We start from the raw sequence: 72,089 nt of genomic DNA, 5'->3' as shown, positions 1-72,089 counted from the left end.
GTCGGGTCTTGTGAGCTGCCGAACATAATCAAGATCATCTATCTGTAATTCTATATGTTGCGTTTGTTGGGATCCGATGAATAGAGAATACTTGTTATGTTGATTATCAATTTATGTCTATGTGTTGTTTATGATCTTGCATGCTCTCCGTTACTAGTAGATGCTCTGGCCAAGTAGATGCTTGTAACTCCAAGAGGGAGTATTTATGCTCGATAGTGAGTTCATGTCTCCGTGAATCTGGGGGAGTGACAGAAACCTCTAAGATTATGGATGTGCTGTTGTCACTAGGGATAAAACATTGGTGCTATGTTCAAGGATGTAGTCACTGATTACATTACGCGTAATACTTAATGCAATTGTCTGTTGTTAGCAACTTAATACTGGAGGGGGTTCGGATGATAACCTGAAGGTGGACTTTTTAGGCATAGATGCATGCTGGATAGCGGTCTATGTACTTTGTCGTAATGCCCAATTAAATCTCACTATACTCATCATAATATATATGTGCATGGTCATGCCCTCTTTATTTGTCAATTGCCCAACTGTAATTTGTTCACCCAACATGCTGTTTATCTTATGGGAGAGACACCTCTAGTGAACTGTGGACCCCGGTCCAATTCTCTATACTGAAATACAATCTACTGCAATACTTGTTCTACTGTTTTCTGCAAACAATCATCTTCCACACAATACGGTTAATCCTTTGTTACAGCAAGCCGGTGAGATTGACAACCTCACTGTTTCGTTGGGGCAAAGTACTTTGGTTGTGTTGTGCAGGTTCCACGTTGGCGCCGGAATCTCTGGTGTTGCGCCGCACTACATCCCGCCGCCATCAACCTTCAACGTGCTTCTTGACTCCTACTGGTTCGATTAAACCTTGGTTTCTTACTGAGGGAAACTTGCCGCTGTGCGCATCACACCTTCCTCTTGGGGTTCCCAACGGACGTGTCAACCACACGCATCAGGCAGCTGGTGTGCATCACGACGCCCTCTACACCATGCCACCGACGACGATGTTGGGGCTGCCGGTGAACAGCCCGGCGCTATCCGCCATGGCGAGGACGACACCGACCTTGATGAGGCTGCCGGCGGGCAGCGCAACGCCATCTCCACGGCGCCCACGAGCTGGACAACGACGACTTTGACGGGGCTGCCGGCGTGTAGCGCGGCGCTATCTCCACCACCGGCGCGGTGCAGCGACAACATCCGTGCCGGGGCTGCCGGCGGGCAGCGCGGCACCATCTTCACGGCACACGCGAGCCACGACGACGACGTACGCGATGTGGTTGCTGCCGTGCCAGCACGGCGCCATCTCCATCATACCGCGGGGTGCGATGACGACGAGTTCGTGCCCAGCATGCCGGCGTGCAGCCTGGCGGACGGTGCTCAAGCTGCCAGCATGCTGCCTGGTGCTATCGCTGCTGCGATGCGGGTCTGGCGAGGACTGCGGCATGATGAGCTGCTGGCGTAGCCCGTTGCCTTGCTTACTATGTCAAGCCAGCCGCGACCGGAGACGCCTCAACCGGTGCTGCATGCGCCATGACTCCATACATAGCTAAGACCGGGTGGAGGAATCCCATGCCGCGACGCTTTGGCAGAGAGCCTGCGGGTGTGCATCGCGCGGCACGAGCTGTTCGTGCATGTTGAGGCATTGCGTGCCCAGCTCGGCACGATCGGCTTCCTACAGCGAACAAGTCCAAATGGACACATACTGTGTATACCCAGACATGCATACGTGAATGTTCCATGCCCGCGTCTAGGCTACGCTGGACATCTTCACGTGAGCTTGCAGATACGCGGGTGTGGCATGGCGCGGCCTTGGACGTGCGTGATTATGCTCGCCATGCTAAAATCGCACCTAGCGAGTGAGCGCCTCGGCGTGTTGATCAACAGCGTCGATAATTAACAACCACTTCACCACCAACATGAGAGCCACCCTTGGCGCGTTGGCATCCGCACGGCTACCTTCCGAGGCGATATGCCGCCTCCGATACCATTCTCTCCCGAGAGCCTGTGAGACGGCGATCTTGTCTACGCCGACAGCCATCAACTTGGCGTTGGTCCAAGACGAGGCGCCGACCACACTGGCTACACCAACTTGCGCATGTGTCGGTTTTCACACCGACACCGATCTCCATCGACAACATACTCCCGCGAGGTATACCCCTTGCGCGCCCCAATGACGCCACCGGTCGTCGAGAAGTCCCGGCTGAGTGGACCCATGCTGCTTCAACTACAACTACACCAACGACGTCAAGACCGACGAGGCGTGACGACGAAGGCGGGCGTGGCCGGAGCAAAGGCCACGCTACATGCGGCGCGTGTACCGACGAGGACACGGGCTCTGCCGCCGCCCACACACACCACCACCACAGCATGCATGGAGGACATGAAGCGAAGACGACGAAGACGACCACACGGCTTAATCGGAGGTGTCTCGCGGCGTAACCCGCGGGAGTAATTAACCGGGTGCCTTCCGAGGCCCCGGGAACCAGGAGATCGCAATCTCCATAGTCAGGCTGGCCGCGCAAGCAGGCCATGGAGCGCTCTATATGCGGGAACTTGTACTTTGTTTCTCCAAGAGAGATTAATGAAATGCACGCTTCCCTATCTTTTTCTCGTGTACTACGGTACACTGGCACGCCCGCATTTCTTTATTTTACCCCGGCGCATGAGAGAAACACGCTACCATCCTCCCCCTCAACGTAGCGCGTCCGTCTTTCACGGACGTTTTTCTCGTGTCAAACACCATTACAAGAAACTCAAAAATTCTGATTGGTATCCGGTAGAAACACGGTTTGAGAGTAAATTAGGATGCTGGAAAGGGAAGTTACTATCCTATGGTGATAGGTTAGTTCTTATTAATTCAGTATTAACTAGCTTACCGATGTTTATGTTGTCTTTCCTGCAAATACCTGTTGGGGTAAGGAAACGTTTGGACTTCTATAGATCTAGATTTTTTTGGCAGTCCGACGAAAACAAAAGAAAATACCGGCTTACAAAATGGAACATGGTTTGTAGACCTAAAGATCAAGGGGGCTTAGGTATTGAAGTTCTTCAAATCAAAAACAGATGTTTATTGAGTAAGTGGCTTTTTAGACTTCTTAATGAGGACGGGGTGTGGCAGGAATTGCTACATAATAAATACCTAAGACACAAGACATTATCGGAGGTTCAAGTGAGACCTATTGACTTCCCATTCTGGAAAGGTCTAATGGAGGTCAAACAGGAGTTTTTTTCTAGGGTTTTTTTTTATAAGTGGGTAATGGTAGCAGTACTCGCTTTTGGGAAGATACCTGGTTAGGCAAGACTTCTTTGGCTCAATAGTATCGGTATCTATATAATATTGTCCACCACAAGAATTTCACGGTTGCACATGTACTAGGTCAGTCGCCGCTGAATATTACGTTTCGTAGAGTGTTAAATGGTAATAAATGGACTTAATGATTGCAATTATGTCGGAAACTAATGATGGTACAGTTGAATGAACAGGATGATCGTTTTGTCTGGAATTTGACATCTAATGGTTTGTTTACAGTGAAGTCGATGTATGAAGATCTTATGTGCGACCATACCCCTTTCTGAGAAAATATCTATGGAAGGTTAAAATTCCGCTAAAAGTTAAGATTTGCATGTGGTTCTTGAGTAATAAGGTGTTGTTAACCAAAGATAATCTAGCTAACCATCATTGGAATGGGTGTACAAAATGTGTCTTCTGTGGGGAACAGGAGACTATTCAACACCTTTTTATTGAATGCCCTTTAGCTAAACTCTTATGGCGTACGGTGAATTTTACTTATGACCTTCCACCTCCCACCAATATTACTAATATGTTTGGTAATTGGTTAAATGGAGTAGATAGACAATCTAAGGCATATATTCGGGTTGGGGTTTCTGCTTTATGTTGGTCTATTTGGAGGATCAGGAATGATATATTTTTTTATAAAAAAACCTTCTTTTCATTTCTTGCAGGTTATCCATATGGTTTCCCATTGGGTCCAACTTTGGGCTCTACTCTCTCTGGAGGGGCAGCGGGATGCCATGGTTTCTGAATGCACACGGCTCCTGATGGTCGCTCAGCATATCTTGTGCCAGGCTGGTTGGCGACATACTAGAAGGCTATGTTGATATGTAGTCTTAGTATGTGTTTCTTTCGATGGTTGATTCTTGTATCAATCCTTGATGATGCGTGATTTGTAAACAATACTACTCGGAACCTATTTTTAATAAAGGGTTGTGTGCATCGTCATGATGCAGAAACCGGGGCAGACCCTCATTTCAAAAAAAAAAAAACTCTATCTGACAGAACAAGACAATAGAAGAATTTTCACTTCCCTCAAAAAACAAACTGAATAATTTTAACTTTGGTATGCATTTGGATTTCCATAGCCTTGAATTTCCGAAAAAATAATTTGTAGAATAATCTAGACGAGTATGTGCCGGATCCCACACATAGGATCAGGAGTCTTGAGAATCGGCAGTGAGCTCCACATGAGCTGACAGATGTTGGAGAGAATGAACTTCCTCAAGTGCTTCAAGGGAAACTGGCAATGGAATTATTTCTAAATGTCTTCTTGTAGATATAGGAAGTCTTGCACAGATATATCTTCATTCTTAGTACTGTATAAGAGAAGACTCTTGCAAATTTCGAAGAGTTAATTTCATCCTATCACAACATTTAGTGGGAGGCGTCTGTGGTGACTTCATCAATTTCAAGATCCAATCCGCCGGTTTTGTCTTCTGGAGGTGCTCGTAGGGGTAGGATGTGCGTGTGTCCGTTCATAGGGGTGAGTGTATGCGCGTGTAAGTGACCGTCTGTGTTTGTACTGTGTTTCACAAAAAAAGCAGAGGATCCAGTACCAATTTTACATGAAGCAATGCCTCTGAAAATAGGGGTAAGTTTAAATATATCCTTCCACCAAAACCCCAAAAACACACAAAACCCAAAACAACTATCCATTACAATGTCTTTATCTTTTATTCTTAGTTTACTTACTTTACTTTGTTTTATTTACATTTATATTTTATATTACTAATACAAATCTTGTGGTTGACAACCACACGGTGGAGTTGGGGACACAAGACAAAAAATTTGCTTTATAGGTTGCTAGAAGAGGAGAAGAAGAAAAACCTCTTACCAATTTCCCGGGAGTTCGATATAAACACTCGAGTCACCTAAGTAGAGAATAGACGCTTGCTACAACATTCTGCACTTGAAATCCCAACGAGGTGGTACACACGGAGTTGTTTCCATTAGACAACCTATATGCATTGAAGTAAACTAGGACTCTATATGGCTTCCATTTCTAGGGGTGTCCTGCGGCAAGTCACGCTTTGATACCAAGCTTTGTGACACCTCAATCTTTGGATCGAGATATCCCCCATTCGCGTCCCAAAACACGGGCAGGGACGCAAACAAAGACAAGACCAATATATGGAAGCGGAAGATAAAAAGGTTCTTATTACACAAGACGGATAGGAGTTCTGTCGCGCAACATGCGCACACAAAAATATTCGCGTTATTCATTGGACATGATTCTTGAGCCTCTAGTACAGTTTGGCAGCGGGGACGTAGACTTTATTGGGTGGAAGCCGGAAACTTCTAAGAAGTAAGACCGATAGGGTTCTGACTGGGACACGGATCCTAGTTCTCGTACATGAAGCACTCGGGCACCTGGGCGGCGACATCTACCTATGTTAGTAAAGCAGGAAGGAGTGAGCACGTTTGAATATACTCAGCAAGCCATAAATGAAAATAAGGTCTATATGGCATGGCATAAGTACAGAAACAAAATGTGGGACCAAGCTTAAGGGTTGTTCTGAACTTACCCACTTACCTTGTCGCTGCGGTTCGAGGTATTGATAATAAATATTCTCGGAACAACATAGCATAACCACATAACAAACTCGTCTCAACCTCATGATTCAACAACAAATAAAGTGGATAGATTTTAGTAGTTTATCCATTTTCGACACGACCAAACCCATAGTGTGACAATGACCAGACGTGTCCTTTATCCTAGGGACAAGGCTAGAACTAGATTTTACTCTTGAGAGGTTGCAATCATCTCCCGTCTAAATGCCCTCCACTCACTCGACACTCCCGGTTGCAAGCCGGCAGCCGTACATGAGCAAGTCTCATTTACATAGCTTTTTGCTCTACCAAGACACTCACCTAGCCACCGTCTAGACCTACATCTAAACTTATGTAGAAGTGAAACCGGAACGCCCTCCACCCGGTGAGGGTCACCTAACTCTAGGACCTTCGCAGAACATAGCCCCGACCGCACTCTCTCAGTCACCAACCAAGCCTTCCAATATGGGTGGCATCGGAAAAGGCTTGAATAGTGGTACTAAACTATGTTTTTCCATGGACAATGCTTGATAACGCGATCGGTTAATCTTGTCGACGGAGGTGATTATCTCCATTTAGACAAGATTAATGCAATCCTTAAAGAGTAGGATGATCATGATGGACTAAATGCTACTATAGCATAGAGATAGAATATGTTCCAGTTTTCTTTAGTTGACATGGAAAATAAAACTTAGTACTGTTGAAGTTGTTTAGTGAGTGGAACTAGGTTGGTAGAGTTGTTCTTAGCAAACTATTAAGCAACCATTCCTCCATGCGCAGGTCTTTGGCGGTAATTTCGTCCGGTCTTTGACCAGGAAGTGGGGAGTCGGGCATGTAGGATACCTTCACACAATAAAGGCAAATGGTTCTCGTGCTCCGAGAGGAGGGGGAGAACAAGAAGCAATAACGCAAATGCTCCTAACCCCGAGGATCATTGGCCGACATTCGTCTGCATCTAGCCTCGGTGAAGAAGTGGAGAAGCAAATAAAGGCAAATACTCATGGGGTCAAAAAGTAAAGCTGGCCTATGCCAACCAAGTTTTGACAGAGGAGAAAGTCCAAAAAAAAAAATGAAAAGCTCCTGGAGTCAAAAAGTAAAGCAGGCATACCCCAACCAAGTTTTGAGAATGAAAAGGTCTAAAGGAGTAAAAGAAGGGTTCCTGAGTCAAAAAGTAAAGCTGGCCTATGCCAACCAAGTTTTGGCGGAGGAGAAGATCCAAACAATCATAGGCATGAGGGTTGTTATTATTGCATAAATAAAATCACTCAAGGGCAACCCATGCATAGATGGCATACGATATGCAGTGTGGAAAGTAAAGTCCTGAGCATAAAGTAAAATTTTCCAAGTTATTAAAAGAGTAGAGAAAGTGTTGATGCTTTCCTTCCTCGATAGGGTAGTGCTCTGATTCAACTCCAAAGGTGCAACTGTGCAAGGCTGGTTAAGATCTAGACAAGATTGTTTTTCCAGCTGTTAATAGCTGAACATGGCATTTCATACTTGTGTTTGCAATAAAATCATAAAAATCTCAAACCTGTGGAAAATGAAACAACATTTTATTTGAAAACCAATGCAAAAGGTTTTAGATATTTCTGAGCTTTATTTAGGAAATATTGCATTTCAAAATAGGCCAAAAAATGGATTTAAAATCGTCTTCAGAAAATATTTGAAAAACAAAGCAGCTGACAGAGGTGGCCGACGGACTCCGCCGGTGATGTAGGGGGAGAGGGGGTGCAAGACCTGGACCAATCGATGGCGAATCAAACGGCGCGTCGAATGAGGTACGGCTCAGGCTTGGAGGTGAAAGGGCGGCATCGAAGCCTTCTTCTCCGAGGATGACGGTTGTAGAGGTAGATGGCGCTAGCGATGTAGGGCGGGATGCTGGGTGGGGTACATGGGAGGGAGAGGTGGTGCGAGGAATGTGAGGGCGTAAGGTGCTCCTTTTATAGGGTGGGAGCGGTGCTATGACTGGAGGTGGGTGGTGGCGACACCCGTGTGGTGGATAAGCTTGACACTAGCCACCGAGGTGGGGGGCAGGGAAGACAGGGTGGTGCAGGAGCAGGGTAAGGCGGAGACAAGGAGCAGGCGGCGCAGAGGAAGTGATCGAGCAAGGCGGGCGCAGATCATCTCTGTTGTGTCCACGCCGATGGGGCGGCTGGTAGGGCTACGTGGCGGCGTGGTGAAGGCTGAGGGGAAGCAGGGGCGGGGGGAGCGCCAGTGGCGCCGCCGCTTGGCGATGGTCACCGCCGGTGACAATCCCTATGCATGACAGGGACGGAATCGTGCTGGTGTGAGGGGTAGGAAGCTCAAAATAGATGGGGTTTTCATTGGGATGCGCTAAACTTAAAATCCAACAAGTTTGTAAACCAGAGTTTTGTCAAACTCGAAACTTGGTAAACCAAAAAGTATGAAAATTCATAACAGACAAAAACTTGCACTGAATAAAAAGGTAAGTTTTTTAAAAGATAAAATTTTAAGATTTTCACCAATGGATGTAGAATTCAAAAAACGCTACATTTTTGCAAACTATGGTTTTGGCTAATTTGAAACTTGGTAATGCAAAACAAATTGAAAAACCCAAACCAGCTGAAAATGAAGATGGCCCTTTTCAGGAGTTTTTGACATGATCTGACCCTAAGGTTTTGGTATGATGTTTATCTACCTGATAGGTGTCTATTTTGAGCACTGGCTCATTTTGGAAAAATAATTAGTAAACTATTTTGGTGCAAGGTATTGAAAATTGTAGAAACAAAGGGCTGCATTTTGAAGAGGTTGGCCCAAAGTGACTAGGCCATATTTGTTTATATTTGGTTGCTAGCGGTACTAGGGGTTACCCATGAATTTTGTAGAAATTCCAGTGACTTCTTCATGGTGGTTCCTTTGTAAAGCTAGGGTTTAGGGTTTTTCTTTATCTGGATAAAGAAAATACTCAAGGGCCATATGTGTGGTTGGGATTTTTGGTGGAGGATCACCTCATGACATATACTCAAAATAGAAAAACTTGAAAGAAAATGTTCTCAAATCTGGCCATGGTTTGAAAATCGGAGAGGCAGATGGAAATCCAAATGAGAATTTGAAAATTTCAAATGGTTTTTTGTGTTTTGCAAAAAATTGAGAAGGTCCAAAATTTAGCAACCTTTCCATGAATATTAGTTCTTCGGTTGGTCAGTACCATTTCTTTTCTCTTTGTTCTGCAGCTTTCAACTGTCATCAATATTGTGATTATATTTCTTACAATACCTGCAGAACTTGTCTCATCCCTTGGACTTTGAGCTATCTCTATCGGTCTTGCTCTTATCTTTATTGTAGCTGTTGTTGCTTCTTTTGCTCACGCATGCCTCAGACCTGCAGTGCCTTAGATAACGACGCGTCTGGCTGCACCATAGTTTTAATATTTTCCCTCTTTTGGAGGACCTCATAAACTTCGGCAAGGTTTAGTTCACCATGGCTAAACAACATGGTGTCTCGGAAATTCATAGAGAAACTAGCAATGAGACTAACAGTAGAAGAGCGAGATCCGCATCTTCATACTTTACCTCCATGTATAGCAAGTCAGAAACGATCTCTCTTAAGATAGATAGGTGATTCATCACCGATGCATATTCTTGTAACTTGTGCGAGAACAATTTCATCTTCGTGTGCGTCTTAGTGGTTAGATCTTTGAACATGAAGATATATTCCAGTTTAAACCATAGGACTGCTGCAATTTCTCTAGCAACACTTCCTGCAAAATATTATTGGATAGATGAAGATGAATTAAAGACAAAACCTTATGGTCCTTCTCTTTTCTTCATCGGTCCATGTCTTTGGATTGGACTTGCTGGATCCTTCGAGTGCTTCATCCAGATCATAAGTTTGGTCTAGAATCGTCCTCATCTTCACTTTCAACATTGAAAATCTTGTGGCCTAGTCCAGTTGCGGTAGATCGAACTTCAAGGAAGACATGTTGCATACCCTAGATTGAAAATTAGGCTCTGATACCACTTGTTACGAACGCGACAAGCAAATAACAAAGAACGAATAAGAAAACACATTGGGGACACACGATTTTAACGTGGAAACCGTCCGTATGCAACAAAGAGAGATAAAAAAAACCACGGACCTGAGCCAGCAAAACTTCACAATATCAGGAAGTGTTTACAAACGCCGTGTGGTATCTTATGAAGCGATTAAACCTAACCAAGGGCCTGCAAGAGGTGTAAATAGGCCTGCCACACGATGGGCCTTGCTTCGCTCCATAGAAGTTAGTCTTCTTATGAATTTGGATCACAATATTACAAAGGACATCACCATCAAGGCTCCCGACCTCAACATCACCTCCATCTAGGGCATGGGTTTCCCACCATACAAGTGATTTTCCTGAATCATCTTTAATTCTGAATCATCCATGTGCTAATGAAACCAATTGTGAATGCAATCAGGATGGCATCGTTGTACAGGCACTACGGGAATGGCGCGCTGCGCCGACGTCCGTGGCGTACGCCGACGGCCAAATGTCGGGGCCGTCGGCGTACGTCCGGTCCAGGGCAGCGGCCCAACGAGCCCCTCGGCGTAGTCGTACCCTCGACGTAGAGCACCATACGCCGACGGCCACCCTCGGCGTACAAACGGCCGTCGGCGTAGTGCCTGCGTCTACTGCACAGCTGCTCCGCGTGTGACGGCCCGGTTACGGCGTCAGCGAGGCGCCGAGGGTGCCCCTCGGCATAGTGCATGACCTACCTATGCCGACGGCCACCCTCGGCTTAGTTTTTTTTCTATTTTCTTCTCTCTCCTTTACTTTATATTATGTTTGTATTTATTTATGTAGTAGTATGAGTTATGTAAAAATGGTTCTTTTTTAATGGGAAAAATGGTAGATGCCATATGTAGCTAGGTCTCACGAGTGACGCACTTCGCAGATGGATCGACTGGAGCCAGTAGGCTCAACATCTTCTATCGATGTACATATGTCCTCCAAAAAGGAAAAAAGTCCATTGCTAACCCTAACCCTAGGGGTAGATTTGCATGGTCCCCACGAGTGACGCTCTTCGCACGAGTGACGCTCTTCGCAGACGGGTCAACCGGAGCCACTAGGCCCAACATTTGCTATCGATGTACATATGGGTAGATGTGCGGGGTCCCCGCCCTACGGTTTCCCTAACCATAACTCTAACCCTAGCTCTAACCCTAACCCTAACTCTAACCCTAACCCTAACCCTAGGGTTTCCACATACATTGCTAACCCTAACTCTAACCCTAACCCTAACCCTAGGGGTAGATCTGCGGGGTCCCCGCCCTAGGGTTTCCCAAGATACAGATCATCGAAGCGTCAGAATTGTTGGAAAACTTGCATCTGCCCCTAACATATATGTACAAGTGTGATGTAAGGTTTGGCTAACCTTGCATGTACCCGGCGTTGACGATTTCCGCATACATGGGCTAGCACTTGGTAAAATGCAGGATCTGTATGTGGAAACTCCCGCCACGGCTCAAACAGAGCCTATTTTATGGTAAAGTATGCCCAACCTATGGTTTCCATGTACATATGTCCTAAACAAACCAAAGCAAGTAAAAAAGTCCATTGGTAAACCCTCACACGGAGAAAGCTAAAGGGGTAGATCTGCGGGGTCCCCGCCCTAGGGTTTTTCAAGATACAGACCATCGGATCGTCGGAATCGCTGGAAAACTTGCATATGCCCATAACATATGTCTACAAGTGTGATGTAAGGTTTGGCTAACCTTGGATGTACCCGTTGTTGACGATTTCCGCATACATGGGCTAACACTTGGTAAAATCCAGGATCTGTATGTGGAAACTCCCGCCACGGCTCAAATGGAGCCTATTTTATGGTAAAGTATGCCCAACCTATGGTTTCCATGTACATATGTCCTAAATAAACCAAAACAAGTAAAAAATTACATTGGCAAACTCTCGCACGGAGAAAGCTATAGGGGTAGATCTGGGGGGTCCCCGTCCTAGGGTTTCCCAAGATACAGATCTCCGGAGCGTCAGAATTGTTGGAAAACTTGCATCTGCCCCTAACATATATGTACAAGTGTGATGTAAGGTTTGGATAACCTTGCATGTTCTCGGCGTTGACGATTTCCGCATACATGGGCTAGCACTTGGTAAAATCCAGGATCTGTATGTGGAAACTCCCGCCATGGCTCAAACAGAGCCTATTTTATGGTAAAGTATGCCCAACCTATGGTTTCCATGTACATATGTCCTAAATAAACCAAAACAATTAAAAAATTACATTGGTAAACTCTCGCACGGAGAAAGCTATAGGGGTAGATCTGGGGGTCCCCGTCCTAGGGTTTCCCAAGATACAGATCACCGGAGCGTCAGAATTGTTGGAAAACTTGCATCTGCCCCTAACATATATGTACAAGTGTGATGTAAGGTTTGGCTAACCTTGCATGTACCCGGCGTTGATGATTTCCGCATACATGGGCTAGCACTTGGTAAAATCCAGGATCTGTATGTGGAAACTCCCGCCACGGCTCAAACAGAGCCTATTTTATGGTAAAGTATGCCCAACCTATGGTTTCCATGTACATATGTCCTAAACAAACCATAGCAAGTAAAAAAGTCCATTGGTAAACCCTCACACGGAGAAAGCTATAGGGGTAGATCTGCGGGGTCCCCGCCCTAGGGTTTCCCAAGATACAGATCACCGGAGCGTCGGAATCGCTTGAAAACTTGCATTTGTCCCTAACATATGTGTACAAGTGTGATGTAAGGTTTTTATAACCTTGCATGTACCCGGCGTTGACGATTTCCGCATACATGGGCCCGCACTTGGTAAAATCCAGGATCTGTATGTGGAAACTCCTGCTACGGCTCATCCGGGGCCTATTTCTTTCCAAACCTATGGTTTCCATGTGCATATGTCCTAAACAAAGCAAAGCAAATAAAAAAATCCATTGGTAAACCCTCGCACGGAGAAAGCTATAGGGGTAGATCTGCAGGGTCCCCGCCCTAGGGTTTCCCAAGATACAGATCACCGGAGCGTCAGAATCGCTTGAAAACTTGCATTTGTCCCTAACATATGTGTACAAGTGTGATGTAAGGTTTGTCTAACCTTGCATGTACCCAGCGTTGACGGTTTCCGCATACATGGGCTCGCACTTAATAAAATCCAGGATCTGTATGTGGAAACTCCTGCTACGGCTCATCCGGGGCCTATTTCATTCCAAACCTATGGTTTCCATGTGCATATGTCCTAAACAAAGCAAAGCAAATAAAAAATCCATTGGTAAACCCTCGCACAGAAAAAGCTATAGGGGTAGATCTGCAGGGTCCCCGCCCTAGGGATCCATTGGTACGGCCATACCGCATGTCCCGGCGGCCCCGTTTTGCACAGTTGGCAAAGTAATCGGAGCCAAAAATTCGAGCGGAGCCGCGTGGCGTAATTTTATGTGTCCTAGTAACCACTGCAAAAGACGGAACTGGGATACGGCAATTATCTTGAAAAACCCTTCACGAATAGGGCTATCTCGTCCGGAGTTCTATGGCTTTTAGGGGAAATGAGTAGGAAACGGCTTGTTTCACCACATAGTTTGTCGGAACGAGGCCATATTTGGCACGTGCGTGGGCCTTAGGATGGGAAGCAAGGCCCCGGTCGCGGATTTCCAATCCGAACCAGGGGCGACGGTTTTTCCATTTTCGGGGTGCCGGAAGGGCTTTTTTTGTGAAGCAGCTAAATGGTGCGCATTTCAGTATCGCGCGGGACCTCCGCGCAGCGGTAGGATACCTCCTACGCACCACCTATCACATGCCATATGCGCGCGGCAGCCATCTGGGAATCCCTCCCGCTTCATGCGGTGTCCCGCCGAATCCGGTGGAAACTGACCGGATTTGAATTGGGGCGACACTTTCCTTCGCTCAATAAATGGAGGAAAAAATGTTTTTAGGTCTAGGACGCGTCATTTTATGTGCTAAATATTTTCCGTTTCACGCGTTGGCGGACGGGTGCACGCGCGCGCCCGGTACGGCCATACCGCATGTCCCGGTGGCCCCGTTTTGCACAGTTGGCAAAGTAAACGGAGCCAAAAATTCGAGCGGAGCCGCGTGGCGTCATTTTATGTGTCCTAGTAACCACTGCAACAGACGGAACTGGGATACGGCAATTATCTTGAAAAAGCCTTCACGAATAGGGCTATCTCGTCCGGAGTTCTATGGCTTTTAGGGGAAATGAGTAGGAAACGGCCCGTTTCACCACATAGTTTGTCGGAACGAGGCCATATTTGGCACGTGTGTGGGCCTTAGGATGGGAAGCAAGGCCCCGGTCGCGGATTTCCAATCCGAACCTGGGGCGATGGTTTTTCCATTTTCGGGGTGCCGGAAGGGCTTTTTTTTTGTGAAGCAGCTACATGGTGCGCATTTCAGTATCGCGCGGGACCTCCGCGCAGCGGTAGGATACCTCCTACGCACCACCTATCACATGCCATATGCGCGCGGCAGCCATCTGGGAATCCCTCCCGCTTCCTGCGGTGTCCCACCGAATCCGCTGGAAACTGACCGGATTTGAACTGGGACGACACTTTCCTTCGCTCAATAAATGGAGGGAAAAATGTTTTTAGGTCTAGGACGTGTCATTTTATGTGCTAAATGTTTTCCGTTTCGCGCGTCGGTGGACGGGTGCACGCGCGCGCCCGGTACGGCCATACCGCATGTCCCGGCGGCCCTGTTTTGCATAGTTGGCAAAGTAAACGGAGCCAAAAATTCGAGCGGAGCCGCGTGGCGTCATTTTATGTGTCCTAGTAACCACTGCAATAGACGGAACTGGGATACGGCAATTATCTTGAAAAACCCTTCACGAACAGGGCTATCTCGTCCGGAGTTCTATGGCTTTTAGGGGAAATGAGTAGGAAACGGCCCGTTTCACCACATAGTTTGTCGGAACGAGGCCATATTTGGCACGTGCGTGGGCCTTAGGATGGGAAGCAAGGCCCCGGTCGCGGATTTCCAATCCGAACCACGGGCGATGGTTTTTCCATTTTCGGGGTGCCGGAAGGGCTTTTTTTGTGAAGCAGCTACATGGTGCGCATTTCAGTATCGCGCGGGACCTCCGCGCAGTGGTAGGATACCTCCTACGCACCACCTATCACATGCCATATGCATGCGGCAGCCATCTGGGTATCCTTCCCGCTTCCTGCGGTGTCCCGCCGAATCCGCTGGAAACTGGCCGGATTTGAACTGGGGCGACACTTTCCTTCGCTCAATAAATGGAGGGAAAAATGTTTTTAGGTCGAGGACGCGTCATTTTATGTGCTAAATGTTTTCCGTTTCACGCGTTGGCGGACGGGTGCAACCGCACGCCCGGTACGGCCATACCGCATGTCCCGGCGGCCCCGTTTTGCACAATTGGCAAAGTAAACGGAGCCAAAAATTCGAGCGGAGCCGAGTGGCGTTATTTTATGTGTCCTAGTAACCACTGCAAAAGACAGAACAGGGATACGGCAATTATCTTGAAAAACCCTTCACGAACAGGGCTATCTCGTCCGGAGTTCTATGGCTTTTAGGGGAAATGAGTAGGAAACGGCCCGTTTCACCACATAGTTTGTCGGAACGAGGCCATATTTGGCACGTGCGTGGGCCTTAGGATGGGAAGCAAGGCCCCGGTCACGGATTTCCAATCCGAACCACGGGCGACGGTTTTTCCATTTTCGGGGTGCCGGAAGGGCTTTTTTTGTGAAGCAGCTACATGGTGCGCATTTCAGTATCGCGCGGGACCTCCGCGCAGCGGTAGTATACCTCCTACGCACCACCTATCACATGCCATATGCGCGCGGCAGCCATCTGGGAATCCCTCCCGCTTTCTGCGGTGTCCCGCCGAATCCGCAGGAAACTGACCGGATTTGAACTGGGGTGACACTTTCCTTCGCTCAATAAATGGAGGGAAAAATGTTTTTAGGTCTAGGATGCATCATTTTATGTGCTAAATGTTTTCCGTTTCGCGCGTTGGCGGACGGGTGCACGCGCGCGCCCGGTACGGCCATACCGCATGTCCCGGCGGCCCCGTTTTGCACAGGTAGCAAAGTAAACGGAGCCAAAAATTCGAGCGGAGCCGCGTGGCATCATTTTATGTGTCCTAGTAACCACTGCAAAAGACGGAACTGGGATACGGCAATTATCTTGAAAAACCCTTCACGAACAGGGCTATCTCGTCCGGAGTTCTATGGCTTTTAGGGGAAATGAGTAGGAAACGGCTCGTTTCACCACATAGTTTGTCGGAATGAGGCCATATTTGGCACGTGCGTGGGCCTTAGGATGGGAAGCAAGGCCCCGGTCGCGGATTTCCAATCCGAACCACGGGCGACGGTTTTTCCATTTTCGGGGTGCCGGAAGGGCCTTTTTTTGTGAAGCAGCTACATGGTGCGCATTTCAGTATCGCGCGGGACCTCCGCGCAGTGGTAGGATACCTCCTACGCACCACCTATCACATGCCATATGCACGCGGCAGCCATCTGGGTATCCTTCCCGCTTCCTGCGGTGTCCCGCCGAATCCGCTGGAAACTGGCCGGATTTGAACTGGGGCGACACTTTCCTTCGCTCAATAAATGGAGGGAAAAATGTTTTTAGGTCGAGGACGCGTCATTTTATGTGCTAAATGTTTTCCGTTTCACGCGTTGGCGGACGGGTGCAACCGCACGCCCGGTACGGCCATACCGCATGTCCCGGCGGCCCCGTTTTGCACAATTGGCAAAGTAAACGGAGCCAAAAATTCGAGCGGAGCCGAGTGGCGTTATTTTATGTGTCCTAGTAACCACTGCAAAAGACAGAACAGGGATACGGCAATTATCTTGAAAAACCCTTCACGAACAGGGCTATCTCGTCCGGAGTTCTATGGCTTTTAGGGGAAATGAGTAGGAAACGGCCCGTTTCACCACATAGTTTGTCGGAACGAGGCCATATTTGGCACGTGCGTGGGCCTTAGGATGGGAAGCAAGGCCCCGGTCACGGATTTCCAATCCGAACCACGGGCGACGGTTTTTCCATTTTCGGGGTGCCGGAAGGGCTTTTTTTTGTGAAGCAGCTACATGGTGCGCATTTCAGTATCGCGCGGGACCTCCGCGCAGCGGTAGTATACCTCCTACGCACCACCTATCACATGCCATATGCGCGCGGCAGCCATCTGGGAATCCCTCCCGCTTTCTGCGGTGTCCCGCCGAATCCGCAGGAAACTGACCGGATTTGAACTGGGGTGACACTTTCCTTCGCTCAATAAATGGAGGGAAAAATGTTTTTAGGTCTAGGATGCATCATTTTATGTGCTAAATGTTTTCCGTTTCGCGCGTTGGCGGACGGGTGCACGCGCGCGCCCGGTACGGCCATACCGCATGTCCCGGCGGCCCCGTTTTGCACAGTTAGCAAAGTAAACGGAGCCAAAAATTCGAGCGGAGCCGCGTGGCATCATTTTATGTGTCCTAGTAACCACTGCAAAAGACGGAACTGGGATACGGCAATTATCTTGAAAAACCCTTCACGAACAGGGCTATCTCGTCCGGAGTTCTATGGCTTTTAGGGGAAATGAGTAGGAAACGGCTCGTTTCACCACATAGTTTGTCGGAATGAGGCCATATTTGGCACGTGCGTGGGCCTTAGGATGGGAAGCAAGGCCCCGGTCGCGGATTTCCAATCCGAACCACGGGCGACGGTTTTTCCATTTTCGGGGTGCCGGAAGGGCCTTTTTTTGTGAAGCAGCTACATGGTGCGCATTTCAGTATCGCGCGGGACCTCCGCGCAGCGGTGGTAACCCACAAGTATAGGGGATCGCAGCAGTCTTCACGGGAAGTAAATCCCAATTTATTGATTCGACACAAGGGGAGGTAAAGAATACTTATAAGCCTTAACAACTGAGTTGTCAATTCAGCTGCACCTGAAAAAGCACTAGCAACAGGGGTGATGTAAAAGCAACAGTAATATGAGAGCAATAGTAATAGTAACACAGCAACAGTAACACAAGAGCAATGGCACCGGAAAATAGTTGATACTACTTCCAATGACACGTAGAACAAGTATATGATGATGAGATATGGACCGGGGTTCCCAGCGATCTACACTAGTGGTAACTCTCCAATAAGTGACAAGTGTTGGGTGAACAAATTACAGTTGGGCAATTGATAGGAATCAAAGCATTAAGATAGAATATCAAGATCATTAATCATGTAGGCATGTTTTCCATATATAGTCGTACATGCTCTCAATGAGAAACTTGCACAACATCTTTTGTCCTACCAGCCGGTGGCAGCCGGGCCTCAAGGGAATCTACTGGATATTAAGGTACTCCTTTTAATAGAGTACCAGAGCAAAGCATTAACACTTGGTGAAAACATGTGTCCCTCACGTCACCGCCATCCCCTCCGGTTGTCCCGATTTCTGTCACTTCGGGGCCTTTGGTTCCGGACAGCAACATGTGCATACAACTTGTAGATACAATCTAAGCAATAATTATAAAGCTCAAATCTAAGATCATGCCACTCGGGCCCTAGTGACAAGCATTAAGCATAACAAGATTGCAGCAACAATAACTTCACAAACTTTATAGATAGACTAATCATAATGTATCATCCATCGGATCCCAACAAACACAACACCGATTACATTAGATGAATCTCAATCATGTAAGGCAGCTCATGAGATCATTGTATTGAAGTACATGGAGGAGAGAATACCAACTAGCTACTGCTAGAACCCGTAGTCCATGGGGGGACTACTCACGGAGCATGATGGAGGTGGTGGCGTCGATGGAGATGGCTTCCGGGGGCACTTCCCCGTCCCGGCAGGGTGCCGGAACAGATACTTCTGTCCCCCGAATTGGAGTTTCGCGATGGCGGCGGCGCCCCTGGAGTATTTCTGGAGTTTCGTCAAAAGGTACTGCGTTTTTAGGTCGAAAGGGGTTTTATAGGCGAAGAGGCGGCGCAGGAGGGTGCCTGGGGGCTCCTCACCATAGGCTGGCGCGGGCCCAGGCCAGGCCGCGCCGCCTTATGGTGTGGTGGCCCTCTGGCCCCTCTCCGACTCTTCTTCGGTGTTCTGGAGCCTTCCGGGAAAAATAGGAGGTTTGGCGTTGATTTCGTGCAATTCCGAGAATATTGCCCGAACAGCCTTTCTGGAACCAAAAACAGCAGAAAACAGGAACTGGCACTGTGGCATCTTGTTAATAGGTTAGTTCCGGAAAACGCATAAAAACATTATAAAGTGCAAGCAAAACATGTAAGTATTGTCATAAAACAAGCATGGAACAACAGAAATTATGGATACGTTGGAGACGTATCAGCATCCCCAAGCTTAGTTCCTGCTCGTCCCGAGCAGTTGATCATACTATTATAAAGCATATGAAATGAATGAAGTGACGCAAGGCAATGATCTATAGTTGCTAACAAATAGATAACATATAGCAAAACTTTTCATTAAGAGTACTTTCAAGACAAGCATCAAAAGTCTTGCACAAGAGTTAACTCATAAAGCAATAAATTCAAAGTAAAGGCATCGAAGCAACACAAAGGAAGATATAAGTTTCAGCAGTTGCTTTCAACTTTCAACATGTATATCTCATGGATATTGTCAACATAAAGTAATATGATGAATGCAAATAAGCAAGTATGTAAGAATCAATGCACAGTTGACACAAGTGTTTGCTTCTAAGATGGAAGGAAGTAGGTAAACTGACTCAACATAAAGTAAAAGAAAGGCCCTTCGCAGAGGGAAGCATTGATTGCTATATTTGTGCTAGAGCTTTGGTTTTGAAAACATAAAGAGAGCATAAAAGTAAAGTTTTGAGAGGTGTTTTTTGTTGTCAACGAATGGTAGTGGGCACTCTAACCCCCTCGCCAGACAAACCTTCAAAGAGCGGCTCCCATTTTATTTTATTTTTTTGGGTGGCACTCCTTCCAACCTTTCTTTCACAAACCATGGCTAACCGAATCCTCGGGTGCCTGCCAACAATCTCATACCATGAAGGAGTGCCTTTTTATTTTAGTTTTATTATGATGATACTCCTCCCCACCTTTGCTTTCTCAAGCCATGGCTAACCGAATCCTTCGGGTGCCGTCCAACAATCACATACCATGGAGGAGTGTCTATTTTTGTTAATTAATTTGGGACTGGGAATCCCATTGCCAGCTCTTTTTGCAAAATTATTGGATAAGCGGATGAAGCCACTAGTCCATTGGTGAAAGTTGCCCAACAAGATTGAAAGATAAACACCACATACTTCCTCATGAGCTATAAAACATTAACACAAATTGAGAAGCATTTTGAATTGTTTAAAGGTAGCACTCAAGCAATTTACTTTGGAATGGCAGGAAATACCACATAGTAGGTAGGTATGGTGGACACAAATGGCATAGTGGTTGGCTCAAGTATTTGGATGCATGAGAAGTATTCCCTCTCGATACAAGGCTTAGGCTAGCAAGGCTATTTGAAGCAAACACAAGTATGAACCGGTACAGCAAAACTTACATAAGAACATATTGCAAGCATTATAATACTCTACATTGTCTTCCTTGTTGCTCAAACACTTTTACCAGAAAATATCTAGACCTTAAGAGAGACCAATCATGCAACCAATTTTAACAAGCTCTACAGTAGTTCTCCACTAATAGGTTTAAACTACATGAAAAAAAACTTAATCATGATCTACTTGAGAGCTCAAAACAATTGCCAAGTGTCAAATTATCCAAGACATTATGAGGCATTTTCTGTTTCCAACCAAATAACCATAAGTGTTGTAGCTTCCAACTTTTACCATTGAACATTAAAAGTAAAACGAAGAACAAGTGTTCATATGAAAAAGCGGAGCGTGTCTCTCTCCCAAACAAGGATTGCTAGGATCCGAATTTATTCAAACAAAAATAAAAGCACACAGACGCTCCAAGTAAAGCACATATGATGTGACCGAATAAAAATATAGTTTCAGGGGAGGAACCTGATAAGTTGATGAAGAAGGGGATGCCTTGGGCATCCCCAAGCTTAGACGCTTGAGTCTTCTTGAAATATGCAGGGATGAACCACGGGGGCATCCCCAAGCTTTGACTTTTCACTCTTCTTGATCATATATCATCCTCCTCTCTTGACCCTTGAAAACTTCCTTCACACCAAACTTCTCATAAACTTCATTAGAGGGGTTAGTACTCAAAAAAAAAAATTGAATCCACCTTGGTCCTGTACTGACACATTGCAAGAACTCAATAAAACATTAGCTACAGCTCTCTACGTCTAGAAAACCTCGCTTAAAGTCCACAAGAGACAATGCAAAAAACAGAGACAGAATCTGCCAAAACAGAACAGCCAGTAAAGACGAATTTTAAATAAATACTTCCGTTGCTCAAATCAGAAAACTCAAAACTAATGAAAGTTGCGTACATATCTGAGGAACACACACGTAAATTGGCATATTTTTCTGAGTTACCTACAGAGAAAACAGCCCAGATTCGTGACAGATAGAAATCTGTTTCTGCGCAGAAATCCAAATCTAGTATCAACCTTCGATTAGAGGCTTCACTTGGCACAACAATACACAAAACTAAGATAAGGAGAGTTTGCTACAGTAGTAAACAACTTCCAAGACACAAATATAAAACAAAGTACTGTAGCAAAATAACACATGGGTTATCTCCCAAGAAGTTCTTTCTTTATAGTCATTAAGATGGGCTCAGCAGTTTTAATGATGCTCACATAAGAAATAGTATTTGAAGCAAAAGAGGGCATCAAAAGGCAAATCCATAACACATTTAAGTCTAACATGCTTCCTATGCATAGGAATCTTGTAAATAAATAAGTTCATGAAAAGCAAAGTTACAAGCATAGGAATATAGAACAAGTGTAACTTCAACAATTTCAGCATATAGAGAGGTGTATTAGTACCATGCAAATTTCTACAACCATATTTTCCTCTCTCATAATAATTTTCAGTAGCTTCATGAATAAACTCAACAATATAACTATCACATGCAGCATACTTTTCATGATCCACCAACATATAATTTTTATCAAGCTCAAAAATAGTGGAATTAAAACTTTCAAATTTTCTTTTATTAATAATATAACAAGGTAGTTGATCAATCTCAAGAGATATGGGACTCATAGAATAAGTCAAGAACTCTCCAATCCCATTTTCATTAGTAGTACAATTAATATCATCAAGTAACATAGAACCATCATCTAAAGCTTTATCATAAACATTTGCCAAGCAAAATTCTTTAGTACCATGCATTTCGACATCAGGCACAAACAAAGCATTATCATAAGATTTATCAAAGTAGCATGGATTATCATAAATAACAGTAGTATAATTATTCTCACAAGATTTACTCATAGTGAAAATTTCAAGAGAATCCACAGGAACATAACATTCAACCTCTTTCGGTAAGCATGGAGGACAATCAAATAGTGTAAGAGATAAAGAGTTACTCTCATTAGAAGGTTGGCATGGGTAGCTAATCCATTCTTCCTCCTTTTGTTCATCACTCTCCTCTTCTTTTTCATCCAATGAGCTTTCAGGTTCATCAATTTCTTCTTCCACCGGTTCCTGCAAATTGTGAGTGCATTCTTGTGCATTAATGAGTCTCTCTTTATAGTCAATGATATAAGGATTATCACTGAAGCATTCTATGCAACAATTAAGGATAGAAGAGACATAATCTTTAGGGATTTCTATTTTTGTGCCCCCGCTTCGTTAGTTGTACTCAGTTTTCCCCAGCCCCTTAGTTTTTCCTCAGTTTTCCCCAAGTCTATGTCTGAAACCCGCAGAAGGAGCTCAGACGGAAGGAATCCGTCTATTTGGACGTTCTGTGCTGACGTGTTGCGCCACGTCGTGCAGCCAGGGCCGCGTGGGGCCGCGTCGCGTGGGGCTGGTAGAAAGGGACCGCGTGGGACAGGACGAGAAGCGTTTGGTTGCACGTGAGCAGGAGCTGGGTTTTGTCTCTCTCGGCCCAAATTGGCATTTTTAAGAGCACCTTTTCCCCTCTTTCTCTCTCTGTATTTTTCACTAAATTAGTATCAAATCTAGAGAAGCTTCTATTTCTGTCTTTCTTCAATATGGCAGCAAATCTAGTAGCAAATCTCTGGGGTTATTTATGCCTTTTGGCCCTCGTTTTTTGCCCAATATGGCAGCAAATCTAGAAGCTAGTATATGATAAATTCACAACAGCATAATCAGAAAACTAAGTATAATACATAAACTGCATACAGCAGCCAAAAGCAGCCAATAACGTTGTTAATGCTAACGACAATCTAAACTGAAAAATATACAAGACGCACGCAATGTATGGACAACAAGAAGATTAGGATAGGGACCCCAGGATGAATGAATTTGTTCTTCATTCCTCCCCATATATTTCTTCCTCCCTCCATTCGTGCATTACCACAAGGAAATATGCATTGAACTCCTTCCGTCTGCAGTGTGAGGCCAATACATCCTCCAAACGGTATGGCCTGTGTTCATTTCTCAAACCGTAGAGTCCTATTCTATCCACACGTAGTGGCCACTCATCCCAGGCATTTGTATCATGAGAGTACTCTCTGATATAACCCAAATCCGTGTAGTAGATGCTGCCAGGTTGAAGTGTCGGGTACACTCTGGTGTCGACGGAGATACACCGGATATAATTCACGAAGAAGGCATTACTGCCAATGTTGCGACCGGATGGTGTGAGCGGCTCTGTTTGTCCACACGGTAGACCAATGGTTTGCCCGCCAAAGCCTCGCTGACCAACAACACAAGCAGCAGATCACCATCCGACTTCACAAGGTAGAACTTCGACGTCCAAGTTACGGAAATGAAATTAGTGTCTCCATCTTGACAGTGCTCGCGCGCTGCTGCAACTGTACATTGGTGCACACTATTCTTCCGATCTCAAAATTGTCCGCAGCTACTGCATACAGTTCACCATTGAACGGGGTAATGCAACGCAAACAATGGTTCTTGATCGAAAATCTTCCTTCTCCCCAATCTTCATTTATATCCTTAGTTGGAGTGCTCTCATCGACCCAACAAATTTCCGGCGGGTAATTTGCGGCAACGAAGACCATAGTCGGGGATTTGATAACAGCGACTGATTTCAGAAAAACAGATGGCATCTGCGCCTCAAACATAGTGTTCGATTTCTTTGTGAGTGGGTTCAGCAGCCGTTTCTTGTGCGGCGGGTTCTTCTGGGCAAGCACGATGACGCCACGGCAAAAGCCGACGAAGTAGTATCTAAAATATATTGATGAAGATAACATTCAGCACTAAGATGTTTAAGATTGAAAATAAAAAGGTAGATATGGAGGAATTTGAACCTTGTATGAACTTCCGATAGATCTATGGTGACGTAGCGTGATGTGCCGAGTTGGAGGAAGGTGAACTCAGCGACGCGTGGAAGGGCGTGGTCTAGCATGATCCATTCATCCAGGTGCACGTCGGGCTCAGGCAAACCTGAGCGCCAATTTCTACAGACTTGCCTCATAGCAGAGTAGGTGTCGGCGTACTCCTCGTTCGCCAGTAAGCATTCGCCGATCTTGTGAAGTGGTCCATCAGCCGAGAGAGAGGCCCAGTTCATGGAGGCGCCGCGCATGGATGCGCCGCCCTCGGCAGCGACGCGCTCGGCGGCGACGGGCTCGGCGGCGACGGGCTCGGAGGCGACGGGCTCGGCGGCGACGGGCTCGGAGGCGACGGGCGCGGAGGCGACGACCGTCGGCGCATTCTTCTTCTCCATCGCCGGCAGGGTAGCGTGCGTTCGGCGGTTGGGGTTTTTTCGATTTGGAGAAGTTGATGGGACGTGAGGGGTGGTTTCGTGCGTGAGCGAGAATGAGACGACTGTGTGCAGAGGGAGGGAGGGAGGGGCTTACGCGTCCTAAATGCGACCCGCGTCCTACGCGTCCACTATTTGCACGTCTGCACCGCGACACGCGTCAACAATGGCACGTCTTCCACTTCTGCATCGCAACACGCGTCCTCGGGTCTAACCCTGGAAATTTAGATATACTCAGGTACACCCTCGAGTCATATACTAGCATTTTTTGTGTACTCAGTTTTCCCCTTGAGTGCTAATACTGGCTAGTGCAATATACTCAGTTTTACCCTCAAGTGGCTGGTCAACAGAGAGTCAACAAATGGGATTAACTAGTTAAATGAGTTATTTAATGTGCAAAAAATTCCGAAAAAGAGTGGCACTTACTCATTGAGTCTTTACCACAAATTGCCACTTCTCAAATCATAGATAAATCATAGATAAATCAAGTTTCACCACAAATTGCCACTTCTCAAATCACCTAGTAGCTATGAAGGTCCATGGTTTTCCATAATAAGCCCTACCCAAAACAGCTTTCCCCAAAACATACTTTGTCTGAATGAGGCCATAGTTTTCACACTCATATAGATTTGTATTGCAAATAGTTTGAGGTAGGCCAAGATGGGTTTCATTGTACAAAACACGCATTTTCCATTTTTTAAATCTCATATTTGAATCCCTTAGTCTGTTTACTACTCACTTGCCCTTGGTTTCTTGATACTACTCAGTTTTGCCCTCTCCCTTCACAAACTCTCACAGACGCCCAACATTGCCCTGATTGGTCTAGCCCATGTCACGCGGATCGTGCCCGCCGACCGTTGATCGTATGATCTAACGGGCAGGATAACCCCTATCTCTCTCTCTGGTCGGGGCCACCACCCTCTCTCTCTCTCTGTCGTCGGTTAGCTTCACGCAAAGTTTGGTTTTCTGCATTATTTTTCACGAGCTAAATTATAAACTCTTTTTAGGCATTACGTTTCACGCAAAAAATGATAAACCATCACCGATTTGTTGTAGCCATTACTTTTCACGCAAAAAAATGATACACCATCACCGATTTGTTGTAGCCATTACTTTTCACGCAAAAAACGATAAATCATCACCGATTTTGTTGTAGCCATTACTTTTCACGCTAAAAATGATACACCATCACCCATTTCTTGTAGCCATTACTTTTCACGCAAAAAATGATAAACCATCACCGATTTTGTTGTAGCCATTACTTTTCACGCAAAATGATACACCATCACCCATTTCTTGTAGCCATTACTTTTCACGCAAAAAAACGATAAACCATCACCCATTTTGTTGTAGACATTACTTTTCACGCAAAAAATGATACACCATCACACATTTCTTGTAGCCATTACTTTTCACGCAAAAAACGATAAACCATCACCGATTTTGTTGTAGCCATTACTTTTCACGCAAAAAATGATACACCATCACACATTTCTTGTAGCCATTACTTTTCACGCAAAAAACGATAAACCATCACCGATTTTGTTGTAGCCATTACTTGTCACGCAAAAAATGATACACCATCACCCATTTCTTGTAGCCATTACTTTTCACGCAAAAAATGATAAACCATCAATGATTTGTTGTAGCCATTACGGTAAATGATAAACTATCACAAATTACCATTTCTTTTAGGCATTATTTTTCACGGTAAAATGATAAACTATATCACGAAGTTCCATTTCCATCAAGATAGTCCGCATTACTTTTTAATTTTGTTGAGATATATACCCCCACAACGGTCGTCTCCTCCTTAATTTATTGTGTAAACCCCCACAACGGTCATCTCCTCCTTAATTTATTGTGTAAACCCCCACCAACGTTCACCTCCTCCTTATTTTATTGTGTAAACCCCTACAACGGTCATCTCTCCCTTATAAACACCCACACGGCCATCCCTTGTGTCAATAGGTTCTGCCTCTCTCTTCTTCGTTCACGTACACTTGATCCATTGCCATGGCTTCCACGTCTCGGACGCGGACCGGAAGGGGAAGGGGAAGGGGAAGGGGAAGGGGAAGGGGAAGTGGATCATCATCATTGCCACCACCACCGTCAACACTGCCATTGATCATAGAGGAGTTCTTCATCGTCGTCTATGAAGACCCTTTGGTCAAGAAGGTACGTACGCGTTCCCACATATATGATGCATGTGATTAATTATGGGCATGTTCTAAAAAACCTTTAATTTCAAACGATCGGCGCTCGATCTCTTTGCAAGCTCTCCCAAAAAAGTTTGCGGACTATCTTGACGGCCAGGAGCCAGCTAAGGTGTATCTGCGAGCAGCTGACTGTGGTCCTCGTCTCTGGACCGTGGAGGTCCTATTTGACGGTCAAGGCCGGATGTACCTCGACAAGGGCTGGGAGAAATTCGCCATCGCGCACGGTGTGGATTTCGGCTGCTTCGTACACTTCAAATATGAAGGCGATGATGTGCTCACAGTGAAGGTGTTCGACGGAACAATGTGCAGGAAGTACTACTACTCGGACGACGAAGATACTGACGATGAAAGCGACGATGACGTGAAGCCATGCATCCATCCCCTTTAGATAAGGGGATTATGACCAAGAATATATATGTAGCTCCATATGCATCGATTTAGAGATCTAACTATTTTCTATATATTATGCACATGTAAAAGATAATGTCGCATTTCCACTATTATTCGAGCACCACATCCTCCAAACGATGCCGATGCCGATGCCGATATCGGCATGGTCAGAACGGCTATGCTCGCCGCCACTGCTAGGTCAACGTCGGGATGCACAATGTTTAGCATAAGAGTCACTTTAGATTAAGCTGCGAAAATAGTCACCTGCCACAGCGGTCATTGGCTGCGGAGGCCCCACAGAGCGGCAATATAATTTTCTATAAATAAATAGACGACCCACTGGTCATTGGCTGCGGCAGCCCCATAGAGCGGCCCCATTTGTCATTGGCAGCACCGTGTATACAATCAGGAAATAAAACGATCCACGCGTCAACGGTAGATGGATGGCTACCCGTCAGCACGAGACGGTCAGAGAGGAACTGCCCTCTATGCAGCCCCACCTCTGTGCAGCCCCACCCGTCAGATTAACGGTAATGGTAAGGCCTCTGACCTGACGGCAACCCGCGTCTTCGAGGGGTTTCAAACTAGAGGGAGGGGAAAGCTGAGGAAAAACTAACGAGCTGGGGAAAACTGAGTACAACTAACGAAGCAGGGGCACGAAAATAGAAATCCCTAATCTTTAAGGTCCTTACAAACAACACAAGTTTCATAATTCTCAACCATGAAGGATTCGATCTCAGAAGCTCCCATAAATACGACAAATTGTTCTACCTCTTCGAACCCATAATGAATATAGCAATTCCAATTATAGTTCTTAATTAAAAATTCCTCACTAAAGCCACATTAAAATTTAAGATGTTTAGTATCCTGTTGAGAGCAGCAGTTTATATCATGGCGTTTAAGCAAGATTTTAGCAATTGTATTCACTTTTTTTATCATAGCACTCATTACTTCACCAGCTCTTGATTTTCTATAATTATTATAACATTCTATAAGCTCCAAGTAGGTTGTAGGTTCTCCCATAACAGCAGTTTTTAATTTTTAGATTTTTCAAATTTTTATGGATTTTTGGGTATATGAGAAAAGTAAAACAAGACAAAAAGAAACTAAGCAAAAGTAAACTAGGCAAAATAAAACTAGACAGAAATAAACTAAGCACAAATAAACTAGATAAAAGTAAACTAAGCAAAATAAAATAAAACAAAATAAAAACAGAGAGAGAGGTAGAGTGTACTCCCCAGGTGAACTTATGAGTAGAGCTATGCCTCCCCGGCAACGGCGCCAGAAAACGGTCTTGATAACCCACAAGTATAGGGGATCGCAGCAGTCTTCGCGGGAAGTAAATCCCAATTTATTGATTCGACACAAGGGGAGGTAAAGAATACTTATAAGCCTTAACAACTGACTTGTCAATTCAGCTGCACCTGGAAAAGCACTAGGAACAGGGGTGATGTAAAAGCAACAGTAATATGAGAGCAATAGTAATAGTAACACAGCAGCAGTAACACAAGAGCAATGTCACCGGAAAATAGTTGATACTACTTCCAATGACATGTAGAACAAGTATATGATGATGAGATATGGACCGGGGTTCCCACCGATCTACACTAGTGGTAACTCTCCAATAAGTGACAAGTGTTGGGTGAACAAATTACAGTTGGGCAATTGATAGGAATCAAAGCATTAAGATAGAATATCAAGATCATTAATCATGTAGGCATGTTTTCCATATATAGTCGTACGTGCTCGCAATGAGAAACTTGCACAACATCTTTTGTCCTACCAGCCGGTGGAAGCCGGGCCTCAAGGGAATCTACTGGATATTAAGGTACTCCTTTTAATAGAGTACCGGAGCAAAGCATTAACACTTGGTGAAAACATGTGTCCCTCACATCACCGCCATCCCCTCCGGTTGTCCCGATTTCTGTCACTTCGGGGCCTTTGGTTCCGGACAGCAACATGTGCATACAACTTGTAGATACAATCTAAGCAATAATTATAAAGCTCAAATCTAAGATCATGCCACTCGGGCCCTAGTGACAAGCATTAAGCATAACAAGATTGCAGCAACAATAACTTCACAAACTTTATAGATAGACTAATCATAATGTATCATCCATCGGATCCCAACAAACACAACACCGATTACATCAGATGAATCTCAATCATGTAAGGCAGCTCATGAGATCATTGTATTGAAGTACATGGAGGAGAGAATACCAACTAGCAACTGCTAGAACCCGTAGTCCATGGGGGACTACTCACGGAGCATGATGGAGGCGGTGGCGTCGATGGAGATGGCTTCCGGGGGCACTTCCCCGTCCCGGCAGGGTGCCGGAACAGAGACTTCTGTCCCCCGAATTGGAGTTTCGCGATGGCGGCGGCGCCCCTGGAGTCTTTCTGGAGTTTCGTCAAAAGGTACTGTGTTTTTAGGTCGAAAGGGGTTTTATAGGCGAAGAGGCGGCGCAGGAGGGTGCCTGGGGGCTCCTCACCATAGGCTGGCGCGGGCCCAGGCCAGGCCGCGCCGCCTTATGGTGTGGTGGCCCTCTGGCCCCTCTCCGACTCTTCTTCGGTGTTCTGGAGCCTTCCGGGAAAAATAGGAGGTTTGGCGTTGATTTCGTCCAATTCCGAGAATATTGCCCGAACAGCCTTTCTGGAACCAAAAACAGCAGAAAACAGACGCGGCACTGTGGCATCTTGTTAATAGGTTAGTTCCGGAAAACGCATAAAAACATTATAAAGTGCAAGCAAAACATGTAAGTATTGTCATAAAACAAGCATGGAACAACAGAAATTATGGATACGTTGGAGACGTATCAAGCGGTAGTATACCTCCTACGCACCACCTATCACATGCCATATGCACGCGGCAGCCATCCGGGAATCCCTCCCGCTTCCTGCGGTGTCCCGCCGAATCCGCTGGAAACTGACCGGATTTGAACTGGGGCAACACTTTCCTTCGCTCAATAAATGGAGGGAAAATGTTTTTAGGTCTAGGACGCGTCATTTTATGTGCTAAATGTTTTCCGTTTCGCGCGTTGGTGGACGGGTGCACGCGCGCGCCCGGTACGGCCATACCGCATGTCCCGGTGGCCCCGTTTTGCACAGTTGGCAAAGTTAACGGAGCCAAAAATTCGAGCGGAGCCGCGTGGCGTCATTTTATGTGTCCTAGTAACCACTGCAAAAGACGGAACTGGGATATGGCAATTATCTTGAAAAACCCTTCACGAACAGGGCTATCTCGTCCGGAGTTCTATGGCTTTTAGGGGAAATGAGTAGGAAACGGCCCGTTTCACCACGTAGTTTGTCGGAACGAGGCCATATTTGGCACGTGCGTGGGCCTTAGGATGGGAAGCAAGGCCCCGGTAGCGGATTTCCAATCCGAACCACGGGCGACGGTTTTTCCATTTTCGGGGTGCCGGAAGGGCTTTTTTTGTGAAGCAGCTACATGGTGCGCATTTCAGTATCGCGCGGAACCTCCGCGCAGCGGTAGTATACGTCCTACGCACCACCTATCACATGCCATATGCGCGCGGCAGCCATCTGGGAATCCCTCCATCTTCCTGCGGTGTCCCGCCGAATCCGCTGGAAACTGGCCGGATTTGAACTGGGGCGACACTTTCCTTCGCTCAATAAATGGAGGGAAAAATGTTTTTAGGTCGAGGACGCATCATTTTATGTGCTAAATGTTTTCCGTTTCGCGCGTTGGCGGACGGGTGCAACCGCGCGCCCGGTACGGCCATACCGCATGTCCCGGCGGCCCCGTTTTGCACAGTTGGCAAAGTAAACGGAGCCAAAAATTCGAGCGGAGCCGCGTGACGTCATTTTATGTGTCCTAGTAACCACTGCAAAAGACGGAACTAGGATACAGCGGATTCGGTCGAAGGGGTAGACCGCCAGATCTAAAGGGTAGACCGCGCACTCAAGTTAATGTCGACGTGGTAAAAAAGGTATCTGGACGTAATATAATATATACTAGTAAAAAAATTATATACTAGTAAAACAATGAAAGAAAAAAAATAAAAAAAATGAAAGAAAAAAAATTTAAAAAAATACATTATGCCGAGGGGGCCCCTCGGCGTATCATCAACCCTCGGGGTATCCAAACCCTAGCCGCGGGTCGAAAACACCTGGTCGGCCGCCGCGGGTCCACCTCAATGGGTAAGCCGAGGGTGGCCCTCGGGGTATCTTTGGCCCTCGGCGTAGAAGTACGCGAAAATCACCTGGTCGGGCTCGCGTTTTCCTTCCTTCCCCAAATCTCCCGCACGCCCGCCGCCCCCCAAACTCTTTTCCCCAAATCTCCCGCCACCGCGGCCTCCTGCCCGCCGCCGCCGCCACCCCCTCCTCCTCCTCCTGCCCGTCGCCGCCGCCTCCTGCCCGCCGCCACCCCCTCCTCCTCCTGCCCATCGCCGCCGCCTCCTGCCCGTCGCCGCCGCCTACAGCCCGCCGAAACCGCCGCCTCCAGCCCGCCCCCGCCGCCTCCTGCCCGCCGCCGCCACCTCCTGCACGTCGCCGCCGCCTCCTGCCCGTCCCCGCCGCCTCCTGCCCGTCCTCGCCGCCTCCTGCCCGTCGCCTCCGCCTTCGACCCGCTACCTCCGCAGCCGGCATCAGCCTGATAGGTACTGTGATACCACAAGGTGTAGATTTCTGCCCTCTGGAATTGTACTGTGACCACCGTAGTTGTTGTATCATGTGCTACTAGGGTACTTCCTGTGTAACTTCTAGGGTGCTAACACCAGAAAGATGAATAGAATGCACATGCAAGGAACAAGCGAACACAGGACAAGTTATACTGGTTATCCGTTCCAAATAATGATGTTGAATAAAATTCGGATACATTATTCCTGCAGATTGCATGTGTACACAGTACCTACGAAAATGAGAAAGAAAAGTTCAAATAGTGCGTAGACATACACCATCCTAGGTGGAAAACTTGCTTGTGTTGTATACATTTTACTTGGCTAGCTGCTAACTAGGAAAATATTTTCATAGTTTGTAGCTGATACTTAGCTTGGCTAGCTAACTAGGAAAATATTTTCATGTTTTGCCTAGCCTATGCATCTTCTTCAACTCCAGGTCAAATACAATGGGCGGATTCCTGTACTCTTTATAATGTCGCGTGCGTACCACCTGCAGAAACAAATAGAATAGTTTAAATAGTAGAAACAAATAGAATTAGAACTGATTTGAAATAGTAATAGAAATAGAATAGTGGACATTTGGAAAGAAATAGAAATGTGTAGTTGAAATTGAAATGCTATGTTTAATAATGTAAATAGAAATGCAAATGTGAATTTCTTCTAATAATATGGATTTGTAATAGGCCATGCCGTGACCGCCTCGTCTTGAGCACCCCGGCGTGACGATCCCGGATCTTGACGCGCTTCTCCACGGTCGCTGACATCGACACTCGGTTGTTCGACTACTTCCTCTACAGCCGAGGGTGAGCAAAAATTCGAACTTCTTCTTCGCATTTTATTTATGTCACTAGATTCATTTTCCAAGTCAAGTTGCGTAACCTAGTTGTCACTTCCCGTCCTCAAGCGTTACGAGGCGGATAAATATGCATTAGTGGTCGGCATATTTTCAACCGTAACGCTTGCGGCATTTACGGGACAGTCGGCGGACCCGTAGTTGGGTACGTTCTCCATGCTCTGCTCCGGTCCGAGTCAGGATTTCGGCAGCGCCTCACCGTTGTTCTCCGGATGCACATCCTCTTGTCTTTTTGGCGAGACGTGTATCGGTAGAGCAGCGGGGAGGTGCTGCCGAAATTTTGACTCGGACCGGGGTAGAGCATGGAGAACGTACTCAATCTACGGATCCGGCGGCTGCTAGGAGCCCACCTAGTAGAGATGTAGGTTGATGCATTCGTGTTGCCTGTTAAAAAAATTAAAATATGATGCATTTTCCTATTTGATATAAATGCTATGCTTGTCGTTTGGCTTCCAATAGAGCAGAGGATGGCTGAAAATGGATGGATGTACACCGGCCGTGTTAGTGCGACTAATAAAACAGATGAGTGGATAAAGAAGACTTGGCATTTAGTGAAGGAGTTGGCGCGTGGTACAAAACAGAAGGTTCAGCCACTTTGCTCGTGCAATCGTTGCTTCAAGCATCACCGTCGTGGAAAGGATGACATGTTTAAACACCTTCTGCAATATGGGTATATGCCTCGTTACGTCACGCAGATCGACTTTGATGAGCACGAACGTGACAGAGGTGAGGTGATGCGGCAGCGGCTCAATGGCAATGAGTACGATGGGGTTAGAGACTTTCTAGATGATCTTGTCGATGCCCACATGCCAGAGTCGCCACCTTCACGGGAGGAACCGCCAGAACCGGAGGAACCTCCAGAACCGGAGGAACCAGAGCCAGCCGCGAAGGCCTTCTATGATATGATAGCCGCTGCTAAGACGCCTCTGTACGATGGCGCCGAGATTTCTCAGCTCGATGCCATCTCCCAATGTCTAGCCGACAAGACCCGGTACAACACCACCCGTGACGGCTTCGAAGCAAGTCTGAGAACAACTGGTAACATGTTGCCCAAAGGGCATTGTCTGCCTAAAAGCCTGCACGAGACGAGGCAACTCATGTCGGCGCTCAACATGGATTATCAAAGGATAGACTATTGTGAAAAAGGCTGTGTTCTCTTCTGGAAACAGTTTGCGGAGGACAAGTACTGTCCCATTTGTAAGGCCTCTAGGTATGAAGAGGTAACGGGAAAGGATGGTCAGGTGAGGCAGTCAAAGATCGCAAAGTCGATTCTTCGGTATCTCCCATTCATAAAAAGAATCCAGCGGCTTTACTTGACTGAGGAGACCGCCAAACAGATGACGTGGCACAAGATGGGGACTCGAATAAAGGACAATCAGGGGCGGACGAAGATGGGACATCCATCTGATGGCAATGCATGGAAGAACTTTGATAGAAAATACCCCCATAGGGCAGCAGATGCTCGGAATGTCAGAATTGCGATAGCTACAGATGGCTTCAATCCATATGGTATGTCGAATGCCAATTAGAGTTGTTGGCCCGTGTTTGTAATTCTGCTCAATCTCCCTCCCGGAGTCCTAATGACGAGGAAGACCATGTTTCTGTCGTTGATCATTCCAGGGCCCCATTACCCGGGGAAGAACTTGAGTGTCTACATGCAGCCGATTGTGGATGATTTGAACCACTCTTGGCACCACGGGACGTTGACGTACGACCGAGCATCGAAGACAAACTTCTGCATGAAAGTTTGGTTGCAGTATACCATGCATGACATGCCCAGGTACGCCCTAACATGCGGATGGTGTACAGCCGGTAAATGGCCATGCCCAGTGTGCAGGCATCGACTTGAGTTCCTTTGGCTAAATAAGGGTCGCAAGTATGTTGCGTTTGACACGAATCGGCAGTACCTCAAACGGAGGCATCCGTTCAGAGAAGACAAAAAGAACTTCAAGAAAGGCAAAGTTGTGCATGAAGTAACAGAGGTGCCAAAGTTCGATGGTATAGCTGTTGATGCCGAGCTACGTGCTCTCGTGCCAGCGGCATCGGAAGTTGGCCATCAATTTGAGGGATATGGTGTAACGCACAACTGGACTCACGAGGCAGCCTTAACGAAGCTCGAGTATTACAAGGACCTCGAACTTCCCCATAACATCGATGTGATGCACACCGTAAAGAATGTCGTGGAGTCCTTATTTCACACGTGCCTAAACATTCCCGGGAAGTCAAAGGATAATATCAAGGCTAGAGTCGATGTTGAGAAGCTCTGTGATAGGAAGAAATTACACATGCAACGTCCTACTGGCCGTCGAAAGAATTGGTTCAAGCCGCACGCCGACTTCTGCCTTGATTCCATCCAAAAGAAGGAGGCATTCAAGTGGCTAAAATACGTCGTGATGTTCCCTGATGGTTATTGTTCGAATATGAGCAAGGGAGTCAATCTTTCGACGGGAAAAGTCACCGGGCTCAAGAGTCACGACTATCATATATGGATTGAGCGGCTGATGCCGGTGATGCTTCGAGGGTATCTCCCCGAGAAAATATGGCGAGTGCTCGCGGAGTTGAGCCATTTCTTCCGCACGCTCTGTGCTACTAAGGTTATTGAGAAGCTGCAAGTTCAAGTGCCGGAGTTGCTATGCAATTTGGAGATGATCTTTCCGCCAGGCTTCTTTACTCCGATGGCACATCTCATTGTGCACCTCGCAAACGAGGCACTCTTGGGTGGCCCAGTGCAGTTTCGGTGGCAGATTTGTATTGAGAGAGAGTTCAAGTATATTCGGAAGATAACTGGAAACAAAGCCAAGATTGAAGCATGCATAGCTGAGGCAACGTGCCTTCGGGAGATGGCAGATGCCACAACAACGTACTATCCTGATGAAGTTCCCACTCTGCATAACCCGGTCTCTCATTACAATGTCGATGTGCCCATGAATGACCCCAAGCTTCAACTATTCCAATGTCCCGGTGGCAAGGCTAGTAAAGGACAAAAATATAGATTGGAGAGGGAAGAGAAGGATTGCATAATGCTCTATGTGCTTATGAACATGAAGGAAGTGGTGGGGGGGGACGACGACGATGGCGGTCACGATTTCATTAGGTAACATGGTGTAATGCTTATTGTATCTAGTTTCGATCACCTACATGGTCTCGGTCTAATGCTTATTGTATCCTTTCAGCGAATTCACGGATGAACAGTGGTGGCTTCCGCGCGATCCCACGGGCGCGGAGTTGGACACTCTACTGAAAGAGGGTGCTCCCGAAGTAAAAATAAACTTTGTGTCTTGGTTCATGAAAAAAGTAATGTCTAAGCTGTCCCTCTTACCTACCAATATGTGACTTGTCCCTGTTATTCCACGTAATTAATGCACACAACAAATTTGAACCGTGCTTGTAGGGAGCTGATGCAAACGTTGAGATGACAGATGAGTTGAGATGTGTTTCTCAAGGTTGTAACCGTGACATCATGAAGTATGAGAAGTATGACGTGAATGGGTTTCGATTCCATACAGAGACACACCAGAAGGGCCGGGCGAATCCAAAAACGATAAATACTGGTGTCTTCACTAAAGGATCCGATACCTTTGATTACTACGGGAGGTTAGAGAATGTATACGAGCTGACCTTCAATCGTACAAACAAACAACTCAATCTCGTTGTGTTCAAGTGTCATTGGTTCGACCCAAGAGGTGGACAGAGAATTACCAAGTCCATTGGTTTAGTTGAAGTTAAGCCTTCCACCACCTATACCGGAGCCGATGTCTATATTGTTGCTCACCAAGCCAAGCAAGTTTATTATTTGCCGTACCCATGCCAGAAAGCAGCACTGAATGGCTGGGAAGTCGTGCTCCAGGTATCGCCACATGGTAACCTACCGATTCCCTCCGAGGACGATTACAACAACATTGACCCTGTAACATACGAGGGAATTTTCTATCAAGAGGAAGAGGACTTCTGGCACTTTGAGTTAGAATGTGTTCTTGAAGAGGACCTCAGGAACGATGCAGAAACTCGTGGTGAGTCAGTGGTGGATCTAAAGGACATAGATATGCTCGAGAAGTTACAAGTGGAAGATGATAGCGATGATGAGCCTCCACCCGTCTATCAAGATCCAACTTACTACTCAAAAGATAGTGATAGTGACAAGGAGAAACAAAATGAGATTGATGACGGCTGGTGAGGGTCTTTTATGTGTTTATATTTCAACATGCTTCTTATTTGTTTAGTGTCTTTATGCTTAGTATTTCTATTTTTTTCAACATGCTTCTTATTTGTTTAGTATCTTTATGCTTAGTATTTATATTTTTTTCAACATGCTTCTTTATTGTTTAGTATCTTTATGCTTAGTATTTATATATTTTTCAACATGCTTCTTAATTGTTTAGTGTCTTTATGCTTACTATTTATATATTTTTCAACATGCTTCTTAATTGTTTTCTCTTTCTCAATGCAGGTGATTGAACAATATGAGTGGCGGCAAGGAGGACTCGTCGAGCTTGCTTAAGAAGATGCAACAACGCAAGACCAATGTTAGAAGGAGTGAGAGGGCACCGCGTCGCAATCCGCGTTACGAGGACGGTGCGGGAGGAGGAGGAGGACGAGGACGAGGACGGGGACGAGGTGGTGGAGCTGGAGGTGGAGGTGGCTGGGGAGGACCAGACTTTGAGCCACCACCCTCGGCTTCAGGCGACGTTGCTTCCGGGTTCTTTATGGAGGGGACGTCTAGAGAGGAGGCGGAGACGGAGTCTAGAGCCGAGGAGGACTCTAGCCGCGGGTTTGAGACTCCGGAGGAGGATGGGCAGCCGAAGCCACTGAAGATTCGTGGGGAAGCGAGAGTCCCCGACGAGAGGAAGGAGCCTAGGACCCATGAGGCGAAGACCCTTATTATTCCTGCTGGCCCTGAGTAAGTGTACTAATTTGGCAATTTCGATTTTCATGTACTAATGTTTGATTTTCATGTGCTAATGTTTGATTTTCATGTGCAGCAATTGGACATTTCCTCCGGGGGTCAAGGGGCGCCAGCCTAGCAGCATGATTGGAGCTTTGCTTAGGAAGTTCTGGTCGGGCAAGTACTATCCCCTCGGCACTGTCCCCGTTGGCGAGAAGAAGCTAGCCACTACTTGGATGGACTATGAGAGTGCCCCTGGCGTAGGCTTCCCGACGGCTGCTGAGGCCGTGATGAGAAAGTTTTGGGTAAGACATATTTTCTCGAGCTTCGTTCATATTTGATGACCCCAATGTTCTAACTCATGACTCTCACAATTGTTTTTTGCATGATTGAAGTGTTTTATCGTGTGGCGCCCGAGGTTGAGGAGACGGCCGCGAACATGACTTTGCGGGCGACTTGTGAGAGGTTGACACCGCAGGTGTGGTACAACCAAAGGATCACGGCCGCGGGTCACTTCTGGGCACAGAGAGGCGAGAGGGTCCATAAGCCGGACATTGTCGGTAAGAATGCTAAGGCCGAGTACGAGATGACGGTGGAGGACTACATGTCGGTGAGTAAAATGTCAATGAGATTCTACATTGCTACTAAGTTGCAATTGCATTAGATTGAGTTGAGTATTGCATTTTCAGGTTATCCCCGATTGGGCCGAGCCGCATGCCGAGGCATGGGAGGAGATGGTTAGGACGAGGTGGCTCAAGATGGACGAGGACTTTGCAGCCGTGGCAAGGCGGAACGCGGAGAACCGAGGCGACGGTGGCACACACTGTGGGGTTAACCTCAGCTACGAGCGTGATACGCGTACAGCACGCGTCCGTTGGGAACCCCAAGAGGAAGGTGTGATGCGTACAGCGGCAAGTTTTCCCTCAGTATGAAACCAAGGTTTATCGAACCAGTAGGAGCCAAGAAGCACGTTGAAGGTTGATGGCGGCGAGATGTAGTGCGGCGCAACACCAGGGATTCCGGCGCCAACGTGGAACCTGCACAACACAAACCAAGTACTTGCCCCAACGAAACAGTGAGGTTGTCAATCTCACCGGCTTGCTGTAACAAAGGATTAGATGTATAGTCTGGATGATGATTGTTTGCAGAAAACAGTAGAACAATTGCAGTAGATTGTATTTCAGTATAGAGAATTGGACCGGGGTCCACAGTTCACTAGTGGTGTCTCTCCCATAAGATAAATAGCATGTTGGGTGAACAAATTACAGTTGGGCAATTGACAAATAAAGAGGGCATGACCATGCACATACATATTATGATGAGTATAGTGAGATTTAATTGGGCATTACGACAAAGTACATAGACCGCTATCCAGCATGCATCTATGCCTAAAAAGTCCACCTTCAGGTTATCATCCGAACCCCCTCCAGTATTAAGTTGCTAACAGCAGACAATTGCATTAAGTATTACGCGTAATGTAATCAATAACTATATCCTCGGACATAGCATCAATGTTTTATCCCTAGTGGCAACAGCACATCCATAACCTTAGAGGTTTCTGTCACTCCCCCAGATTCACGGAGACATGAACCCACTATCGAGCATAAATACTCCCTCTTGGAGTTACTAGCAAAAACTTGGCCAGAGCCTCTACTAATAACGGAGAGCATGCAAGATCATAAACAACACATAGATATAAATTGATAATCAACATAACATAGTATTCTCTATCCATCGGATCCCAACAATCACAACATATAGCATTACAGATAGATGATCTTGATCATGTTCGGCAGCTCACAAGATCCGACAATTAAGCACAATGAGGAGAAGACAACCAGCTAGCTACTGCTATGGACCCATAGTCCAGGGGTGAACTACTCACTCATCACTCCGGAGGCGACCATGGCGGTGTAGAGTCCTCCGGGAGATGAATCCCCTCTCCGGCAGGGTGCCGGAGGCGATCTCCTGAATCCCCCGAGATGGGATTGGCGGCGGCGGCTTCTCTGGAAGGTTTTCCGTATCGTGGCTCTCGGTACTGGGGGTTTCGCGACGAAGGCTATTTGTAGGCGGAAGGGCAGGTCAAGGGGCGTCGCGAGGGGCCCAGGAGACAGGCCGGCGCGGCCAGGGCTTGGGCCGCGCCGCCCTACCTCCTGGCCACCTCGTGGCCCCACTTCGTTGACTCTTCGGTCTTCTGGAAGCTTCGTGTGAAAATAGGCCCCTGGGCGTTGATTTCGTCCAATTTCGAGAATATTTCCTTACTAAGATTTCTGAAACCAAAAACAGCAGAAAACAGCAACTGGCTCTTCGGCAACTTGTTAATAGGTTAGTTCCAGAAAATGCATAAATATGACATAAAGTATGCATAAAACATGTAGATATCATCAATAATGTGGCATGGAACATAAGAAATTATCGATACGTCGGAGACGTATCAGAGCGCTACAAGGGGAAGATGGTATGTATACATATTATTTTCTGTCAGGTTCAAAGTTGGTACTCACAACATTTCCTTTCGCGATGCAGAGGGCCGCGTTAGGACCCGAGGAGGAGATGTCTGACCTCGAGATATACAACAAGATGCGGCTTAAGAAGCCCGATCTCTCGCAGCCTCAGCCCTCGCTCCCTGAGTACTTCGGCACCTACGTCGAGGACGTCGAGAACTACTGCGCGATGGTGAGGCATCGTCACCCGGAGGTGGATGACCCCATGAGCGCGGAGGTCGACGAGGAGTCGTTGGTCCTGTCGTCCGGAGGGTTGCCGCATGGCCGTCTCGCCATGCTGAACAAGGCCGTCAAGCATACCCTCACCACAACCTTCACGCGTCTCAAGGCGGGCCTCACCAAGGACAGCCCCCCTCTCCCGCCTCGTCGCCGGGCTCGGCAACAACCCGCATACGACGTAAGTTTCCCTCATTTCCATCCTCTTTCCGACTTTCGTTCATACATTGCTAAGTGCTAACGAGACATGAATTTGTGAAATTGTAGCCTGACTTCGAGGCGGCCTACGCGGCCGCTCATCAAGAATATCAGGTGGCCTTCAACCGGCAGCAGCAGCAGTTCACGGAGTACATGGCATATATACATGTAAGTTCCAACCTTTGTTTTCGCAAATGATGATAAGTCCCACTTTTCCCTAGTTTGATGCTTCATTTCTGTAAAGACTGACATGCAAACTATCTTGCAGGCGTCGATGATGGCCAATCAAACTGGACAGACAGTGGATTTAGGGCCGATGCCTCCCTTTCCGGGGCCGGCGCCAAACTATCCATCGAAGGAAACTTTCGCTGCGGAGTACTATGGGAGAACAGCGGTAAGTTCTTCGCCAAACCGAATACTACGACTTTCCTTTGCCTCGCAAATTGCTAACATCTCGGGAACATGTGTGTAGGGAACGGGATGTTCCGGAAACCAGGGTGGTGGGAGGGAGATGACACCGGTTCATCATGGTGGTCCTTCTCCCGGTGCTACTCCCGGTAGTTCTCCCGGTACTTCTCTCGGTGGTTCTTCCGCAGCTTCTACTGGAAGGCGTCCGACCGGGCCGGTGTTTAGCGGCGACGAGCTCCTCTAGTTGTATGCACACTATGGCACCATGTATGCACTATGGCACTATGTATGCACTATGGCACTATGTATGCACTCTATGACACTATGACACTATGTATGCACTTCATGTTACATGTATTTGCACTTCATGCGATGTTTCTGTGAATTTTATGTGAATTATATGTTATTTTATATTCTGTCAAATCTGGAAAAAGAAGGAAACAACAAAAAACGAAAAAAAAATTTGCCAGATGGTCTCCGATACGCCGACGGGTTTCCCCTCGGGGTAGGCTCGACATGGACCAAATGGTCGGCCCTACGTCGACGGCCAGCCCCTCGGCGTAGCTAGCGCGGGCTACCCAGGCTGCGCCACGTGTTACCGTATGCCGAGGGCCAGCCCCTCGGCGTAGCTTGCGCGCGGGCTTCCCAGGCTGCGCCACGTGGCCGCTTATGCCGACGGTGACCCCCTCGGCGTAGTGTGCGCCAGGGCTTCGCAGGTCGCGCCACGCGTCCACGTACGCCGACGGTGCGGCCCTCGGTGTAGCCGTAACGGCCGTTACCTTGACGGTGCCGGCTAGCCGCCTGTGCCGACGGCCTGTACGCGGACGGGTGGGGCCAGCCGTCGGCCCACTCCGTCTACGCCGACGGGCGGCGCTACGCCGAGGGCCACGTGTGTGCTGTGCCGAGGCCAACCTTCCCCGAGGAGCTACCCCGAGGGGCCCCGTCGGCGTAGCGTATGCCGAGGGCGAGGCGGTGCTACGCCGAGGGCTGGAGGCCGTCGGCATCTTGGCAGATTCCTGTAGTGAGGGAGATTCCATCTGGGCAAGGCCAATCCACACGAAACTGTCAGAATGGGAGGTGAAGAATGGGCCATGGTCAATTCTTCAAACTTGCACATACCTGGCGGAGAGGGCAGGTGGAGATATGTTTCTCTGGTGAGAAGAACTACTGGGCACACTGTAAGTTTGGTTTTTCAGAATATTCCAATCCAAAAAAAAAAAGTCTTGGCGTTTGTCTCTCCAAACTCGAGATGCATGTGTCGTTAAAATCAAATGAATTTCTATTTGCAGAGCGCGCCAGTTAGGACAACGACGAACCATGCCAAGGGCAAGCTCTAGGATTTTTCTTCATAATGTTATCATATGTGTGATTATGTGAGATTGATGCAGAATAAGAATGACATAGTAATAAGAGTTCTGAACTCGTGATTACAATGCATTGCTAGATTGATAAAGTTGCGTTTAAGAAAAACTCTGCATATTTTTTTTTACATTAACTTTGCATAATTGTTGTGAATCCTGTCAGGAAAAAATCCATGAAATAGTTTCTGGGGGGGTCAAGCTCGGAGATGGAGTACGAGCTGGACTCCAGGCACACGTGCAGTCCACGCTTTCGATCCGGACGTGTGTGTACATGAATAGTTTGTGGGTTACGAATCGGTTTTGACTCCGAGTCGGAGCAGAAGTTGGAGTCCAGGGCTCCAGGCCAGGTACGTAGCTAGGCGTGGGACGGGTCTGCGTTTTCCGTGCGCCTACATAAGGGGCACTAAACTAGCTGCGTTTATCGAAGCTCAAGTTGTTGCGATAGTTGAGAACCAACCTGTGGTTGGATGGTTAGGAGGGCAGTGGCACCCCCAGCCCACCAGAGTTCAAATCTCAGATTTGACACTTTGGTGTCTCATAAAGGCGGAAGATTCTTCAGTGGGAGGCGACGTTCCCGTCGACAGCGAGGCGCCTGTGGTGACTTCGTCAATCTCAAGACCTGCCGGATCAATTCTTCAACGCAGTCTCTTGGAGGTGCTCATAGGGGTAGGGTGTGCGTGTGTGCGTTCATAGGGGTGAGTGTGTGCGCGTATGTATGAGCGTCTTTGATTGTACTGTGTTTCGCAAAAAAAAAAAGTTGTTGCGATAGTTTCATCCGCGGCCATTGAACCGCGAATCGAATCGAATCGTGTTGCGACTGCGGTGGCTGCTTCCACGAGTGGGAGCGGCGGTGGCCACCGGAATCAGGCTGTCTGGCCTAAGTACATGGCGCGCTACGAGCCGCTGGAGAGGCTGGGCGCGGGCATGAACGGCGAGGTGTTCAAGGCGAGGGACACCAAGGAGAACCGGATCGTCGCCGTGAAGCGGCTCAGCGGGACCGGGATCGAGGCCGGCGACAACTTAATCTTCTCCGGCCTTCAAGAGGTCTGGCGGGAGTGAAGGTGTCTGAGGACGTGCGACGGCATCCCCTCTGTCGTGAAGCTCCTGGACAAAGTCGTCCCCAAGGTCAATTCCGACGACTCCTTCCTCATCATGGAGTACGCCGGCCGCCTCAACCTACGCGGCTACATGCAGCGCCGTGCCCATCGTCGTCGTCGGTTCTCCGAGGCCGAGGTGTGCCGGATCATGAAGGCGCTCCTGCAGGGGGTCAACTCCGTGCACGCCACCGGCATCATGCACCTCGACATCAGGCCCGAGAACGTCATCCTCGACGACGGCACGGAGGACAGGACAGAGAGGAGGCCCAAGAACAAGAAGGGGGCGATGATCCAAGACGGCGAGCTCAAGGAGGACGGCATCGTCTACAAGATCGGAAGCTTCGGGATCTCCCGGAAGAAAGAGTGCGGCCCGAAGCAGCCGGAGGTGACAATTGCGACATCGTACAGCGCGCCGGAGCTCCTCCTGCACTCGTGCGAGTACGACGAGCGCGTGGACACGTGGGGGCTCGGATGCATAATGGCCGACCTCCTCTCGGGCATCGGCATGCCCACCTTCGGCCCCGACGACTCGGAAGAGAAGATCATGAGCAAAGTGTTCCGCGTCGTCGACCCTAAGAGTAAGAAGATCAATGACTGGGCTGGTTACTCGGGGATAGCGGCAGAGTGGAAGTCGAAGCTGCCCGGAAAAAACAAGTCGAAGCTGCCAAGGATAGCGGCAGGGTTGAAGACGAAGATACTCGGGGATCCTCTTCGGCGCCGGTTCCCCTTATGGAGGCTGTCGTCCGCCGGCTTCGAGGTGCTCAGCGGGCTCCTAGAGAGTAACCCGGCGAAGCGGCTCACCGCAGCGGAGGCGCTGGAGAAGCCTTGGTTCCACCAGGACTAACGGTGACGGCGTGGGTTGGAGGCTGCTTTTGTTAGATTGTCGTTCTTCCAGCTAGGGTTCTTAGTTTGAGAATAGAGGATCTGGATTCCTACTTGTAAACTCTGTGATTTTCACTTGAAGATACACTCAATATATGTGTACTAGTTTATCGTATACTCTGTAATATTTGATTGATTGGTTCATGCATTCACCGGTTCCCTTTTTTTCATAAAGCGGAAGAATTTGTGGAATTTGAGTATGACCCCTGCTCTCCTCGCAACCGCTCCCCCCATCGCTGTCGCTCTCCTGGCTCCCATCGTCGCCGCTTTTCTCCTCCCCTGTCGTCGTTGCTTTTCATGTCGTCTCAGTTGCAACTAGAAACAACAAAGTCAAAAGGAAACTCGAAATTAGACTGAGCAGGAAGATGGTCACCATGCGACAGTGGGATGCATGAATGCGGAAAACCTTCCACAAGCCATGAGCGATCACTGGAAGCTGCAGAACGAAGTTGCTTTCAGGTATACAGCTAAAGATTGCCTTCTGCTGTGTTTGAGCAATGCAGATGCAGAAGCCAAAGCCAACATCCTCATGCTTTCTTCGAGAGCCTGGCACCTAAAAAACGACATTGTGCACCAGGACGGCATGTAAACCATTGCTAATTCGGTGGCATTCCTTTTGGCATACAACAAATCCAGATATTTGAACCCTCCAGCGATAACTGACTGAGGCTGTGTGCCTGGGCACCACCACCTGGATGGATCAAGCTAAATACTGATGCCTCCTTCATCGGCGCTGACAAGCTAAGCGGCGGTGGGGCGATCGTCACAGACCATGAAGGTGCAGTGATACTCCTAGCTTGTTCTCCTCTGAAGAACTATCAAGAGGCACCGGGGGCGAAAATAAAAGCAGCGCTCATGGGTATCAAACTGGTAAGCAATCGTGCTCACGACAAAATCTTCCTGGAACTTAACTGTTTAGAAGCGGTGAAGACTTTCTGCATACTGACAGATCGAAGCACTGGGCTTATATTGAAGAAGCCAGGACACTGCTGAACAAGTTCGTTGATCACTCGGTTGATTACAAAAAGGATTACAAAAAGAGAGAATGTAACATATGTTAGCTCCTACCCATACTAAATGTTGGGTGCAGCCTTCTCTCAATCTCTCAGCTCATTCTTAGTGGGCACACACATGAGCAAGGAGAACAGGGGAGAAACTTGCTTGAGCAACAAATGCTCTTTCACTATTATATAGCAACATATGCTACATCTTGGCTTACAACTTACTCTCCATATGGGGTGCCTCTCCTTATATAGAGGCTTTAAGTTGGTGCTAAGTAACCGACCTAGACAACTAATGTCTAGTTGGCTTCTACTAGTCAAATCCAACTTGGAGACTGCTAGTCAAAGCCAACTTGAAGACAACTGCACACAACTCATGTGCCCTGTTCTCACACACAGCAACCGCACAACCTATGTGTGCTATTCACACTATAGCATGCACTCAACCTACGTATGCAGGTCACACCATGACAAGATTATATTTAGGCTAACAATCACCCCCCTAATCTTGTCATCTTCTTACTCGTCTCCAGGATCTCCTTGTTCAAGGCGACCAACGCCGCAACTTCTTCCTGCCACTTCATCTTGAGACGCACACTTGGCTGCTTGATCCGCAAATACCGGCCACACGCACAACGCGCTCCAACGCGCACAACGCCGCAGGCCTTCAACAGATCACCAACGCGCTCAGACGCACGACGTGGACCGGATACATACAAGCTGGGCACACCCGCCACGGGCACACCTAGCCACCCTGGCTACCCACAAAAGCTAAGAAGCTCAAGTCGGCCTATGCCAAACAGATGGCTCTTCGAGGAGAGACCGGCAGCTCCGATTCTGAAGACGAGCCTCGGAGAGGGGATGCGCAAGATAAGTGCCGAAAAAGGCCTTCACCGGACTGCCCCTCGAAGGTCATCGTACACCGCCCGAGGGCAGCTTCGACTTCGCAGCAAGAGGACACCACCACGAAGACATTCGGACACGCCGGAACGGAGCCGACTAACATGACCTTGCCGCAACCAAACCTTGGTCACCACCATCGTCGTTGCCTCTCAAGCCTCCACCCGGAACACCCGCCATGGCCACGTACAACCTAGATGCGGAGCAGTGCCGCCAAGGCCTGCTTGTCCTCTTGCTGAGACTGCGGCGTCCTCGATCGCGTCCCAGAGCGATGCCGCCTGCAGGTTCACCTCCATCACCATGGCCCAGTTGGTGTAGTCTCCGCGCTTGAGCATCGGGAAGACGAGGCTCGTACCGCCGCCTCCGCCGTTAGTCATCTCGCGGATCACCTCCCGCTGTACCACGACCTCGACCCCTGCCGTGTCGCACCCTGCTCCGTCCCCGACTTGGCGATCGCCGTCGCTCGTTTGCCGGAGGAGGGGTTGCGGACGCACGCCGCTGCTAGGGAGGTGGTGGTGTCGCGGCTTTTCGACGATCGCCTGACGTCTCCCAACCCGGTGCTCTAGTGCTGGTATGAGGCCGCTGCGCCACGGCCGCCGCAGCCTCCATACCGCTGTGCAGCGCCTCCATGCCGCCGTGCGCACGACGTCACAACGCGCCGCCTCCACATCCGCCGGGTTCGCCGCAGACTCACCGCTTGCCATGGCCCCGAACCATGAGGCTCTGATACCAATTGTTAGCTCCTACCCATACTAAATGTTGGGTGCAGCCTTCTCTCAATCTCTCAGCTCATTCTTAGTGGGCACACACATGAGCAAGGAGAACAGGGGAGAAACTTGCTTGAGCAACAAATGCTCTTTCACTATTATATAGCAACATATGCTACATCTTGGCTTACAACTTACTCTCCATATGGGGTGCCTCTCCTTATATAGAGGCTTTAAGTTGGTGCTAAGTAACCGACCTAGACAACTAATGTCTAGTTGGCTTCTACTAGTCAAATCCAACTTGGAGACTGCTAGTCAAAGCCAACTTGAAGACAACTGCACACAACTCATGTGCCCTGTTCTCACACACAGCAACCGCACAACCTATGTGTGCTATTCACACTATAGCATGCACTCAACCTACGTATGCAGGTCACACCATGACAAGATTATATTTAGGCTAACAACATAGCCGCTGATAAACTAGCTAAGATGGCTAGATCAGCGGGTAGCTACTTATGGCTATACATGTATCCTGATAGTGTTTGAGACATTGTAAAACAAGAATTATGCCTGCATGGCACCATGATAACGTGAAGTTCTCTCTTCTGAAAAAAAGGATTACACCAGAGAGCAAGTCCAATCACAGTTGTTTATTTATACGGTTTGATGCATTATATGTATACATCTTTAGTTTGTCTTAGCTGATTATCTTCCATTGATTGTTTTTTCTTTGTCCTAAAATATATCCATGCTCACTTGTATTATGAGATAAATTGTTTGACCATTTTCAGATCCTCAAAATGTCACATGTCCTACAAGTAATCCGAGGGAAATAAGGGTTATTTAAGTAAAAAATCACAGCTGTATATGCTTCCAAGTATCTGCATTCTTGGTATCTTTCGGTGCATTCTTGCATAGATGTTTTCAAATCACAACTAATGTTTGGTTTTCCTGGAGTAAATTTCTTCTATCTATAAAATGAAAACCCATGTATGTGGGGGTCCTTCTGAATTCTTTTTGATAGGGAGATTCTTTCAGCATTCTACCAATAAATAATAACGACATCAAGGTGAGGTTTCAACGTTCATGCAAACATTTGTCACACACTAGATTCTTAGTACCCATTTACATCATCTTGTTCCAATAAGACGGAGGACTAAAAGTCCAAAACCACATCCTATGTCAAAGCACCCGTGATTGCATCACACCGGCCATGTTCTGAGACAACGCCAGGCGGCGCGGTGAAGCGCGCCTGTTTTTCTAGTAAATTCCAACCAAGTATCTCTTGAAAATAAGAGTTTCTATACATACACATTGTCAGCAAAGAAAATGTGTATCTGCTGAGGATGGGTACCTTGGCGTCCATCTGACTCTTCGACGTGATGGCACCATACTATACCTATCTAGCAAATCTATATAGCCGGTATGTCTAGCGAAATTTTTGGTAATGTTATTATTTCACAAAAGTTGATCATGCAGATTGTTTCTGAAGAAAAACATCAAAGATGTGCTCAGAAGATGGTATGCTGAAAAATGCCACCGTGTTGATCGGTCTCGGGCGACCTGGGCTGCTGGGCAAAGGCTAACCCTAGCCGGAGCTGCAATACGACTGGAGTATATGATTCCATTCAACATGATCCAGATCTTGGTGATCGACTTTACACACGGTCGAGCGTGTGTGGATTGGAGAGTGGGTGCTCGTGCTATGCCATTTGGGCAAAAGAAAGGATGACATAACAATAGTTTGAAATCTGTTTGACGACCTAGTATAAGAGTTCTGAACTCGTGATTACAAGTATTTAATGCATTACTAGATTGAGTTCAAACAAATGAAGTTGTGTTTAAGGAAAATTCAGCATAATTTTTTGACATTAACTTTGCCTAATTGTTGTAAATCCTGAGAAAAAAAATCCGTCAAATAGTTTCATCAGTTCAGGCTCGGAGTTGGAGCACGAGCTGGACTCCAGGCACGCGTGCAGTCCATGTTTTCGATCCAGACGTGTGTGTACATGAACAGTTTCTGGGTTACGAATGTCATCGGTTTTGACTCCGAGTTGGAGCAGAAGTTGGAGTCCAGGCCATCGCGTGCGGTCTACGTTTTCCGTGCGCCTACATAAGGGGCACTAAACTAGCTACATTTATCGAACTCAACGGGTTGCGCTTGTTTCTTCCGCAGCGATTGAACCAGCGCGAATCGAATCGTCTTGCTCGGCGATGGCGGCTTCCACGAGTAGGAGCGGCGGCGGCCACCGGAATCAGGCTGTCTGGCCTGACTACATGGCGCGCTACGAGCCGCTGGCGAGGCTGGGCACGGGCATGAACGGCGAGGTGTTCAAGGCGTGGGACACCAAGGAGAACCGGATCGTCGCCGTGAAGCGGCTCAGCGGGACCGGGATCGACGCCGGCGACAACTTAATCTTTTCCGGCCTTCAAGAGGTCTGGCGGGAATGCAGGTGTCTGAGGACGTGCGACGGCATCCCGTCAGTCGTGAAGCTCCTGGATAAAGTCGTCCCCAAGGTCAATTCAGACGACTCCTTCCTCATCATGGAGTACGCCGGCCGCCTCAACCTACGCGGCTACATGCAGCGCCGTGCCCATCGTCGTTGTTGGTTCTCCGAGGACGAGGTGTGCCGGATCATGAAGGAGCTCCTGGAGGGGGTCAACTCCGTGCACGGCACCGGCATCATGCACCTGGATATCAGGCCCGAGAACGTCATCCTCGATGACGGCACGGAGGACAGGACGGAGAGGAGGCCCAAGAACAAGAAGGGGGCGATGATCCAAGACGGCGAGCTCAAGGAGGATGCCATTGTCTACTAGATCGGAGGCTTCGGGATCTCCCGAAGGAAAGAGCGCGTCCCGAAGCAGCCGGAGGTGACAATTGCGACAGCGTACAGCGCGCCGGAGCTCCTCCTGCACTCGTGCGAGTACGACGAGCGCGTGGACACGTGGGGGCTCGGATGCATAATGGCCGACCTCCCCTCGGGCACCGGCATGCCCACCTTCGGCCCCGACGACTCAGAAGAAAAGATCGTGAGCAAAGTGTTCCGCGTCGTCGACCCTAAGAGTAAGAAGATCAAGGATTGGGCTGGGTACTCGGGGATAGCGGCAGAGTGGAAGTCGAAGCTGCCCAGAAAAACAAGTCGAAGCTGCCAAGAATAGCGGCAGGGTTGAAGACGAAGATACTCGGGGATCCTCTTCGGCGCCGGTTCCCCTCATGGAGGCTGTCGTCCGCCGGCTTCGAGGTGCTCAGTGGGCTCCTGGAGAGTAACCCGGCGAAGCGGCTCACCGCAGCGGAGGCGCTCGAGAAGCCTTGGTTCCACCAGGACTGTCGGTGACCCCGTGGGTTGGAGGCTGCTTTTCTTAGACTGTCGTGATTCTAGCTAGCTAGGGTTCTTAGTTTGAGAATAGAGGATCTGGATTCCTACTTGTAAACTCTGTGATTTTCACTTGTACACTCAATATATGTGTACTAGTTTATCGTATACTCTGTAATATTTGATTGATTGGTTCATGCTTTCACCGGTTCCCTTTTTTTCATAAAGGAAGAATTTGTGGAATTTGAGTATGACCCCTGCTCTCCTCGCAACCGCTCCCCCCATCGATGTCGCTCTCCTGGCTCCCATCGTCGCCGCTTTTCTCCTCCCCCGTCGTCGTTGCTTTCCATGTCGTCTCAGTTGCATCTAGAAACAACAAGGTCAAAAGGAAACTCGAAATTAGACTGGGCAGGAAGATGGTCACCATGCGACAGTGAGATGCATGAAGGCGGAAAACCTTCCACAAGCCATGAGCGATCACTGGAAGCTGCAGAACGAAGTTGCTTTCAGGTATACAGGCAAGATTGCCTTCTGCTGTGTTTGAGCAATGCAGATGCAGAAGCCAAAGCCAACATCCTCATGCTTTGTTCGAGAGCCTGGCACCTAAAAAACGACATTGTGCACCAGGACGGCATGTAAACCATTGCTAATTCGGTGGCATTCCTTTTGGCATACAACAAATCCAGATATTTGAACCCTCCAGCGATAACTGACTGAGGCTGTGTGCCTGGGCACCACCACCTGGATGGATCAAGCTAAATACTGATGCCTCCTTCATCGGCGCTGACAAGCCAAGCGGCGGTGGGGCGATCGTCACAGACCATGAAGGTGCAGTGATACTCCTAGCTTGTTCTCCTCTGAAGAACTATCAAGAGGCACCGGGGGCGAAAATAAAAGCAGCGCTCATGGGTATCAAACTGGTAAGCAATCGTGCTCACGACAAAATCTTCCTGGAACTTAACTGTTTAGAAGCGGTGAAGACTTTCTGCATACTGACAGATCGAAGCACTGGGCTTATATTGAAGAAGCCAGGACACTGCTGAACAAGTTCGTTGATCACTCGGTTGATTACAAAAAGGATTACAAAAAGAGAGAATGTAACATAGCCGCTGATACACTAGCTAAGATGGCTAGATCAGCGGGTAGCTACTTATGGCTAGACATGTATCCTGATAGTGTTTGAGACATTGTTTTTCGAGAAAACGCAAAAGACTTTTACGTTTCATTGCATTGAAAAGATAGAGAGTTTTACATGCCTCCTAAGAGGGAAATAACAAAAAGGAGAAAGTACATCAGTGTACGTCCCAGGTTGTTGGCAGCACTACCCTTAAACCCTTAGCCCCTGCCTTAGCCCACTGGAGTGCCTCCTCCATGATGTCGTCCACCAATCCAAAGATCGATGGCTGGCTTCTGTCGAAGACGCAGGCATTGCGGTGTTTCCAAATGAGCCACGGCGTGAGTAGGGTGATGGAGTCCATGCCTTTGCGCAGGACCTTGGGGGTTTGCTGCCTCGCTTTACGCCACCAGTCATCCAGGGATGCGTCGGCATCAGTTGGTGGCTGGCAGGTCATGCGCAGGCGAGCTAACACCTCGTGACATACCTGCCTAGAGAAGGGGCAGGCTAGGATTAGGTGATGCATCGTCTCCGGCAGCTGGTCGCACAGCAGGCACCTGGGGTGGTGCTGCAGTCCCCGCCGGGCCAGTCTCTCCGCAGTCCAGCAACGGTCCATGCTCGCTAGCCAGCTGAAAAATTTGACGCGCGGCGGCGCCCAGGTCTTCCAGGTAAGTTTCGACGAGCTGGACAAGGTCGAGCCTTGGAACAGCGCGAGGTAGCAGGACTTGGCTGTGTGTAAGAGCTGCAGTCCGTCCACTTCCAGACGAGCATGTCTGCCTCCGTCGTCAACGTGGTGTGGGCGATGGCCATCCAGAGTTGTAGGTACTGGCCGATCTCGTGGACGCCGAGGATGCCGTGTATGTCCCGGGCCCAACTGTTCCCTTCGAGGCCTTGTGCCACGGTCCTGGTTTTGCGGCGTCGTTTGGGGATGCAATCGAACAGCGCGGGCGCGATCTCGCGAGCAGCCCGGCCACCGATCCATCTGTCTTCCCAGAAGAGCGCCTGCTGACCGTTCCCAATGACCATGCTGGTAGAGGCGAAGAAGATCGCGCGCTCTTCAGTCGAGAATTGCAGGTCCAGGTCCCTTCAGGCACGCCTGCTGTCGGTGCGGGAAAGCCATAGCCAGCGCAAGCGCAGGGCCATGCCCCGTTCGATGTCGGGTATGCCGAGGCCGCCGTGGGCGAGGGGGCGGCACACACGTTTCCAGTTGACATGGCAGTTGCCGCCCTTGGCCTCCCTCTTTCCTACCCAGAGAAATCCCCGCTTGTTCTTGTCGATGAGCTTGAGGGTTTTCTTTGGCGGTGCAAGGACTAGCTGTTGGTGGATCGGAATTGTGCCAATCACGGCCTTAACCATGGTTACCCTCCCTGCCTTGGTCATGAGCTTGGCTTTCCAAGTAGGCAGGCCGGAAGCGGCGCGCTCAACCAGCGGTTGCATCTGCGCAGCTGTGGGTCTCCTCAAGGTCAGCGGGATGCCAAGGTAGGAGATGGGTAGATCAACGATGGGGCAGCCTAGTTCTTGGACCACCGGCGTGGTATTGTCCTGGCCGCAGCGAATAAGCTTAGCGGAGCTCTTGGAGTAGTTGACCTGTAGGCCAGAGGCGTGGCCAAATAACTGCAAGATCTCGCGCACGGCGGTAACATCCTCCAGCGTGGGGCAGCAGAATAGGACCACGTCGTCGGCGTAAAGCAAGAACGCGGGGACGGTGCGTGTAGGGTGCAAATGCTGCAGGATGCCAAGATGGGCAGCGCGTTGGATGAGGCGGCCCAGGGCGTCCACGCCGAGGACGAAGAGTTGGGGCGAAAGAGGGTCGCCATGTCTCAGTCCGTGGCGGTGCCATATGGGAGGACCCGGCTCGCCATTAACCAAAACCCTGGTGCTCGACGAGGAGAGCAGTATCGCGATCCACTCCAGGAAGCGATCTCCGAATCCATACTGACGTAGCGCTTCGAAGAGGAAGGGCCATGAGATGGAATCGAAAGCGCGCGCGAGATCGAGCTTCAGGAGGACTCGAGGTGCTCCGAGCTGGTGCAGGAAGGGCGCAGATTGCTTCACCAGGAGGAAGTTGTCGTGGAGGCTCCGGCCGCCGATGAACGCGTTCTGGTTGGTGCTGACCAGGTCGTCGAGGTGCGGCGCTAGGCGTAGCGACAGCGTCTTGGCGAAGAGCTTGGCGATCAGGTGGATGAGGCTTATGGGCCGGTAGTCACCTAGGGCGGCCGCGTCCGCACGCTTGGGAAGCAGCGTCATCAGCGCCTGGTTGAGGCGATGAAACCCTCTGCCGCGCAGCTCGAAGAGCTGCTGGAACACATCGACGATGTCCTGCTTGACAGTGGTCCAACACGCCCGAAGGAATTCCGCGGTGAAGCCGTCGGGTCCAGGCGCCTTGCGGGCCGGCATGCGCTTGACGGCGTTCCAGATTTCGTCGGTGGCGAAGGGGGCCTCGAGAGCGTCCAGGTTGTCCGCGGGCTCTATGGGCTGCGTGAAATCCAGCGTGCAGTCCCGCGCGACATTGGTGCCCAGCAGGCCGTCGAAGTGGGTGAAGGCAGCCTCGGCGATGGCAGCTTGATCGGTGATCGTCTGGTCGTCGACGCGGATGGTGTAGATCCTATTCTTTTGCCTCCTGTAAGTACACTGTTGGTGGAAGAAAGCCGTATTGGCATCGCCGTCGTGGAGGCAGGCAATCCGCGCACGCTGTCGAGCGATGGTGCGGTCTAGGGACGCCAGTCCCCAGGTAGGTGGCCTTAAGCTGCTTGTGCAGCCAGATCTCGTGCGCGGAAAGGGCACAATCCTCCTGAGCTTTGTCGAAGCGGAGGATAAGCTCCCTGGCGATCGCCATGCGCATCCTGACGCTACCCACCGTCTTGGAGCTCTAGCTGGTGAGGCTGCGCGCCGTGGCGTGCAGGCACAGCCAGAGTCGCTGGAAGGGGTCGGTATGGTGGACAGAGTTCCAGGCCGTGGTGGCCGTGTCGTGGAACCCGTCCAGGGGCAACCGGAACTCCTCAAAGCGGAAACGGCGATGGCCGGCAGGCATGGACGAGCAATCCAGCAGTAGCGGGGAGTGATCAGAGACGACGTAGGCGAGGCAGCGCAGGTGGCATTCTCCGTGGCTTTCTTCCCAGTCCGTGGTGCAGAAGAAGCGATCGAGGTGCACGTGTGTGGACGGCGATTGGCCGTTGTAAAACAAGAATTATGCCCGCATGGCACCATGATAATGTGAAGTTCTCTCTTCTGAAAAAAAGGATTACACCAGAGAGCAAGTCCAATCACAGTTGTTTATTTATACGGCTTGATGCATTATATGTATACATCTTTAGTTTGTCTTAGATGATTATCTTCCATTGATTGTTTTTTCTTTGTCCTAAAATATATCCATGCTCACTTGGATTATGAGATAAATTGTTTGACCATTTTCAGATCCTCAAAATGTCACATGTCCTACAAGTAATCCGAGGGAAATAAGGGTTATTTAAGTAAAAATCACAGCTGTATATGCTTCCAAGTATCTGCATTCTTGGTATCTTTCGGTGCATTCTTGCATAGATGTTTTCAAATCACAACTAATGTTTGGTTTTCCTGGAGTAAATTTCTTCTATCTATAAAATGAAAACCCATGTATGTGGGGGTCCTTCTGAATTCTTTTTGCTAGGGAGATTCTTTCAGCATTCTACCAATAAATAATAACGACATCAAGGTGAGGTTTCAGCGTTCGTGCAAACATTTGTCACATACAGATTCTTAGTACCCATTTACATCATCTTGTGCCAATAAGACAGAGGACTAAAAGTCCAAAACCACATCCTACGCCAAAGCACCCATGATTGCATCACACCGGCCATGTTCTAAGACAATGCCAGGCGGCGCGGTGAAGCGCGCCTGTTTTTCTAGTAAATTCCAACCAAGTATCTCTTGAAAATAAGAGTTTCTATACATACACATTGTCAGCAAAGAAAATGTGTATCTGCTGAGGATGGGTACCTTGGCGGCCATCTGACTCTTCGACATGATGGCACTATACCTATCTAGCAAATCTATATGGCCGGTATGTCTAGCGAAATTTTTGGTAATGTTATTATTTCACAAAAGTTGATCATGCAGATTGTTTCTGAAGAAAAACATCAAAGATGTGCTCAGAAGATGGTATGCTGAAAAATGCCACCGTGTTGATCGGTCTCGGGCGACCTGGGCTGCTGGGCAAAGGCTAACCCTAGCCGCAGCTGCAATACGACTGGAGTATATGATTCCATTCAACATGATCCAGATCTTGGTGATCGACTTTACAGACGGTCGAGTGTGTGCGGATTGGAGAGTGGGTGCTCGTGCTATGCCATTTGGGCAAGAGAAAGGATCGGATGACATAACAATAGTTTGAAATCTGTTTGACGACCTAGTATAAGAGTTCTGAACTCGTGATTACAAGTATTTAATGCATTACTAAATTGAGTTCAAACAAATTAAGTTGTGTTTAAGGAAAATTCTGCATAATTTTTTGACATTAACTTTGCCTAATTGTTGTAAATTCTGTCAGAAAAAATCCGTCAAATAGTTTCATCAGTTCAGGCTCGGAGTTGGAGCACGAGCTGGACTCCAGGCACGCGTCCAGTCCATGTTTTCGATCCAGACATGTGTGTACATGAACAGTTTCTGGGTTACGAATGTCATCGGTTTTGACTCCGAGTTGGAGCAGAAGTTGGAGTCCAGGCCATCGCGTGCGGTCTACGTTTTCAGTGCGCCTACATAAGGGGCACTAAACTAGCTACATTTATCGAACTCAACTGGTTGCGCTTGTTTCTTCCGCAGCGATTGAACCAGAAGAATCGAATCGTCTTGCTCTGCGATGGCGGCTACCACGAGTAGGAGCGGCGGCGGCCACCGGAATAAGGCTGCCTGGCCTGCCTACATGGCGCGGTACGAGCCGCTGGCGAGGCTGGGCGCGGGCATGAACGGCGAGGTGTTCAAGGCGTGGGACACCAAGGAGAACCGGATCGTCGCCGTGAAGCGGCTCAGCGGGACCGGGATTGACGCCGGCGACGACTTAATCTTCTCCGGCCTTAAAGAGGTCTGGCGGGAGTGCAGGTGTCTGAGGACGTGCGACGGCATCCCCTCGGTCGTGAAGCTCCTGGACAAAGTCGTCCCCAAAGTAAATTCCGACGACTCCTTCCTCATCATGGAGTACGCCGGCCGCCTCAACCTACGCGGCTACATGCAGCGCCGTGCCCATCGCCGTCGTCGGTTCTCCGAGGCCGAGGTGTGCCGGATCATGAAGGCGCTCCTCGAGGGGGTCAACTCCGTGCACGCCACCGGCATCATGCACCTGGACATCAGGCCCGAGAACGTGATCCTCGACGACGGCACAGAGGACACGACGGAGAGGAGGCCGAAGGGGGCGATCCAAGACGGCGAGCTCAAGGAGGATGACATCGTCTACAAGATCGGAGGCTTTGGGATCTCCCGGAAGAAAGAGCGCGGCCCGAAGCAGCCGGAGGTGACAATTGCGACAGCGTACAGCACGCCGGAGCTCCTCCTGCACTCGTGCGAGTACGACGAGCGCGTGGACACGTGGGGGATCGGATGCATAATGGCCGACCTCCTCTCGGGCACCGGCATGCCCACCTTCGGCCCCGACGACTCGGAAGAAAAGATCATGAGCAAAATGTTCCGCGTCGTCGACCCTAAGAGTAAGAAGATCAAGGACTGGGCTGGGTACTCGGGGATAGCGGCAGAGTGGAAGTCGAAGCTGCCCGGGCAAAACAAGTCGAAGCTGACGAGGATAGCAGCAGGATTGAAGACGAAGCTACTCGGGGATCCTCTTCGGCGCCGGTTCCCCTTATGGAGGCTGCCGTCCGCCGGCTTCGAGGTGCTCAGCGGGCTCCTGGAGAGTAAGCCGGCGAAGCGGCTCACCGCAGCGGAGGCCCTCGAGAAGCCTTGGTTCAAGTAGGACTATCGGTGACGCCGTGGGTTGGAACTTGGAAGCTGCTTTTGTTAAATTGCCGTGCTTCTAGCTAGGGTTCTTAGTTTGAGAAAAGATAGAGGATCTCGATCCCTACATGTAAACCAATGTGGTGTACGCATTTGATACAATCAATATATGTACTAGTTTATCTTATAATTTTCAGATATTGATTGATTGGTTCATGCATGCATTTACCAGTTCCCTTTGTTCATCCTACCATCAGGTAGTCATAACCGGCCAGAGATGCAAAATAAGAATAATGTGGCTTCAGATCACTCCCGAGTCTGTTGAATCATGGAATGAGAGAGACAAGAAATTAACTGAGTATATATACATAAATATTGTTTGGTAAAGTTATTGTTTCACGAGGGTATTTCGCAAAAGTTGATCGTATAAAATGTCTACAAAAGATGAGAGATCAAAGACGTGTTCACAAATTTCATACGAATGCATGGTAATAAATTGAGATTTGTATTAAAGAAATACATATTTCTATATTTGTTAACTTTTATCTTACGACTGGAGTACAGTACCACTCAATTGGTTCAAATCTTGGTGGTAGCCAGGGGAAACAAGTCTTATAAGATATACAAATTCCAAGCCTCCAGTATAAGAATGGCCACTCTTGGATTTCAAAGTTGGAAATGGTTAATTATACTGTTGAGTAGTTTTTTCTAACATGTGTATGCTAGTGTGATAGATTCATTTATCTTCCCTTTTGCGTTTCTCCTGAAACAGACCCTTCATCAAAAATATATGAAATAATATATAACTACCGGTAGTCAAAAGGAAGGAATTGAAAAATGAGGGAAGCCCTCATAAATTCCAACCAAATATCTCTTGAAATAAAGAGTTTATATACAGAACACATTGTCAGCAAATAAGATGTGTTATGGTCTTCGTAACAAAATAAGCCGAATCTAGATTCCATTATAAGAATCTGAAGGAGGTTGCATCCACAGGGATGCAGCTGAGGTATATTTGGTTGTAGTCCATGGCTAATCCTTGTGAGACTATTTGCTAGTTGGATATTAGAATTTGTGACAGTACATGAATACCCATCCAAGATAAATAGACAAAATGATCTATATTTCCTTTATCGAAAAAACATAGACAAAATGATGTATGCCGAAGTTCAAATCTTTGCATACACTAATCTTCGTGGCAAATCAGTTCACATGATCCCAAGGATCTTGCTTTATATCCTTAATCTTGCCGAAAAAAGCACAAATTCATCCACTACACTACAACAAGGTAGACGGGCACTATCTACACTACTTAAAAAGGAGGAACATGTTCCCTATTCTGCCCACCTCTCACTACGACTAAATTTTCGTCGTCCTCGTCGCTTCCTTCATCGTGCTCGTCTCTGCTCCGCCCGCACGCACACAAATGGGCCAAGCCCAATAAAACACAGAACCCTCACTTACCCCGACCACGTCTAAATTCCGAGAATCCACAGACCCTCGTGCTCCTCCTCGAGAGATCTTGGGTGCCCTAGCGTGCTTGGCCGAGGAGGATGCCGACCGAAAGGAATGGGTCGGTCTCCCGACGGGGAGGTAGGAGGGACGTAGGAGCGAGCTGAAGATCCGGCCAAGCCGGCGCCATCGGTCACGACCGCGGCGACAGCGACGACCCCCACTAGTAGAAAATGGGGCAACCGTCTAAGCCTTTAGTACCGGTTCCCTTACGAACCGGTACTAAAGGGGTCATATGTATCGGTTCGGGTGCTCAGGCGGGCAAGGAGCTTTGGTACCGGTTCGTTAGGGGCTTTCGTACCGGTTCGTGTTAGGAACCGGTACGAAAGGTCTTCGGCCGAATTTTAGGCGCGGGGTGGGGCCAGGGCTGGACCTTTGGTACCGGTTCATCTAAAAAACCGGTACTAAAGGGTGCCTCTATATGTTTCAACACATGTTAAAGACAGCTAAATGATAGTGCAGATTATCAGTAAAAATATCTATCGAAGGTAGTGGCATAGCTTCTTGAAAGAGCAATATAGAGACACTGGGAAGTTATCATACTCAAAGCATTTTTATTGGATTCATGAACATATGTATAGTGATGTCGCCATTCAAATCCACAATACGCGAAAGCCTAACAGATCAACCCCATGGCACACAGGCTAGGTCACCAATTGAGATCATCACATATCAAAGGGGAAGAGGAAGAAGCGGAGAAGTGATCTCTTACCGGAGAAATCTTAAATGGGTTGTCCATGATCATATTACCTACCACCCACGTCCTTCACAACCATCACAACCTGAACTGTACATATATTAGATCAAACATGAGTATGCGTGTCCATATCCAGGGGTATATATGATGCCCCCAACGGGGGTCTCACAGCGTTTAGAGCTTCTCGGCCGTCGGATCAACTCATCTATGCATCTTAGCCGTTTATTCTGGACAGTCCCTGTGAGACAAAATCAGCCTCTGAAACCCTACTGTCAATCCCCACAGTCGCCGCCTCCGCTCGTCTTTCCTCCCGCATCCCCTTCTCTCTCCTGTTCCAGTCCCCATGGCGCCGCCGGTGCTGTCCCGCTCGCCCTCCTTTCTCCCACTCGAGGTCCCTCGTCTCTCTCCGCCCCTCGTCTCTCTCCGCCCCTCGTCTCTCTCCGCCCCGTGGAGCTTATCTCTGGACACACGCCTTCGTCGCCGGCCTCATGCGGGATGCGAGAGGAGGTGGACGGGAAGGGGCGGAGCAGGTGGTCCACCAGGAGTGTGTCCCGGAGGAAGGAGGCGGTAAGAGGAGGGCAGAGACATGGCGGACCTCTGCGTGGTGGTAAGAGGAGCGCAGGGACAGGGTGGACCGAGGTCCCCTGTCCAGGGAGTCTCCATAACAAGTATGCTCCCCACGCATTCTCCTCGGGCGGCACGGCATCGCTGACGTCTTCATCGCCCCTCAAAGGACCAGACTCCCCAGACCGACAAGGAGGATTGGGACGGGACAGGGGAGAAAACCTCTATCCTCAGCGACGATGAAGATCGGGAGGATGCAAAGATGGCTTCCTTTTCATCAGGGATCTGCAGGTTTCTCCTCTCTCTCTCTCTCTCTCTCTCTCTCTCGATCACCTTCGCTGGTGAACTAATTTGGTGCAGATGTATGTATCATTGGTTAACTATGTGTGTCAAGGTGTTGATTTTACACGTATTTGATTGTAGCTTTGGCATGTGATTACCTGTATCCACTTTGGCAGAAGTATGAGGAGTGAAGTGTGCAATTGCTCTAGAATATTTCATCTGATTGAATCCTTTTTTGTTGAAAATGTTGGATCTGAGAAGGAGATTTTTTTTATTACAGATTATGTCGGTGGTTTGCTGACTAGAGGCAGAAGGTGCTCCTTCTGTAGGGCACTCACATGGAAGTGCATTTGAACCTCTTGGACGTAGCCGCACTCTCTCTTCCTTATTGTCTCATGATATTTCCTTTGATTAATCCCCATAAGCTCTCATATTTGTTTGGCAGATGCTATTTGTCTATACCTACAAGGTGTTCGACAGTAATCCCTCGAAGCTGCAGGAGAAGAATAATCCATGTAATATTAGTGTAATTGTGTTTAGTAGTGTTGGTTTCTGTTTTTATATAAGAGGATCTCCCTTTGAGAGGTTCGTGTTTAGAAGAGAAACTCCTCTTTAGTGAACTTTGTACCAGCATTTTGGTTTATATACTGTATGTTCTGGTTAGCCAACTTGCGTTTCATCTTTTTTACTTAATATTTTCATGAATTATTATGGATTTCAGGTTCACCTGTCCATTCTTACTATTGAATACCATTCAGTCTAGGTAATGCACCTGCTATTTTTCAGAGATGTATGACTGCTATTTTTGCTGATTATGTTGAAGAAATAATGAAAATTTTCATGGAGGATTTTTCTATCTATGACACTTCATTTAATCATTATCTCTATAATCTTGACAAAATTTTGCAGGGATGTGAAGACACTAGCCTTGTCTTGAACTGGGAGAAATGCTTCTTCATGGTAAGAGATGGGATAGTAATTGATCACAAAATCTCATGTAAATGTATTGAGGTCGACAAAGCAAGAAAAATTGAAGCAATAGAAAGATTACCACCTCCTCAAGACATCAAAGGTATAGGTAGTTTCCTTTGTCATGCAGGTTTCTATAGAAGGTTTATAAAGAACTTCTCTAAAATTTCAAAACCTCTAGCTAACCTCTTGCAAAATAATGTTCGTTTTAACTTTGCTGAAAGTTACCTTGTTGCCTTCAACACTCTTAAAAAAGCCTTATTAGATGCTCCTATTATCAAACCTCCCATTTGGGACAATCCTTTTGAACTCTTATGGGAGGCTAGTAATGAATCTGTAGGAGCTATTCCTCTCCAGCGCAATGGTGCTAACTTTATTATCATTCACGATGCTAGTCACACTCTTAATGAAGGACAAAGGAATTATCCCATGGTAGAAAAGAAACTCGTTGATGTCATTTTCTTCTGCGATAAGTTTAGATCTTATGTATCTGATGCTTTAGTTAAAGTTCACATGGATCGTGATGGTTTAAAAGAAATCCTTGAAAAAAGCTAATGTCAAATCTAGAATGATTCATTGGATTTTGTTACCGCAAGAATTTGAGTTGCAGATTCTTCAAAGAAAGGAGGAACCACCAAAACCACGAGAAAAGGTTGTGGACCAAGAACTCAAGAAAAATGTGTCAACCATACATATTCCTTCATATACAATAGAACATAAAAATAATTACTCGTATTCATTGTGCGATTATCTCAAGTTTTGTAACATCCCAAATTTCAATAAAAGAAAGTTAGAGAATTCCAGAGAGCAAAATTTCAAACCAACAAAAACTTTTTCATTTTCATATAGTGCCATGCATAGGACTTGTGCATTTGATTGATATGCCATGATGATTGCTATTATATGTATAAGTTAAACCCTAAAACCCTAATGTGATCATGAGAAGATCACCAACCAAATAAATCAAAAGAGGAAGAAAATCAAATAAAGGAAAAACCCTAAAACCCTCACATATGCCCTATGGCATTTTTATAAATTTTAACCCTAGACCAATTTGGTCTTCACCATTAGTTGAATAATGTTATTAAACACTTATAACAACTTTTGGAATCAAAAGATCACAAATCAAATGGATTTCAAATACAAAATTGGCTCACATATGATAATGGCCAAATCTGCCAATTATAGTCTGATCACCACTTTGAGCCTCTGTAATTCAAAATTTTCAAACTAAACCTTGCTAACTCTTTGCACCACATCCAAGTAGACATCAAGGTGAACACTTTTTGTAAAGATCACCATGCCAAATTCTTTCTTGATCATTAGCTATGCTCAACCAAAGTTGCAACTTTTTAATAGATTCAACAATCTCACACTTAGCCAAATTTGCAAAACTTTGAATTTAACAATTCCACCACCAAACTCCATCACCTCTGGTCATTTCTAACTAAATGAAATACTCACAACTCAACACTTGCAACCATTTGAATTGAATCAAAATTTAACAAAATTCACAAATAGCATCTATGTGACTATTTGACACTATTTGCTATAGTGATCTACTCTAACCCTAACTACCCCATTTGCACCCTACTGGTTCCCCTGCCCCCTCTAACCAACAATGCCAAATAGAAACCCTAAGAGAGAGGAGGAGCAAGGCTAGGACATGGCCATGCCGGCCATGTCGCCAACCCGACGACCTCCCCCTCTCTCCCTTGCTCTCCAACCCTGGCCACCTTGCCAACGCTCGCCACCACACCCTACTGGACATGCTAGAGCAAGCCCTGGTCGAGGAGGAGCTCGACAGCCGCCGGAACACATGCGCCCAGTGGTGGCCACGCCATGCCGAGGACGTCGCGAGTGAGCGCCGCAGACGCGCACTGGCCACGTGCAACGCCACCGCCTCGAGCACTCCCTGGACCCCCTGTGAGCGAGTTGAGCACCTGCGTGACACCGCGACGCCGCCAGACACGCGCGCAGCACAGACCCGTGACCGCCGGCGCCGGAGACGATGACATGCTTCCGTGAACGCCGCGGCAGACGCGAAAGCAAGGCGACCAAACCAGCCACCGCCTACCCTAGCTGTCGCCACCCAGAGGACCACCGTGACGCCACGAACCCACCTGCACCCTCGCCTAGCTCGATAGACCACCGGAGCAGCCGCGCCATGGTCGACTTCTTCACGGCCCCGCAGCACCCTCGCGTCCCTATAAAAGGAGACCTCCCTGCGTCAATCCAAGCACACCATCGTCTTCCCCTCTTCTCACTCGACCACCTGAGCCACTCCACTGCCTCGATTAGCCACCGCCGCCGCTCAATTGCTACACCACTGCCCGTGATCGCCGCCGAAGCTCGCCGTCGATTGGAGCCGCCCCAGGACGAGCCGCCGGTACCAGGAGCTTCGCCGTCGTCGACATCGTCCCCGAGCACACTGCCCACCCTAGCTGGAGCCACGGTGAGCGCTCCGACCCCCTAGTGCCGCCGCGCCAGTGAACCCCTCTCGCCGGCGATGACGATGAACGAGCGTCGTTGGATTAGATTCTAATCCAACGCCTCTGTTTAAAACGTACCGCTTCGGGTTTTATGAGCCACTGACGCTTGGACCCCACCCTCTCAGCGCGCCGCGCGTCTGTGGACCGTGGTGGGATGGACTGGGCCGTTTTAATTCGAATCTGGCCCAGTTTCATTTCCCGCCGGCCCTATTAATTCAAACTCCTTTTAAACATTTCCAAATAATTTCAATACTGCCCAAACTTTGAAAATCAATAGATTCAAATTGGCTTAACCAAATTCAATGAATTTTATATGGTTGGAAAGCTAGTAAAAAGATCTAAAGAATGCCACTGGTCCCATGTCAATATTTGCTGTAGAATTAATCTGATAAAAAGAAGAAGGCAGGGACTTTTCTCTATTCAAATAATTATTAAAAATCAACCAAAATAGATATTAAGTTAATTCCAACTCTAATAGCTCACATTTGACTTACACTAATTATTTATGCAAGAAAATGGTGTGGTCACTTTGCATGATCATGCCCTAGTTTAATTAATGGACAATATGGCTAGTTTATCTAAGTGATATTGTCCAAAACTATTATACAAATCATATGAAGTCTTATACTTCATTTAAACCTTGTCTCAAATGAATTCATGTGATGTTTGGACCCCTGGACAAACTCACTTGTATGAATTACTTAGAGATTTAAATCATATGTAGCATTATTAAATGGTATGAGGTGGTCTACCTCATTTAAATCATTTTCTCAAATGATAATGATGAATATTTGACTTAGGTCAATATAAGTTCATATATGATTGTTTAAGAAATTAAATCTTAAGAAGATTTCAATGAGAGGAAATTATTTCTCAAGAACCCTATGGAAACTATCATTTACATATTAAACAAAAGGAAGTGAATTCTCCTCAAGCAACACAACCCATGCACCCTAATTAGATTATTTGTATGCATAGAATAGTTTGTGTGTTTATTTGTGATGCATGGAATAGCCATTGAATTAGTGAGTAATTATACTCGTATTCAAATTTAGACGCTAGCACCGGAGAGTACACGGAAGAAGAAGGTTGCTACCAGGAGGAGGAGGAGAACTTTGAGAACTACCAAGGCAAGCTAATATTCTTGCAAAGTGCAAAGCCCTTGGGGCAAGGCACCATGAATCTTACCTTTTCTTACATAAGCCTATCCCAAGTTTTACACTACAAGTTTTACTTGTTGTTTTCCAAGAGTTACTTTTATAGTTAACTTGGGTCAAAGTAAAGATGTTTACTAGAGTAGTGAAGTTAGTCTCAATTAAGCAAAGCAAGATAGCACCCTTCATGATTTAGAGCTAGTGCTAATGAAATAAAACTTGACTACTTTAGATGGGAACAATGTGACTTGAATTGAAATTTGAAACCTTGGAATGGTGAAGCATTCCATTGAATGATTTTTTGAAGGTGAATATGACCAAGAGAAGATAGTGATTTTTGATAAACATGATATTGGTTTGGATGCGATACCTTTCCAATATTGAGTACCCCCACAATACCTGATTATGGGTAGGGCTTAACTGGAAGTTTATGCATCTTAGTATGGGTTCCCTCTGAACACACATCATAGGGGTTTTGCTCGAGGCTGCCTCCGTTGTTGAGAAAAGATGTGAATTGAGGTGAATTGTACGGCCAAGCCCTGTGCAGTTCCCAGGTTGACAGTTGGTCTTCACTGGGAGGCCAAGCTCATGGGGAGAGGTGCTCGTACTAGGATTTATAAGTGAAAGGTTATGGTTGATGATCCGCGTACTGTGTTACGATGATTCGGGGTAATCCCGACGGATGAAATCAAATGTTGTGGCACAAGTGTGCAACCTCTGCAGAGTGTAAACCTATTCGAATAGCCACGTCCACGGTTACGGACGGTTGGAAGGGCCATACAGTTTCCGATGTCATACCTTTGAAAAATGATGTTGAAAGAAGATGGTGAAATGACTTGTGGTGAATTGAATTGAAATCATCACTTGAATGGTGGGAATGACACTAATGTTCCCACTTGAGTTAGTTAGCATTTGAATAAGCTTTCTCAAATACTTGTGAACTAAAATTGGCTTTATGCAAATAAACTAGAGCTTAGCAAACCTTACTCGAATGTCTAGCACTTACATTAGTATTAGTTCGCGAGTACTTGAAGTACTCACGGCTTTGTCCCTGGCTATTCAAATGGCCAGAGTATGAAGATGAACAAGGAGATGACCAGCTGTAATATGGATGATGTGATTCCAATTGTAAGACAATATGGTTTGTAATGAATGATGACCGTGATACTTAACTATTATGCCTCGCAACAACAATATTCCTGGGATTGCGATGTATGACATAATAGGCATTCGGACTTAAAAATCCGGGTGTTGACAAGTTGGTATCAGAGCCATTGTTTGACCTTAGAAGACCTTAGTTAGAATGGACGTTCTGAAAACCTTAACTTTGAAAATCAAATGAAAAGAATATTTGTGAAAATTTACTTACACTCTTGTCTTGAGACTTTGCCAAAAAATTGATGAATCATGTTCTTTCTTATTTGAATCTACTTAAAATTTTGCCACACTTTGCACTCTCTAACTTACTCATCCAATTCTCTTTCAGATGGAGCCGAATGAACCCATCAACACCAAGTTTTACCAGCTTGAGAACGGAGGGAGCTTGATCTTCGAGCACGACCTCAACGTCGTCTCTGACTTCCTTGGGCGCCCACACCCCGAGTTCCACGGGATTCAGGTGGACGACACGCCCGGAGGAGAGTTGCAGTGGGTGATCACTGCCGACTTGAGGGGCAAGATGGAGCCTCCCACCTCGGAGAGGATCCTCTTCTCCTTCCGCGAGAGCAACTGGCTCGACGGACTCGCACGTGGCCTTCAGGAGGCACTTGCGCGCCTCTGTGGACAGAACGTGGTGCGCATCCTCGCTTCGCGCTTCGCGCATCTCGTGAGACGTGATACCATGGGAGTGCCCATGGAGCTGCAGCCGCACCCAGAGTTGAGGCACCATGCTGAGCACCTGGACTTCATGCTCTACCAGACTCAGAAGGACCTCGACGCCACTCGCGCTTACGCGAACCAGACCCATGCTCACATCATCGAGCAGGGTGAGGCGATCAAGCTACTCAACAACGACCGCAAGAGCCTTCGCCAACAGCGTGCCAAGAAGGACGCTATGATTGTGCGCCTTCGCGCCAAGATCGCAGCACTTGAGGCCACTGTCAAGGCCCAGGAGGATCAGATTAGAGAGCTGGAGGATGACGACGGAGGTATCGACCTACAGGGAGGAGGAGCCTTCCTGAGCGACGAAGACGACTTTGAGGAGGACGAGCTCACTGAGGAAGAGGACTACGAGTTCCTGGAGGCAGGACCTGACGACTACGTCCCGATCGATGTCGAGGATGAGGAGTAGTTGCACTAGTTTCACTTATGTAGGTGTGAGTTGTATCCCGTCCTTTGTATCGTAGCATGAGAATGGTTCTTAAAACCATTGGAGTATGAGTGTATTAGTTTGTACTATGTGTTGAATGAATGAATGAATGTTATGTTTGTCATGAAAAGATTACAAGTTTTCAAATGTTTTCAAACTTACCCAAAATGAACCATAGAATGTTCCCTCTTATCTCATGACCTTCTATATCTTCAGATGGCCCCTCCCAATCGCACCAACGACGCAATGATGCAACTGCTGCAAACCCTGCTTGCCGACAGGGAGACAGAAAGAGCTGAACGCCAAGCCAACCTCACCGCTTTGCAGAACATTGCCAACCAAGGCCATGGAAATCATGACCACCCCGGATCCAAGCTCAAGAACTTCCAGAACACCAACCCTCCGGTGTTTAGCAAGACGGAGGAACCCCTCGATGCAGACGACTGGCTCCAGACTATGGAGAATAACCTGGAAGTAGCCGGAGTGGAAGCCAATGAGAAGGTCTTGTTTGCAACCCACTATCTCGCTGGACCAGCCCGCGCTTGGTGGACAAGCACCCATGCCATGAACGGAGGACAGTTCATGACTTGGGAGGATTTCAAGCTAAAGTTCAGCAAGTACCATGTACCCCCGGGTATTATCAAAAAGATGAGGGATGAGTTCCGTGAACTGAAGCAAGGTCGCATGACGGTGGTAGAATACCGCGACAAGTTTCTTACACTGTCGAGGTACGCCCCTGATGAGACCGACACTGTTGAGAAGAGGAAGGAGAGATTCCTGAACGGACTGCATGACGAGATGCAGACTGTCCTCGTCAACATCCCCTTCGCCGACCTTGAAGCCCTTGTTGACTCCGCCATCCAGATGGAGGGCAAGTTGAACCAAGCCAATGAGAACCGCAAGCGCCGCATGGCGAATCAAAGTGGGTCTAGCCATACCCAGAAGTTTCGCCCCAGCTCAAGTGGAGGTTTCACTCCAAGAAACAACAAACCCCCGATGCAGAACTCGCGCCCCGGTTATCAGAACCGGAGTGGAGGAAACTCCAAGCCAGGAGGCTACAACAACAACAACTACTACAACCGCACTCCACCCAGAGCCCCCAACAACAACAACAACAACAACACCAACACCGCTCCCAGAACCGGAAGCAACGCTATCCCCGTTGCGACCAAGGACAAGGCCACCATCACTTGTTATGAGTGTGGTGTAGTGGGGCACTACTCCAACGAGTGTCCCAAGAGGCTCGCCAAGCTCGCCGGTAACACCGCAGCACCTGCTCAGCAGCAACGCCGTGTCTCCACCGGCAAGAAGTTCTCCCCCAACCACCCCAATAACCGCAACGGCCGCCTCTACCACATGAACGCCGAAGAAGCCCAGGAAGCACCAGATGTTGTACTGGGTATGTTTTCTGTCAACCACATCCCTGCCAGAGTGTTGTTTGATTCTGGAGCATCTCATTCTTTTGTCACTGAAGACTTTGCATCAACAAGTAAAATTCAACCCCTCAGTTTGAAGCATGTTATGATAGTTCAAATTCCCGGATCAACCACTAAAGCCCGAAAGTTTTGCAAAAACGTACCTATCAAAATCCATGATGTAGATTTCTATGCCAATCTAATCATTTTGGGAACCAAAGGTTTGGAAGTCGTACTAGGAATGGACTGGATGTCCAAGCACAATGGATTGATAGACTGTGCCAAGAAAGCCATAACCATGACTAGCAGCACCGGTATCGTAGTTGAACATATCTCTGAAAAACTACCCAGAAAATTTACCTGCAACCAAAGTGTATTCAAGCCAACTCTGGATCAAATCAGGGTCGTTTGTCGCTACCCTAATGTGTTTCCGGATGATCTACCCGGTATGCCCCCGGATCGGGATATCGAGTTCATCATCGAGTTAATCCCCGGAACTGGACCCATAGCCCAGAGAGCCTACAGCATGAACGCAACCGAGCTGGTGGAGCTGAAGAAACAGATAGATGATATGTTAGCCAAGGGTCTGATTAGACCAAGTGCATCCCCCTGGAAATCCCCAGTTTTGTTTGTGGACAAGAAGGATGGTGCAAATCGTTTATGTACGGACTATCGTAAGCTTAACGACGTCACCATCAAAAACAAATACCCCTTACCCAAGATAGAGGACTTATTTGATCAACTCACCGGAGCCAGAGTTTTCTCCAAAATAGATCTTAGAACTGGATATCATCAGCTGAAAATCCGAGCCACCGACATTCCAAAAACTGCCTTTACCACCAGATATGGGTTGTATGAGTACAACGTCATGTCGTTTGGACTGACCAATGCCCCCGCTTATTTCATGAATCTCATGAATAAGATCTTCATGAACTTCTTGGACAAGTTTGTCGTTGTGTTCATCGACGACATTCTCGTCTACTCCAAGTCCGAAGAGGAACATGAACAGCATTTGGAGACTGTCCTAGAAACCCTTAGGCATCACCAGTTATATGCTAAGTTCAGCAAGTGTGAGTTTTGGTTGGAAGAAGTTGGATTCCTGGGACACATCTTGTCCGCAGGAGGAATTGCCGTAGATCCCGCTAAGATCAAAACTGTTATGGAATGGCAAGCCCCAACCACCCAGACCGAGGTCCGCGCTTTTCTTAGATTAGCCGAATACTACCGCAGATTTGTAGAAGGCTTTTCGAGCATCGCTCGACCAATGACCCAATTGTTGAAGAAGGACAGGAAGTTTGAGTGGACCGATAAATGTGAAGAGAGCTTTCAACAGCTCAAGAGTAGACTGACAACAGCCCCAATCCTGATCATGCCAGATATCGCAAAACCCTTTGACGTGTATTGCGACGCCTCCAAGACTGGTCTTGGATGCGTGCTTATGCAAGAAGGCAAGGTTGTATCCTACCTTTCAAGACAACTGAAGCAGCATGAACAGAACTACCCAACCCATGACCTCGAGCTTGCAGCCGTGGTCTTAGCTTTGAAAGTTTGGCGTCATTACCTCATGGGTAATCGATGCGAGATCTACTCCGACCACAAAAGCCTGAAATATATCTTCACCCAAAAGGAGCTGAACATGAGACAACGCCGATGGATCGAATTGATCAAGGATTACGACATGGAGATTCACTACCACCCCGGCAAGGCCAATGTGGTAGCGGATGCTTTGAGTAGACTGCCGTGTCAATTGAACTCCATGCTCGCAACCAAACAGCCCAGCTTGCATCAAGAGTTTGAACAGTTTAGACTTGAACTTGTGAGTGAAGGATTCCTAGCCAGCATAGAACTGCAACCCACCTTGGTTAGTCAAATCAAGGAATCCCAGAAGGACAACGCTAGCATTGACGGAATCAAGAAACAGATAGCCGCAGGAAAAGCCCCTGGATTCACCATAGATGAAGCCGGAGTTCTTTGGTACAAAGAACGCCTCTGCGTACCATCGGACTCAGACTTGAAACAAGTCATCCTGCAAGAAGCCCATGACACTCTTTACTCAATCCACCCCGGAGGTACCAAGATGTACCAAGACCTGAAGGAGCAATTCTGGTGGCATGGAATGAAGAGAGAAATCGGCAGCTACATCGCCAAGTGTGATATCTGTCAGAGAGTCAAGGAAGAACATCAACGACCCGCCGGACTGTTGCAACCACTACAGATACCAGAATGGAAATGGGACTCCGTAGGAATGGACTTTATCACAGGACTGCCCAAATCCAGCAAAGGCAATGACTCAATATGGGTAGTTGTCGATAGATTGACCAAAGTCGCCCATTTCATCGCCGTCAAGACCACATACCCAGGCCCAAAGTTAGCTGAATTGTACATCTCCAGAATAGTCGCCCTGCACGGAACCCCGAAGTCGATAGTGTCAGATAGAGGATCACAGTTCACCTCAAGATTCTGGCAGAAGGTGCACGAAGGATTAGGAACCCGTCTGAATTTCAGCACCGCCTATCACCCTCAGACCAACGGACAGACCGAGAGAGTCAACCAGATACTGGAGGACATGCTGAGAGCATGCGTACTGGAATATGGATCCAAGTGGGAAGACTGCTTACCTTACGCAGAATTCTCTTACAACAACAGCTATCAAGCTAGCCTGCAGATGGCCCCCTTTGAAGCCTTGTACGGAAGGAAATGTCGTACCCCCCTGAACTGGTCGGAAGTCGGAGAAAGCCAAGTCTTTGGCCCAGATGTTCTTCGTGAAGCCGAAGAGAAAGTACACAAGATTCGCGAGTACCTCAAGATGGCGCAATCAAGATAGAAGAGCTACGCCGACAAGAGACGTCGGGAGATGACCTTTGAGATTGGAGACTTCGTCTATCTCAAGGTATCCCCCTTGAAAGGAATGCAGAGATTCCAGCTGAAAGGAAAGCTCGCACCCCGATATGTCGGACCCTTCAAAGTTCTGAGTCGCCGAGGCGAAGTATCTTATCAACTAGAGTTGCCTGAAGAAATGTCGGCTGTACACGACGTGTTTCACATCTCACTCCTCCGGAAGTGCCTTGAAGTCCCTGAGAAGACCGAAGTGTTCAAGAACATCGATCACCGATCGATGGATATCAACCAGGATCTGACATACCGCGAAGTGCCGATGCGCATCCTAGGGGAAGCTTACCGAACCACCCGCACCCGAAGCATCAAGTTTCTGAAGATACAATGGAGCAATCACACTGAGGATGAAGCCACATGGGAACGCGAAGACTTCATGAAGAAGGAGTACCAAAATCTCTTTAGTACCTAACTTTCTTTTCGATCTCGGGACGAGATCTTTTGTAAGGGGTAAGGGTTTGTAACATCCCAAATTTCAATAAAAGAAAGTTAGAGAATTCCAGAGAGCAAAATTTCAAACCAACAAAAACTTTTTAATTTTCATATAGTGCCATGCATAGGACTTGTGCATTTGATTGATATGCCATGATGATTGCTATTATATGTATAAGTTAAACCCTAAAAC

General features: G+C 47.8%; 1 protein-coding gene and 2 pseudogenes across 1 annotated transcript; all 3 read left to right on the top strand.

The window, feature by feature from the left end:
* Positions 1-41,965: 41,965 nt before the first annotated feature.
* LOC127330974 (putative cyclin-dependent kinase F-2) lies at positions 41,966-44,183 on the top strand (annotated as a pseudogene).
* Positions 44,184-49,046: 4,863 nt separating this feature from the next.
* Positions 49,047-50,170, top strand: LOC127330964 (putative cyclin-dependent kinase F-2; annotated as a pseudogene).
* Positions 50,171-56,097: 5,927 nt separating this feature from the next.
* Positions 56,098-57,198, top strand: LOC127330955 (putative cyclin-dependent kinase F-2). Its single transcript, XM_051357040.1, has one exon. The coding sequence runs from the start codon at positions 56,098-56,100 to the stop codon at positions 57,196-57,198; it is 1,101 nt and encodes a 366-aa protein (XP_051213000.1).
* The last annotated feature ends 14,891 nt before the right edge of the window (positions 57,199-72,089 follow it).

The sequence above is a fragment of the Lolium perenne genome, chromosome 1, assembly GCF_019359855.2.
Source record: "Lolium perenne isolate Kyuss_39 chromosome 1, Kyuss_2.0, whole genome shotgun sequence".
NCBI lineage: Eukaryota > Viridiplantae > Streptophyta > Magnoliopsida > Poales > Poaceae > Lolium > Lolium perenne.
The sequence above is the reverse complement of the archived record's forward strand: the minus strand, read 5'-3'. Positions and strand labels throughout refer to the sequence as shown.

What these genes read in the sequence shown, in the direction of transcription:
- LOC127330955 (XM_051357040.1), top strand. Translation starts at nt 56,098, where the DNA reads ATGGCGGCTACCACGAGTAGGAGCGGCGGCGGCCACCGGAATAAGGCT.